Genomic DNA, 72,089 nt, shown 5'->3' on the forward strand with positions numbered 1-72,089 from the left:
GTCCATGTTGACTATGCAGGCCCATTCTTGGGAAAATGTTCCTTGTGGTTGTAGATGTGTACTCCAAATGGATTGAATGTGAAATAATGTCAGCAAGCACGTCCACTGCCACCATTGAAAGCCTGCAGGGCCGTGTTTGCCACGCACGGCCTGCCTGATGTCCTTGTGAGTGACAATGGGCCGTGCTTCACCAGTGCCGAGTTCAAAGAGTTCATGACCCACAATGGGATCAAACATGTCACATCTGCCCCGTTTAAACCAGTGTCCAATGGTCAGGCAGAGAAACAGTGCAAACAATCAAGCAGAACTTGAAGAGGGTAACTGAAGGCTCACTGCAGACTCGCCTATCCCGAGTCCTGCTTAGTTACCACACAAGACCCCACTCGCTCACTGGGGTTCCCCCCGCTGAACTGCTCATGACAAGGCTCTCGTTGGTCCACCCTGATCTACACGAACAGGCAGAGAGCAGGCAGCTTCAACAGAATACATATCATGATCATGCAAATGTGTCACGCAGAATCGAGATTAATGATCCTGGATTTGTGTTGAACTATGGACAAGGTCCCAAGTGGCTTCCTGGCACTGTCGTGGCCAAAGAGGGGAGTAGGGTGTTTCTGGTCAAACTTTCAAATGGAGTCACCTGCAGAAAACACTTGGACCAAACCAAACTCAGATTCACGGACTATCCAGAACAACCCAAAATAGACTCTACCTTTTTCGACCCCCCAACACACACATAAGTGGCAACCGATCCAGCTGTTGACCATGAAGCAGAACCCATCACCTGCATCAGCCCAGCAGGACTGCTGGTGTTGTTGAATCACCACACCCAGCAGCCCGGCAAGACCAGCTGCGCAGCAGCCCAGCGAGGGCCCAACAAACGACTCACCAAAACCAGCATTTGCACTGAGACGCTCAACCAGGGAAAGGAAGGCCCCAAATCGACTCACATTGTAAATTGTTACACTATTGACTTTGGGAGGGAGTGTTGTTACATATGTAAAGTTGTAAATACCTTGGTTAACCACCAGAGGGTTCATCCCCTGGAGTCCCAAGGGATCCCACAATCCCTTGGGAGCACCTGTATATAAGGAGGCCTCACAGGCTGGAGAGGCACTCTGAGATCTGTAATAAAGGACTATGGTCACACCTTACTTTGGGCTTGCTGTATCTAGTCTGACTCTTTATTCAAGACATAACAACTGGTGATGAGATACAGATTGACAAACTCCACCGCAACAATGCAGAGAACCATGGGCATCCTGGGGCTGAAGGAGATTACAGAGATAGGGAGGGGCTAGGCCATGGAGGGATTTGAAAACAAGGATGAGAATTTTGAAATCGAGTTGTTGCTTAACCAATTGTTGCTTGCCAATGTAGGTCAGCGAGCACAGGGGTGATTGGTGAGCAGGACTTGTTGCGAGTTAGGACACAGGCAGCCAAGTTTGTGGAGGGTAAAACGTGGGAGGCCAGCTAGGAGTTGGAATAGTCAAGACTAGAGGTAACAAAGGCACGGATTATGCTTTTATCAGCAGATGAGCTGAGGCAGGGATGGAGTCGGGTGATGTTCAGGAGGTGAAAATAGGTGGTCTTAGTGATGGTGCGGATATGTGGTCGCAAGCTCATCTTGGGGTCAAATAGGACACCAAGGTTGCAAACAGTCTGATTCAGTCTCAAACTGTTGCCAGGGAGAGGGAAGGTGTTAGTGGCTAGGGAATGGAATTTGTGGCAGGGAACGAAAACAATGGCTTCAGTCTTTAGTTGGAGGAAATTTCTGCTCATCCTGTACTGGATGTCAGGCAAGCATCTGACAATTTAGAGATGGGGAGGGGTCAAGAGAGGTGGTGGAGAGCAATGTTCTGGCTACATTTTTTTTTGCATGCAGCCCCTTTAAATTTGCTGTGCGATATCTTTTCCAGCGGCAACAGCTTGTGAGCAGCCTGTGCGGGATCTCCCGATCAACGCACCTACACACCTTGGGGGGAACATTGGTGGTGAGGAATTGCTGGGTGTCATCAGCTTCCATGTGGACTGGGCTTTTGCTCACCTTGGCGGGTCGGTTGCGGGCAATGCTGTGGGAGGTCATGGCCCTGCTGCTGGCTCCATCCCGCTGCCTAAAATGAATTTACTTTGATAGGGCTTGTTCAGCCCGCCCAGTGCATTTCCTGGCCCAATTAGAGAAAGCGGGTGTGATGACGTCATTCATGATGTGTCATCAGCCGGTTTCCTTAAAGGGACCATGGCCAACTTTCTTTTGATGTTTGTGCTGTCAGTGTTCTACAGCATTGAGATGCTGCAAACACTGACATGCACTGCACAGAGGTGCATGGCTGCACCCAGGTTCTCCCATGACTCCCTCCATAAGCTTATGGAGGAACTCACAGCATGCAGAGAGGTCCTCTTCCCTTCCCATGGGTGGAAGAGACCTCCCCAGGATACCAATGCAGCCTGGTTGCACATTGCACAGGAGGGTACAAGTAGGGATGTGGTCAGGAGGACCTGGGTGCAGTGGTGCAAACCTTTCAATTATCTCATTAGATCACAAACATTAGTACAAAGCCACACTCAACCTCATCCTGCTGTGCCTCTCATCACATCCCCATCACTCGGCCTTCTCCACCCTATTCCTGCACATCCTTACTCGCACCAACTTATCTTGCACCTCCACCCATCCCTCTATCTACAATATCACTTCCCCATCTCACTAACCACCAATTCACACTCACCCTCATCCTAGTGCAATCATACCAACTAATAACACAGAAGGATGGACACGAGCGTTTTATCCAATGTTAATGTGCTATCAAACATTGAAACCTTTGGTCTAGACTTTCCACTTCACATCGCCCATCTATGGCTCATCTATCACCCAAAATGGACCTCTATCGCCCATTTTGAGCAAAAAGTGGAAACTAGGCCCAAAGAATCGCCGGAAAAATAGGCCCCCAAGTTTCCACTTTGATCGCTGAGATGATCGCCCAAATGATCGCCCACACAAGGGCCATCCCAAGTTTCAGCACTTAGCATGCACTTCGCTGGGCCGATGCAAGGCCCAAAAGAATGTTCAAAAATAGTTGCTTTTTCAGGGCCTTAGAGAGGGAAATGGGCGTTACGGACGCCATTTTTAGCCTCTGAGGAAGGGTGGAGAATTGTTCTGAGTTATTTAGAGAGTAAAATTGAAGCCAATTGTACTCAGAAATTTAGGACAGGGAATATAAATAGGTATTATCACATTAGCTATGCTAAATAGATCTCATGATATATCGGAATTATTTAATAAACAGTTTTTACACACTGAAGTTATGTAAGGATATTCCGTGGTGTAACAGAATAAACAAACAAATCTGCATGAAAATTGTATATTGTAAAACTTATGTAAATAATAGCGAAGGTACAAAAGTTGTAGAAAGTTTTTTTTATCAACAAAAATAATTTTTTTTAAGAACTAATGAACAACACCCTCCCTCCAACCCCCGCACCAACCCACTCTTCCCTCAAAATCCCCAAAACATTAGAAGAAGAATAAATTGAACATTTTAAAGAACAAGTGGCCATTTAAGTAATGACAACAAGTGACCATTTCAGTCATGACAACAAGTGACCATTTAAGTCATGCTAACAAGTTACCATTTCAGTAACGCTAAAAATTGACCATTTCAGAAAGAATGGAAAGTGAACAGTTAAGTAATGATAAAAAGTGAACAAGTGAACATTTAACTATTGAATACAATTGGGCAATTTAGTAACAATAACAATAACAATAACAAGAGTATAATAAATTGATAACAGCAAGTGAACATTTTAAAACAAGTGAACTATAGAGAAGGACTCCCCCCTCCCTTCCCGCGGCTACGTTTCCCTCCAGATCCTGTCCCACCCCGTGTTCGCACCCCACCCGCCCGTTTTGGTCTACGCAGACTGACACCAAGACGTTGTGCAGAGTGGGATGTCAAGACTTCCTGCCGTGGTGGAGGTGACAGAGAGGAAGCGGAGGCCTCAGGCTCTACTTCTGAGTCCGGAGGAACTGTGCCCTCCATACTCGCTTGCGTGCTAGGGGTATCGCTGCGAGCAGACACGACACCCTGGGGTGCAGCGCTGTGTCCAGCCAGCAACGCATGCCGTAGGGCATTGGTTGCGGCTGTCTGCTGCCGAATAGCCTCCAAGGTCTCCCTTGCAGTCAGTGACTGCTCAGAAGACCAGTTGGAGAAGTTCTGGCAGAACTCGCTCCAGGATGCTGGAAACTGGCTCCAGTTCGCAGAGAACTGGTTCCAGTTCGCAGAGAATCCCTCGAATTCGTGGATAAGGTCGCGACCAATCGCGATCGTCTCCCTGCACAGGGAAATCAAGCTCTCTGTCTGGCCCTCCAAGGCAGGCGATTGCTCGCCACGCTGACCAGACCTCCGTGGGGTCGGCGTTTGCAATATGACGCGCCTTGGCATCGCCACCTGCACACCGCTTGGTCCCGGTGCTTCTTCCATCTCAACCGAGATGGCCGCAGGTTGTTCCCCCCCCCCCCCCCCCCACAAAAAATATCTCTTCTTTTTCCGTCTCCTCATCAATCTCCTCCTCCTCCTCCTCCTGCTGAAGCACAGCAGCAGGAGTCTGCAGTGGCTCCTCTTCTTCTTCTGCCTCCTGTGATGTTGGAGACAGTTCAGTGGTAGTGGACTCCACTGACTCGATGACCACTTGACCTTTAATTTGATAAACAACGATTAACTATTCAAATCATTGCATTACAATTTTTCTCAAAGTCAAAACATTGCAATGCTTTCATTTACCCCATATGCACAGGTGATCTCAAGGTTTAATATGACCGAACATGACCTCATTCAAGCATCTATAGTACATCACCATTATATATCAGATTATATTATAATTGCATAACATTGCATAACATCAAATTATTTTTTAATTGCATAACATTACATGCGTAACTACGATATTTTCAGTATATATTAATGATTCACACATTGAACAATGCACACTTCTCATTACTCACATGTCTCAAGGGTGGGTTCGGCCACACCACGGGATGTGACCGAACGGCTTTCTGGCCCCACCAAGGCCACCACGAGCTCCTTGTAGGCAGTTAGAGTGTGCAACATGGCAGAGCCCCCGCCCATCCTGCGTTGCTCCCAATTATTGATCGAGATCTTCTTCTGTAAATGATACGATAACATTGCATGACATAAGCAAATGGATCAGGCGAGTTAAGACATTGAAGACATTTAAGACTGACAGATTTAAATGTTTTATTACAAATTAGCATTACGTTGCATATTTCACATTACAACATTTAACTTTATGCTGGATTGCATAAATTTATTCATAATTTAGTTATGTTTAAATGTAACCAAATAACATTGCAGATTCTTGTTACTATTTAGATTATTACAAATTTCAACTTACTCTCGCAGCTGCCTATAAGCTGTTCCAACGTTTGCAGCATTGGTCCAGTGTCCGGGCTTCATTAGATGCCGACGTGGTCACGTCGGCAATCTCTGCCCAAATCCTCCAATATGCACGGGGTGGAGGTTTCCCATGTCCACCCCGTGTCAGATCCTCCCACCTGGTGCTGACAACATTCACAAGGGCCTCATTGGCCTCCTTGCTGAAAGGCTTGGCCCCACGCCTCTCAAGTGTTGCCTCCATGTCGATTATTATGAGTTGATTCAGACCACAAAATACCTTCTCCTCTCTCTCTCTCTCTTTCCCCGACCCTCACAGAGCTTCTGAGCATGTGTGATGACCCCTGACCTTCCAAAACGCGGGAAGGAGCATCAACCTGAAAAAAAAATCAACCTGCATATGCGCAGTGATGCGTTGCTAGGGAAGCTTTTTTTTCATTCACTTCCGTTTTCTTTGGGCAATCATGAGATCGCCAAGAAATGACATCACCCATTTGACATCGCTGGGGTAAGGCTGAGTGGAAAATCGCAAAAAAAAAATGGGCCTTGAGCCGGCGATCAGCACGGGCGATAGGTCCCGCATCACTGGAACAAGGCCCATTTTTTTCGGCCTTAGCCTGAAAGTGGAAAGTCTAGCACTTGATTTTCAACACTTTGGGGTGGAAAATCAGTTGCGCCTCTATTGCAGCATTAATCCAGGCGGAGCGGTAAATTTTGCACTGGGAAATGGTTTGCGTCTCCAGCTGCAAAATTCACCAGCTGGACCCTGAGTGTGGAGCGGAGTGCTAAGGGAGGCGTTCCTCTTTTAGGGCGCTAGGCCAGCTGAGCAACTGAAAATCCCAAGCTAAACAGCCGGTTTCGGTGTGTCCAAAGATTGGAAAAAGAACATCAAAAGCATTCCCAATCCATTACTGACGCTACGCAAAAATGTTTAAAAATCACACTGACCTCAGGTCGACAATATGGCCGGTACAGCTCGGACCACCAGCTTTCACAGGCAATCTCACTAGGGCACGCGATGGGATGCTACAGATCGGGCGAGTTTCAAATTTTGAGCCGGTGTCACAACCAGGAGCATTGCACACCGGCTCACCTCTTCCGGGTGGTACTGCGTCATATCCTCGCAAAACTGGCACTGAATGTCCCAGCGGGGTGCTGGAAGCTGGCTGCCCACCCGGAAATGCTTTCCGCCATCATTACTGCCCCTCCGGGGCGAAAACAGAGGCTGCAATGAACCGAAAATCCAGCCCTTTGCATTCTTTGAATGATTTGTGTGCACCTTTGGAAGTGGTTTAGTGAGTTGCAATGAATGGTGATACATATCGGTACCCTCTGCAATGGTGATGAGTGTGAAAGGAATGGATTGGACATTGGTGGAATGCTTTATGGTGTTGGTGTGGGGTGGTGCCATCCTGGTGCATCATGTGGCATCATGTACAGCATCAAGTGATGTAAATCTGACCATTCCTGGCCTCCAAGGCAGCGATGTGCTAGGGTGCTGATGCCCTCTGTTCTGTGCAGCATCAGGTGATTGCGGAGAAGGTTGGTGTTGTTAATGCTGCTGGTGTGCCTGCTGCTGCGGCTGGTGTTGGGGCTGATCATGGTTGGACTCTGAGGAGCAAGGTGAGACATTATAAACGGCACCCATGTTGATGAAATAGATGGTCGGTGAAGTAGAGATGACAGAAGTATTCTGTCAATGGTTAGAGAGTTCTTCCAATTAGGTAAGAGTTAAAAGTGGAAAGCCTGCAGAATCTGTGCTGGAAATGGACTGAGAAACTGCTTGTGGCTGAGGAAAGTGATGATGTGTGAGGTGGGAACTTTTACTGTACATTTGAAGCTGTCAAATAATCAGCTGGAGCAATGGCCATTGAACTTCTGCCTCAGGTTGACAAACGTGGTCCCTAAACAACGTGGTTCCTGTGGCCATGAAGTTAAAGTTAGAAAGTCAGTTTAAAAAGCCTGTTTAGGGTATGTTAAGTACATTATAATGAGTTTAATGGGTCACCCACCGCTACCTATCGGGTTTGCTCAACGCTGACAGACCCGACATTGGGAAAGGCACGTTACGGTGGGTTGACAATGGGTCCCGACCCGCTGTCAAAAAATAACACTTTCCCACCCGACCTGCCACAGATCCAGCCTGCTGACACCTCAGAAACTATCAGCCGAGGAAACTGAAACTGTTTTCAGATGATATTGCCAAGAGGAAGTATGTAGATTAGAAACAGTAGTATAAATGCAGAAATTGCTAACATTTTCACCTGTACATGTTTTACGTGACACCAAGAGGACTTTCACATCATAAATTATTTTAATTATTAAGATTATAAACACTGGGCACCTTTTTGCTGATACGACATGATATTCAGACACCATAAAATCTATTTGCTTAACGAACTTGAATTTTAACTAGAAAATGCTCGACTGATTGACAGCAAGAGTCTTTGTGAAACATAGCTGGTTGCTTGCGGTTGTTAATATTCCTGCCAGTGATAAAAGGAAATTTTGAATTCTAATTGGATAGCTCTTCAAAGAGCTGGCACAGACACGATGGGCCAAATGTTGTATGAATCTATGATATAGTGCCAACATTTAATCATAAGTTATTTTCCTCTATAATGTTGCCTACATTACAACAGTGCCTACACTCCAAAAGTACTTCCTTGGTTGTAAAGAGCATTGAGACATTCGGTGGTCGTGAAAGGCGCTATATAAATGCAAGTCTTTCTTTTTTTTTCTTTATAATTCTAAAAACACCAAAAACATTCCAAACTGAATGAACCCAAAAAGTGAATGCAGCTAACTTCAGTTTCTAATTGCATCTGATCTATTATTTTACTAAGGGTATGTTTTCTGCATGTTTTCCGGATGTATCATTTAACTTTTGCCTTCAAAAGTTATCAATTACTTATCAATTTTAAATACATGTGGTGTTGTCTATTGTAAAATTTAGAGCCTCAAATAATTACATTTATTTAGTGCCTTCTGGAGTCTCTCAGAAATGTCTCATAGCATTTTGAATTTGTTTTATGAGAATGGGTCAGGGGATTCTCTTCAATTGATTTTTTGTGCACTGTGTGGAGCAACCATTTTCTTGAATAAACACATAAATCACGGCGTCGCCAGGTCTCCAACAGAATTATTTTTCAGTCTAAGTGACAGTGGTGTAAATGCAACACTGGCTTAAATGCAGCAAATTTGCAATTATTCTTGATTTTAATGGCGAGTGGATCTATGATAATTACCTGGTCAACATTTTCAGTGAGGGTTTCTGTAAATAATGGCATAAATCACTCATGCCATAATCTGCTGGAATTTTAACACCATAATAATGAAGAGCGCAGTAACTGAGCCATTACTCGGGCTAGACTACCTGGAAAAGTCATTAACTCTGCCGCAGTTTGAATCTCAGCAATATATAATGACACAGTTCCTTTAATACCTTAACATGGTGGAAAGATTAACCGCGTGTTAATGCATACCCACTATTAACAAACACAGAAAAACTTCATATAAACTTCCTATCAATAGGGAAATAGCCTAACAACTGTTGTATTTTCAAAACCCTCTTACTCTCTTTCATCCGATTTCCGCCCATTTATCCCCATAAAATAATTTTCCACGGAAACACCACTATTTTTCGGCGGATATAATATTTTATCGCCGAAATACCGCTGGCGGTAAATTCATCAATGGTTATCGCCAGCGGTAAAAAATACCGGCGATATATTTTCACTGTTTTTATGATGTCAATTGATATCCACCGCCCAAAAATTACCGCCGGCAGTAATTTCATCGATACCGCCATTTTTACCGCCAGCCTAAAAAACCGCCGTGAAAACTGAAGCCTTATCTGCTCGGACCCACGACATGGTAACAACGTCATTTTGAAAAACGGAGCAGAAGTTCACTGCATAAAAGGATTTTGAGAGAAGGCTGCATTTTACACAGTGAGCTTTATGTGAGTTCATAATTCATTTTAAAGGCTATTTGAGCACATTGGAGGACATTTAAAAAAATGGGACCTATAATATTTGCCAATAATGCTGGCTACTTTCTCTATGCAGAATAGAGCTGCAAGAAGGTTTATTCAAAAGCATTATGAGCGTAGTGAGCTCGGAGACTTATGGGGAGGAGGCCTTACCCCAAAGAGCTTTCAGGGAACAGTGCTCATACCTGCACCTGTCTGAGGCACAGTACATTAGAAGGCTGTGCTTTTGAAAAGTGGTGGTCACAGAGATATGTCAGCTCATAAAGACAGACTGACAGCCCACAAGCACCAACCGTCGAGGTGAAGGTGGTTATGGCACTTGCCTTCTATGCCTCCGGCTCCTTTTAGGCATCAGCAGGGGACATATGCTGCATCTTGCAGCATGCTACACATTGCTGCATTTGCCAGATGACTACTGCACTGTAAGCTCGCAGGATGGACTTTATAAACTTCCCAATGACCAGGGAAGCACAGAATGAGAGGGCTGTGGGTTTTGCACGAATTTCTGGCTTCCTCAAGGCTCAGGCTGCCATTTACTGTATGCACATCGCCCTGCAAACACCTTTACAAGAGCTACAGGTTTACCGAAACCGAAAGGGATTCCACTCCCTGAACGTACAGATCATCTACGACCGTACGCAGCGCATCATGGCAGTCAATGCCCAATATCCAGGGAGCATCCGTGATGCTTTCGTCTTGCATGAGAGCACTGTCTCTGACCTGTTTGAGCATCAGCCACAAGGCCAGAGCTGGATGCTGGGGGACAAAGGTTATGGCCTCGTCACCTGGCTCATGACCCCCCTCTGGAACCCTCAGACAGAAGCAGAGCATTGCTACAATAACAGCCATAAAGTAATATCGTCTAAAAGACAAATGGAGTGCTCAAGCAGAGCTTCCGAAACCTGGACCACTCTGGAAGCAGCCTGTAATACCACCCTGAGCAGGTCGCTGAGTTCATTGTAGTGTGCTGCATGCTACACAACTTAACCATCATGAGGGGACAGGAATTGACACTGGGGACTGTAGGACCACCTGAGGAGGGAGGGGAGGAGAAAGAGGAGGAGGGTGAGAAGAACGGTGAGCCTGGCGATGAACCCATGCCACCACTCCCACCATCACCACAGGGGAGGACTCATGGAGCTTTCGCCACTGCAAAACTCTTACGTCAGCAGCTCATAAATCAACGCATTGCTTGAACAGTGAAAGTTACTTTTCACATTTCCCTGCCAACTCTATCCCACCAAGTTGACTATTACCCCTTTTATTCTAAAAATGAGACACTGCACAAGAATAGTTAAGTTATGCATAAGCATTTATAAAACATTGTTAAATTTATGTAACATTTGAACATTTGAACATTGAACATTTTGAAAAATTTAATTTAATAGCTAAATAAATATTTTTTTCACTTCTCACTTCAAACTTCTCTCAATAATGGACGACGGAGAGCAGGGCGCACTCTCACCCTGACACCTAACCAGAATTGCGGGGGGAAAAATCTTGCATGCGCAGTTTCTTTACGGTGCCAAAAACCCGAATCGTGCAAGACTGAAAATACCACGACCGCTACCACCTGTCAACATTTGATCAAACTAGCAGCCTTCAGCGGCAGTAAAAAAAAGCTCGATCCGCAAATACCGCCGAAAAACCAGTGGTAGCAGTTTATGATGAATTTCTAGCCCTATATTTTATTAATATATTACTGATCTTGTCATGACAGTTAAACATGAACTATTTTCTCACATAGCATGCAGAGGCAGGAAAGTGGAGTTGAGGTTGAAGATCAACTATGATCTTATTGAATAGCAGAGCAGGCTCGCGGGGCCATATAGCCTACTCCTGCTCCTAATTCTTATGTCAGTAGTGGATCAGTGGGTAGCACACTTGCTTCTGAGTCAGAAGGTTCTGGGATCAAGTCCTACTCCATGAACTTGAGCATATAAAAAAAAAATCTAAGCTAACACTCCAGTGGAGTACTGCATTGCCAGAGGTGGTATCTTTCAGATGAGATGTTAAACCAAGACCCCATCTGTCCTATCAAGTGGATGTAAAAGATCCCACGGCACTATTTCGAAAAGAGCTGGGGAGGTGCCCTGGCCAATATTTACACCTCAATTAACATAACAAAAATAGATTATCTGGTCATTATCAACAACAACAACAACTTATAAGGAGCGGCTTGAAGGAGGATAGAGAGGCGGAGAGGTTTAGGCAGGGAATTCCAGAGTTTAGGGTCTAGGCAACAGAAGGCACGGCCACCAATAGTGGAGCAATTATAATCAGCGATGCTCAAGGAGGCAGAATTAGAGTAGTGCTGACATCTCAAAGCTTGAGGAGATTACAGAGATAGGGAGGGGCGAGGCCATGGAGAGATTTGAAAACTAGGATGAGAATTTTGAAATCGAAGTGTTGCTTAACTCGAAGCCCATGTAGGTCAGCGAGCACAGGGGTGATGCAATATTAAGAAATTGGTTACCATTTCAAAATGTTTTTTTAACAATATGAATGATTATTCGTAGGCAAAAGGATTGATAGAATTAGGGGTGGAATTCCTGAGAATTGGAAGATTGATTGGACGACTGAGTCATTTGAACATTAAAAACTTTAATTTTGAAAGCTAAATAAATAATTTTTTTCGTCAATTTATTTTTAACCATTTAAATGAAATAACCATAATGATATAACAAACAAAAAACAAGAACAACAACAACAACCCCATCCCCTGCACCAAACATCTTTTTAATTGAAGCCACATCTCCCACCGCCTCTCCCCCCCTCCCCCCCACCACCCCTGATATTAACCCCCCCCCCTCCCCCGCCCTTGCTTCCTCCCGCTACCTCTACCTGCGTTGGGATGAGGAAGTTGTGCAGCAAGGCGTCCAAAGTGCTGCTGTTGTCAGGGAATAGACAATGGAGACGCCATGTGTGGATCCACTGGAGAAGCTTGGGTTATGGAAAGACCCAGTCTCTGAGTTGAAAGGCCCTTGTTCTACCTCCCCATCCACAGGTGTTGTCGGTCTGGGTGTATAGCAGCAACCATCTGTGACATGTCCGCAGCTTGTCTGGGAGATTGTGTGGTGATGTTGTTGGAAATACCACCCAGGGCCTGGAGGAGCTCTCGACCCAGTTCGACGCTCTCCCTTGACAGTCCCACCATGTCCAGGTTTGTGTCTTCCTATCTCTCACCAGACCAGCTTTGCCGACTCAACGTCCGTGGAGGCGGCATGCAGGGTTCTGCCCTGGGGGTGCGCTGCTGCACACCACTTGGTTCCGCTCTCTCTTACGTGGGTAATCCTTGAAACATGGCTTCCTCCGAGGGAGTTGTGGCTGCAGCTGAAATAGGTGCTGACTTGTCCAACCCCTCCATCCCCTCCACCCCCAACTCCTCCTCCACCTATATCTCCACCCCCACTGACACTGACAACAACCCCATCCCCCCCCTCCGCAACAGCTGTTTCCTCCAATGGGTCCTCCAAGCGCCCCTCATCTTCCTCTTCCTCTTCCATCGTCGTCTTTGACCCAAGTATGATGGTCTGAGGTGGAGGCTTCCATTTGAGGATGTGGTGCAAGCAACTCCTCATCTGGAAAAAGAAAACAACAGATTGAGTGGTTAGCAGCAGAGGAGGGGGCAGGTTGACATGAGTACGGTCACATAGCACAGGCTTATTTGAAGGACCACCAGTACTGCATTATATGTCATCGAGAGATACCGCATGAAATTACCCGAACCCGAGTCCACAGACACTACATGGCATTACATGACCCAAACCCAACCCGGGGATTTTGCAGAATTTACCCTCAGTTGCAGTAATGGGATCAATACCCACACGGGTAGTTGATCTCTTGTGGGCACCAACCTGCCATGCGTTCATTAAAAAATCTAAGCTAACACTCCAGTGGAATGCTGAGGGAGCGCTGCACTCCTGGTGGTGGCGTCTTTCGGATGAGACCACATAACCAATCCACATCCAGACAGGAGTCAAGCAGAGCTGCATCATCTCACCAACGCTCTTCTCGATCTTCCTCGCTGCAATGCTCCATCTCACTATCAACAAGCTCCCCGCTGGAGTGGAACTAAAATATAGAACCAATGGGAACCTGTTCAATTAAGTTATCTCCAGTCTAGATCCAAGGTCATCCTATCTCTTGTCATCGAACTACAGTACACAGACAACGCTTGCATCTGCGCAGTTTCAGGGGACGAAATCCAAGCCATCGTCAACACCTTCATGAAAGCATGGGCCTTACACTAAACATCCGTAAGACAAAGGTCCTCCACCAACCTGACCCTGCCACACCGCACTGCCTCCCATTCATCAAAATCCATGGCTCAGCCTTGGACATTGTGGACCATTTTCCATACTTTGGGAGTCCACTATCAGCAAGGGCATACATGGATGACAAGATCCAACACCTCCTCCATTGTGCCAGCATAGCCTTTGGTTGCCTGAGGAAGAGATTGTTTGAAGACCAGGACCTCAAATCTGCGACCAAGCTTATGGTCTACAGGGCAGTAGTGATACCTGCCCTCCTATATGGCTCAGAGACATGGACCATATAAAGTAGACACCTCAAAGTGCTGGAGAAGTGTCACCAACACTGTCTCCACAAGATCCTGCAAATCCCCTGGGAGGATAGATGAACCAATGTCAGTGATCTCAATCAGGCCAACATCCCCAGCATCGAAGCACTGTTCCACACTCGACCAGCTCCGTTCGGCGGGCCACATTGTCCGCATGCCCAACACGAGACTCCCAAAGCAAGTGCTCTACTTGGAACTCCTACATGGCAAGTGAGCCCCAGGTAGGCAGAGGAAACCTTTCAAGGACACCCTCAAATCCACCTTGATAAAGTTTAACATCCCCACCGGCACCTGGAAATCCCTGGCCCAAGACCGCCCAAAGTAGAGGAAATGCATCTGGGTGGGTGCTGAGCACCTCGAGTCTCGTCGCCGAGAGCATGCAGAAACCAGCACAGACAATGGAAGGAGCATGCGGCAAACCAGTCCCACCCACCCTTTCCTTCAACCACTGTCTGCCCCACCTGCTACAGAGGCTGTAATTCCTGTCTTGGACTGTACAGCCACCTGAGAACTCACTTTTAGAGTGGAAGCAAGTCTTTCTCGATTTCGAGGGACTGCCTATGATGATGATGATGGGTGAATGGGATGCTAGAAGCCAGCAGAGCTGAAAAATAAGTAGAACCAGTTCAGCAGAGACATAGCCACAGTTAAAAGGAAAAATAAACTTTAGCAGCAGAAATGGAGAAACAGTAGGTAGTCTTACGGTATAATCCAGTGTTGTCCAGTGCAGAAACATAGTCTAGCGATGTCCACTGAAGTCCAGGAGATCGGAAACCAATTTGTCAAAATAATTCAGCGCAAAGACTTGAAGTGACTGAGAGCAGAGCAAAGCCACAGCCGACGAGTCAAACAATGTAGTCGGTGAAGCTACGAAGTCCTGTTCACGAGTGAGGGATGTCAAGATTCTTCAGAGATCGAGCTGTTGCAAAGCTCTGTGAGACAAAGAACCAAAGGCACACCGGGGGATGGGCAGTGGGCTCTGCAGGCTTTGAACTTGCAGCTTTAAACTTGCAAGCTGAACTTGTAGTTTGGGCTGAAATGCTTCACTATAACTTAACAAGTGGAAGAAAGGAGATTTGGGGAAGAAGGGCAAAGGTTGGCCATGGATAACCAGGGATACAGTTGAGCAGGTCAGAAAGGAGCTTCCACCCCAGGAGCCATCTTGAAATGGCTGTTTGTGGGACCTTGCTTGTGCGCAAGTTGGCTTCTGCGTTTCCTACATTACAACTATTTTTGTATAACATTAAATCAAGTGCACCCTTTTGTAAGGGCACCAAAACCTACAAACTAACAATGCAACCTTGTCAAATCAAATTAAAATTTAGTTGCCGGGGGTGGTGATGCACTCCAGTCCCTCCGATGCCCACCTCTCGCGGAAGGCCGCGAGCATACCAATGGACACCGCATGCTCCATCTCCAGGGACACCCTGGCGTGATCGTATTCCCACATTACATCAGTAACTATACTCCAAAAGTACTTCATTGGCTGTAAAGCGCTTTGAGACATCCAGTGGTCATGAAAGGCACTATATAAATGCAAGTCTTTCTTTCTGTTCTTGTTTAACTATTTGAACTTGCTAACTTTTTTTGCATAGGTAAACCCTCGATCCTTATGATCTGAAACTTACCAGTGTGAATTTAGTCGATGGGATATGGTGTGCTGAAGGGCAAACAATCCTCTATTTTATTGTAAACTTGGTACTGAATAGTACATAAGCTTCCAGTCCATCTCATTTCACTTCAGGAAAAGGATATTATCCACCCCAGACACTTAGCATTCTGCTACATTTCGTGTTACTTCAAAAGAAGAAGAATATCAGTCAGTCAGACACTTTTCATAACAGGCTAAATTAATAATAGTGAATAGAATTTTCTGCAGAAGTAACCGATATGTGCAAGATATTGAAAATACCAGGAGCCAGAGAAAAATTCAAAACAAACTAATCACACAAACCACGTTGAATTCTTCTTGTAGAACTTGAGACAACGTGCTTCTCCAAAAAGAAAATGCATTCTTATTCCTTGGCAAAAATAGAGTACAGTCTTTATGAGCATTAAGTGCGAACTTACAGAGCCTAATTCATCTCCATCATCATCATCATCATAGACAGTCCCTCGAAATTGAGGAAGACTTGCTTCCACTCTAAAAGTGAGTTCTTAGGTGACTGAACAGTCCAATATGGGAATTACAGTCTCTGTCACAGGTGGGACAGACAGTCGTTGAAGGAAAGGCTGGGTGGGACTAGTTTGCCGCATGCTCCTTCCACTGCCTGCGCTTGGTTTCTACATGCTCTCGGCGACGAGAATCGAGGTGCTCAGCGCCCTCTCGGATGCACTTCTTCCACTTAGCACGATCTTTGGCCAGGGACTCCCAGGTGTCAGTGGGGATGTTGCATTTTATCAAGGAGGCTTTGAGGGTCCTTGAAATGTTTCCACTGCCCACCTTGGGCTCGCTTGCCGTGTAGGAGTTCCGAGTAGAGCGCTTGCTTTGGGAGTCTTGTGTCAGGCGTGCGAACAATTTGTCCCGCCAAACGGAGCTGGTCAAGTGGCTCAGTGTTTCGAAGCTGGGGATGCTGGCCTGATCGAGGACGCTAACGTTGGTGCGTCTGTCCTCCCAGGGGATTTGCAGTATCTTGCGGAGACATCGTTGGTGGTATTTCTTCAGTGATTTGAGGTGTCTACTGTATATAATCCATGTCTCTGAACCATACAGGAGGGCGGGTATCACTACAGCCCTGTAGACCATGAACTTGGTGGCAAATTTGGGGACCTGATCTTCGAGCACTCTTTTCCTCAGGCAGCCGAAGGCTGCACTGGTGCACTGGAGGTGGTGTTGAATCTTGTCGTCGATGTCTGCCCTTGCTGATAATAGACATCCTCCATAGCAATAGCAACTAAACTGCTAGAGAGTAAAATGTGCTATTTTTATGCCCATAATTCATGTGAGAGAGCAGGCAATTGAGTTCAAATACTGATCTGTTAGATAAAGGTAATCAGTTGAACAATACTAACAAACTTTGCAACCATTAGATGCAAAGGATAAGATGGCCAGATAAGGGATATTGATGAGGATTCCAAAAAACATCATCTGAGTTTGGACAATTTAACATAATTAACATAAAGTGCAACATCCCCACCGACACCTGGGAGCCCCTGGCCAAAGACCGCCCTAAGTGGAGTAAGTGCATCCGGGAGGGCGCTGAGCTCCTCGAGTCTCATCGTTGAGAGCATACAGAAATCAAGCACAGGTAGCGGAAAGAGCGTGCGGTAAATCTGTCCCACCCTCCCTTACCCTCAACGACGATCTGTCCCATCTGTGACAGAGACTGTGGCTCTTGTATTGGACTGTTCAGCCACCTAAGGACTCATTTTAAGAGTGGAAGCAAGTCTTCCTTGATTCCGAGGGACTGCCTATGATGATGATAATTTCAACTCACAATAGATGTTAACTATACTCTATTAACACTTGGTTCAAAGAACCTTTAACAATTAATTATTTTGAACAAAAGCAAACATCACTCTTCCTTTAGCATCTCCTAACTGAGTAACATGAAGCAGAGGCTATGGTACATTGACTTTTAACAACTTCTCAATCAAGATATTGACATGTCAAAGAGGCAGAGTAGTAGTAAACGAGACATCTAGTCTCCAAGCAATCATGTTGATTTTTAATGAACCTTCATTTTGAGTGTGTTATTTAAAACTACTATTAAAAAAATTAATTGAAAGCATTAGAAACCATAGACTGAAAATATATTTTTGCATACCCTTTGACACTTCATCCTTCGCGCATCTTACTTCCCACTGCAGGAATGCAGAGGGCTGTTATGTCAAAGTGTTTGGAACTTCAAAGTCCTCAATTTCAAAACTACTGTATTGTTATAGAAGGGAAGCAGTTCCATTAAAAACTCTCCTAATATTTCAATTCTGATTTAATAGCCCCCTCCTCACTTTCCAATGTGTAAACCCCAATGAGGACTGTCAATGAGTAGATTCATAGGAAATCCCAAGTATTGGCATCAGGCTGGTGAAATTAAGTTCTAGACCAAAACATAAGTCAACCTAAGGGGAGTGGGATAAGTAAAAATGATGAAACGAATGAAGAAAATTGGGTTGGAGAGATGCTGATACATCATATAATGTCTTACCTGTTCACTGTTCATTGGGGTTTAATTGCACAAAAAAAGAATGTTATAATCATATATTCGATTGTATTTATTATCTGAATTGTACTGCTCAGCACAATAAACAGTCAAAGATACCCTGATCTTCACCCAGAGATAGCAGCAGAATTTGCAAGTCTAATCAAGCTACTGTAAAACTTATATTGTTGTGTAGTATTTGTACAGAAATATTGCACTTCTTACTTCAGTATTTTGCCAAATTATTACTGCTGGATCATGGACGAGTACAATGGTTCAAGGTTATGATTCCCCACCCAGCGAGTTCCCAATCACAGCAGGTTCTGACAAAAGGTCATTGACCTGAAACATTAACCTAACATTATTCCTTTTTCCACAGATGCTGCTGAGTGCTTCCAGCATTTTTCCTTTTTATCCCCAATTTCACCCTGGCTCTTCCAAGGTGAAGTGTTTCCTCACACGTAAGAAAGTAGCATGAACCCATATATGCCTGCTTCTATAACATTAAATTGAGACGGACATTGGCAGAGGCCAGGAAGCATGCCATAGAAGAAAACGAAACATTTCGTACATAATAGTGTTTACTGTTTCCTAGAATTCCATTGCATAGGGATATTACATTGTAGTAAATAAAAACAGAGAATGCTGGACATCTCAGCGGGTCAGGCAGCATCTGTGGAGAGAAAAACAGAGTTAACGTTTCAGGTCGATGATCCTTCATCAGAACTGCCGAATGTTTTAAAAGAGCAGATTCTTAAGCACTGAAAGAGAGAGGGAAGAAAGAACAAAAGGTACGGTCTGTGATAGAGTGGAAGACAAGAGAGGTTAGAGAGACAAAAGGGATGATGGGCTGAATTGAAATGGTAGTGATAGTGATAGAGATTAGAAAAAGGTTCATCTGGATAGGGTGTGAATGGCGTAGTAATTACCAGCTGCCATTATAGACAAAGAGAAAAAAAAGAGAAGAAAAAAAGACATAAGATGGGCGCGGGGAGGGGGTGGGTTAGTGGAGAAAAGGGAGTCAAAGATGGCCAAAGGTTAAGCTCTGAAATTGTTGAACTCGATGTTGAGTCCAGAAGGCTGTAAAGTGCCTAAACGAAAGATGAGATGCTGTTCCTCGAGCTAGCGTTAAGCTTCATTTGAAAAGTGGAGGAGTCCGAGGACGGAGAGGTCAGAGTGGGAGTGGAGTGGGGAATTAAAGTGACAGGCGACTGAAAGCTCAGGGTCACACTTTCGGACTGAATGGGGGTGTTCAGCAAAGTGGTCACCCAATCTACGCTTGGTATCCCCAATGTAGAGGAGACATCGTGAGCAGCGAATACAGTATCCTCATTGAAAGAAGTAAAAGTAAATTGCTGTTTCACCTGGAAGGAGTAATTGGGGCTCTGGATAGTGGGAAGGGAGGAAGTAAAAGGGCAGGTGTTGCATCTCCTGCGCTTGCATGGGAAGGTGCTGTCAGAAGGGGAGGGGGGTGCTGGGGTGACAGAGGGAGTGGTCCCTTCGGAATGCTGAGAGGGGAGGGGAAGATGTGATTGGTGGTGGGATCACGCTGGTGGTGGCAGAAATGGTAGAGAATGATCCATTGAACATGGAGGCTGGTGGGGTGAATGGTGAGGACATTGGGAACTCTGTCATGGTTCTGAGAGGGAGGGGAAGGGTGAGAGCAGATGTGAGGGAAATAGAACAGATATGGTCGAGGTCCATGTTAACCACGGTGGAGGGGAATCCTCGGTTGAGGAAAAAGGAAGACATGTCAGAGGCACTAGTGTGAAAGGTGGTGTCATCAGAGCAAATGCTACAGAGACGGAGAAACTGGGAGAATGGAATTGAGTCCTTACAGGATGCAGGGTGGGAAGAAGTGTAGTCCAGGTAGCTGTGGGAGTCAGTGGGCTTAGAGTGGATACTGGTTGAAAGCCTATCCCTAGAAATGGAGACAGAGAAGTCGAGGAAGGAAGGGAAGAGTCGGAAATGGACCATGTGAAGGTGAGGGAAGGGTGGATGTTGGAAGCAAAGTGAATGAAATTTTCAAGTTCAGGGCGAGAGCAGGAAACGGCACCGGTACAATCATTCGTGAATCAGAAAAAGAGGGAGGGAACCCGAGTAGGACTGGAACAAAGAATGTTCCACATATCCCACGAAAGGGCAGGCATAGCTAGGACCCATGCGGGTTCCCATAGCAATACCTTTAATTTGGATGAAGTGAGTGGAGTCAAAGGAGAAGTTGTTCAATGTGAGAACAAGTTCAGACGGGCGGAGGAGGGTGGTGGTGGATTGGTTGGGAATCTGCTCGAGGAAGAAGCGGAGTGCCCTCAGGCCATCCTGGTGGGGGATGGAAGTGTAGAGGGATTGGACGTCCATGGTGAAAAGGAGACGGTTGAGGCCAGGAAACTGGAAACTGTTAGTGACGGAGGGCGTCGGAGGAGTTGTGGATGTAGCTGGGAAGAGAGTGGACAAAGGGAGAAAAAAGAGTTGATATAGGAAGAAATAAGTTCTGTGGGGCAAGAACAGGCTAAAACGATGGGTCTACCGGGGCAGTCCTGTTTGTGGATCTTGAGAAGGACTGTGCGGGGTTGGGGAACTATGAGGTTGGTGGCTGTGGAGGGAAGATCTCCAGAGATGAGGTCAGTGACAATCTGGGAAATGATGGCTTGATGTTCAGTGGTGGGCTCGTGTTCTAGGAGGAGGTAGGAGGAGGTGTTGGAGAGTTGGCGTTCAGCCTCTGCAAGGTAGAGGTCATTGTAGTTATGCCTCTTTTAATTGAACTCTTAAGGAGACACTGGGTTGCCCCAGTGCCACTAAATAAGAAAGATTTGCATTTATATAGTGCCTTTCACGACCACCGGACTTCTCAAAGCGCTTTACAGCCAATGAAGTACTTTTGAAGTGCAGTCACTACAGTAATGTAGGAAATGCAGCAGCCAAATTGCGCACAGCAAGCTCCCACAAACAGGAATGTGATAATGACCAGATAATCTGTTTTTGTTGTGTTGATTGAGGGATACATATTGGCCAGGACACCGAAAACAAAAGATCTAACAAATGTGCCCCCTTTTTAGAACAGCACAATAAACACCCAAATCATGAAAAAGAAAACTTAATAAATTAAATCATATTATTTAGTGTCAACTCTGCACTTCAGTCCGTGCGGTGCCTGTTGTAGTTATGCATTGCATTCTATGCCACACACTCCTCTGCCTCCTCGTACCATTGGAGGTTTGTAACACATCTCAATCATCTCATTGCATCCCTATCTCCAGCCATTCACGCTGAAATCGCTCATCGTAAACCAAAGGGGGGAAATTGTGTGCGGGTTATTCATTAACTTAACCAAGTGAGATAACTCTTTCTTCATATATGACAGTGTGCAATAACATTGCTTTATCAGCATTAACATCACTTTCACGCGTTGTATTGAAAAGTTGGAAAACAAAAATGATTCAGCGAACGTAATTATACATCCCCCTTGAGTCGCCGATGGTCCTTTCCAGCGCTTTGATAGATTCTATAAATAGCAGGAAGCCACAAGCACGCTGTTTGCCTGAGATTGGGGAGGAGCAGTTAATTATTTTGCAGCAGTAAACGGCGTTGTTGGGTCAATCGGCTCATTAGGGTTGACTATGGAGCAGACTGAAATGCAGAAACCACAGAACCTGGAGGATTTAATTCAGATTTTGCACCAAATTTTCGCTAATGACAAGATTGATGTGGACGAAGTCCAGACTCTGTTGGAATCCTACCAGAGCGACCCTCGCGAATGGCTGAAATACGCCAAGTTTGACCAGTACAGGTGAGGGGCTGGGTCGGGGAAGAAGCCAACTGCATTGTAGCACAGGTAGAGGATTGCACTGGGTGAGGACTGGCCTGGAGATAGCTCATGTTGTACACAAGCAGAGGCTTCAGCCGCTAAACCGTGAGGAAAGGTTCAGCTCCCGCTGTACCAGTCTAATAGAGAGGAGCACCCCGGCAAAGGCCTGCAACTGATTAGTAAACATTGGTCAGGCTGTTGTGGGACTCTTCCTTCCGCAGAAATTAGCAGGGATCCGCGGTGGTTTCGTCCAAACCGGTGAGATAATATTGCAGCTTTAAGTTTTCTGTAACTTCAGAAAATTGACACGTAAACAACATTTGGGGGGGCTATTTTTTTAACTCATTTTTGCAATTGCCCGTTTGTATTTCATAATAGATTACTGAATTTTATTTTTCAATGTTATTTGACCACGAGATGTTATAACGGGGATTTGGTGTCCATGGGCAAGATTTTTAAAAATTCTCTAATCCAATCTCTGAGCAAAAATGCTAAACTCGAGTTGCTTTTGAAAAAGTTCTGTACTATGGTATTTCTGGAACGTGTCATTAAATTGCTAACACGTTGCTGCCTGACTTGGCTGATCGGCATTTGCAGCTCGGACTGGAACTCCGGGAGGTTATTGCACAGCAGGATTTCACAATAATACAAATGTTCCCTCTGGCAACAGAGCAAGGCATTCGGCAAATGTTGACGAAGGAGCAATGCAAATCAACAGTACTTGGGCCCACTTTATAAAAAAAAAATAAGGATGTATTACATGGTGATTGAAGTGGAATTTAAGAAGGGGCTTTGACTTTCATGTTTTGTGTAACCTTTGACACTACCCTGTGATTTTTTTTAATAGCCACCTCAATTTAGTGACTCTTGTTACAAGATTTTTTTTGTTAATTGGTACTGCCAACTTCATTAAGGTTGTGGAGAGTTTGGTACACTTGCTCCATTGATAGTTAGTGAGGGAGCCCAAGACGAAGAGCAGTGCAAGAAAAGTTAGTTCACAATAAATTAATAAAACATGACCTTAATTGCAAGTTTTAGCTAACTTCACCTAAATGTTCTCTTCATTTCTTCGATATTTGGTTTACTCATTGATTTTTGTTTCTCCTTTCCTCACTTTCCTCATTTCTTTAGACTTTAAACACTATTAAATGACTACATTTGAATTAAACTGAAAGGTGCTGGAAAATACATAGCAGGTTCACCGATAGAGGAAAAATTAAGTGACTGCTTCAGGTGTAGATGCTGTCAGAATTGAAGTTTTATTAAAAACTTGAGGGAGACCAGATGTTTAAACTATCTTCATGTATCAGTGAAACAAAAGTAGATGTTGGAAATCTGAAATAAAATAGAAAATATTGGAAATATTCAGCATGTTGGGCAGCATCTGTGGAGAGAAACAGTTAATGTTTCAGGTCAATGACCTGTCCCTGTGTAAAAGTGAATTGGTAAATAGAGACTTGCAATCCAGATCTTCAAAAAAGCAAAAGAAGTTTTTTCCCCAGTTTGTTAGGTCATGGAATGCTTGACAAGACACAAGTGGTAGAAGCAGAATCATAAAGAATAGTTTTTAAAAGGAATAAATATTATAAAAGATAATTTAAAAGAATATGGATAATGACATTGTTAGCTGAGAGCCAATGCAGTTCAGGCTGAATGGTATATTTCAGTGCTGTTTAATTTTAAATCTAAAACATCTAATTTTTAATCCTTTTTTTTTCTTTGTTTCCTGACCAACCAGTGTATTTCCAGAATTTCTTTATTTCAGACATTGGCACTTGCAGTTTTAATCCTTTTACTCTCTAGCCTTGATTTTGATTGCATTCAGAAAGTTGCATCAAGTTTACAGCTAATGAATTACTCAAAGTCAAACTTTGAACTTTTATTGGGTGACTTTTCCTTGACAAATAAATACACATAGAAGTTGAACATTGTTCCAAAAAAAAAAAGCTTGTGTTCTCAGCTAATTAAATTTTAACTAAGCTTTGGATTGTCTTGTTTGGACACACTGAATGTTCAAGGTACTTGAAGAGTGTATGTGGAGCTAAAGAGCAGAAAGGGGTCACAGTTGTGGTGGTTTTGCTTTGCACTGATACTAAAGTTGTGCAAATCTGTGTTTGGGTTGGGCCTTGACTCCAGATTTACACGAGCTTCTGGCAACATTGCAGAGAAAAACTGATGCTACAGTTGCCCTCTAAAATGTGAAATCTGTCTAATTTTAAATAGCTGCAAACAAAACTAATTTTTTGGCTCTCCAATGGAAATTCACAAAATTGCTGTTGGTCTGCAGACTTACAGCCATGCAAACTCTATTTGCTTTCCTGGCACTCAAAAGTATTTTGGTGGAAGAAAATTGATAGTTTCTGTCCTTGAGAATATCAGTATCTTTGCTATGGTATTCAAAATATACAGAATTGTACACTTTATTTTATATTTTTTGTGGGTTTTTAAAGACATCTTGAATGGGTAAAAAAATTGGCCAAAGGGTAGAAAACCGCTTGTTAGAGAACCACTTGGTATTGAGAAAGGTGCACCAGGGTTTGGTGTTGGGGCAGTTTAAATTGAGTTGTGCAAAATATATAAAGGAGCGGGAGTTCCAGGCCCAGGTAAAGCGCCCGAGAGTCAGGAGGAGCCAGCTGGTGCAGGAACAAAAAGTTTTTTTTAAAAATCGAAATCGAAGTATGATGTCACAGCCAAGCGGGTAAGTGATTGCCTGGTGAATTGGTGAGTTTTTTTTCTTTCTTTTCAGTAAGAGACCTTTGGCATTGTTGGAAGTAGGAACTGCAAGTAAATGTGATCTTCCTTATCTAAGGAGAGCCAGTTAATTGAGTCGGCTGTTTGCTGAGTAGCGGCTGGGTATGTTGTGCTAAGGTTTAGTTTAGTTCTACTTGATAGTTCTGAGTGTAACTAGAGGGATGGCAGGGCAGCTCAGCCCCGTGGATTGCACATCTTGTGGCATGTGGGAAGTCCTGGGTGCGTCACGCAGCTGGTGAGTACAGAAATAGGAGGATAGAGCAGATGAATATGTGGCTGGAGAGATGGTGCAGGTGGGAGGGCTTTAGTTTCCTGAGGCATTGGGACCGCTTCTGGGGGAGGTGGGACCTGTACAAGCCGGTCGGGTTGCACCTCAACAGGACCAAGCCGGGACCAATATCCTCGCGAGGGGGTTTGATAATGCTGTTAGGGAGGGTTTAAGCTAGCCTGGCAGAGGGATGGGAACCTGAAAATAGATTCAGTAGGGAGCGGCGTAAAGTTAGAATTAGAAAGCAAAAATAAAGTGAGTTTGAAGGAGAGGAAACAAATAGGAAAAAAGGGTAAAAAAACAAACTTAAAGGCACTTGAGGAAGGACATTCTTGCTATTGAGGGAGTGCAGCGAAGATTCACCAGACTGATTCCCGGGATGGTGGGACTGATCTATCAAGAAAGACTGGATCAACTGGGCTTGTATTCACTGGAGTTCAGAAGAATGAGAGGGGACCTCATAGAAACGTTTAAAATTCTGACGGGTTTAGACAGGTTAGATGCAGGAAGAATGTTCCCAATGTTGGGGAAGTCCAGAACCAGGGGTCACAGTCGAAGGATAAGGGGTAAGCCATTTAGGACCGAGATGAGAAGAAACTTCTTCACCCAGAGAGTGGTGAACCTGTGGAATTCTCTACCACAGAAAGTAGTTGAGGCCAATTCACTAAATATATTCAAAAGGGAGTTAGATGAAGTCCTTACTACTCGGGGGATCAAGGGGTATGGCGAGAAAGCAGGAAGGGGGTACTGAAGTGCATGTTCAGCCATGAACTCATTGAATGGCAGTGCAGGCTAGAAGGGCTAAATGGCCTACTCCTGCACCTATTTTCTATGTTTCTATAACAAAATAGATGAGTCGACGGCACAAATTGAGACAAATGGGTATGATCTGATCGCCATTACAGAGACATGGTTACAAGGTGACCAGGACTGGGAATTAAATATTCAGGAATACTTGACAATCCGGAAGGACCGACACAGACAGAAAGGAATAGGAGGTGGGGTAGCTCTATTGATAAAGGATGGAATCACTGCAATAGTGAGGAATGATATTTGCTCAAATGATAAGGGTGTTGAAACAGTTTGGGTGGAGATAAGGAACAATAAGGGGAAAAAGTCACTGGTGGGCATAGTCTATAGGCCCCCTAACAGTAGCAACTCTGTTGGTCGGAGCATAAACCAGGAAATAGTGGGGGCTTGTAAAAAGGGAACAGCAATAATCATGGGTGATTTTAACCTCCATATTGATTGGACAAATCAAATTGGTCAGGGTAGCCTTGAGGAAGAGTTCATAGAGTGCATAAGGGACGGGTTCCTTGAGCAGCATGTAACGGAGCTAACCAGGGAGCAGACTATCCTAGATCTGGTCCTGTGTAATGAAACAGGATTAATAAACAATCTCCTAGTATGACAACCCCCTCAGAATGAGTGATCATAGCATGATTGAATTTCAAATTCAGATGGAGGATGAGAAAGTTGGATCTCTAACCAGCTTACTAAGCTTAAATAAAGGAGACTATGAAGGTATGAGGGCAGAGTTGGGTAAAGTGGACTGGGAAAATAGATTAAAGTGTGGGACGGTTGATGAACACTGGTGTACATTTAAGGAGATATTTCACAACTCAAGAAAAAATATTCCAGTGAGGAGGAAAGGGTGTAAGAGAAAAGATAGCCATCCGTGGCTAACTAAATAAATAAAGGATGGTAACCAATTAAAAACAAGGGTATACAAAGTGGCCAAAACTAGTGGGAGGACAGAAGACTGGGAAGCTTTTAAAAGCCAGCAAAGAACAACTACAAAAATGATTTAAGGGAAGATGGACTATGAAAGTAAACTAGCACAAAATATAAGAACAGATAGCAAGAGATTCTATAGATATATTAAAAGGAAAAGGGTGGCTAAAGTAAATGTTGGTCCCTTAGAGGACGAGCCCGGGGAATTAGTAATGGGGAACATGGAGATGGCAGAAACTCTGAACAAATATTTTGTATCAGTCTTTACAGTAGAGGACACTAACAATATTCCAACAGTAGATAGCCAAGGGGCTATGGGTCGGGGGGGCAGGGGAGGAACTTAATACAATCACAATCACTAAGGAGGTGGTACTCAGTAAGATAATGGGACTAAAGGCAGATAAATCCCCTGGACCTGATGGCTTGCATCCTAGGGTTTTAAGAGAAGCAGCTGCAGGGATTGTGGTTGTATTGGTTGTAATTTACCAAAATTCCCTGGATTCTGGGGCGGTCCTAGCAGATTGGAAAACTGCAAATGTAACGCCCCTATTTAAAAAAGGAGGAAGACAAAAAGCAGGAAACTAGACCAGTTAGCCTAACATCTGTGGTTGGGAAAATGCTGGAGTCCATTATTAAAAAAGCATAGCGGGACATTGGAAAAGCAAAATTCGGTCAGGCAGAGTCAGCATGGATTTATGAAGGGGAAGTCATGTTTGACAAATTTGCTGGAGTTCTTTGAAGATGTAATGAACAGGGTGGATGAAGGGGAACCAGTGGATGTGGTGTATTTGGACTTCCAGAAAGCATTTGACAAGGTGCCACATAAAAGGTTACTGCACAAGATAAAAGTTCACAGGGTTGGGGATAATATTTTAGCATGGATAGAGGATTGGCTAACAAACAGAAAATAGTCGGGATAAATGGTTCCTTCTCTGGTCAGCAACCAGTAACTAGTGGGGTGCTGCAGGGATCAGTGCTGGGACCCCAACTATTTACAATCTATATAAACGACTTGAAAGAAGGAACTGAGTGTGACGTAGCCAAGTTTGCTGATACAAAGATGGGAGGAAAAGCAATGTGAGGAGGACACACAAAATCTGCAAAAGGACATGGACAGGCTAAGTGAGTGGGCAAAAGTTTGGCAGATGGAGTATAATGTTGGAAAGTGAGAGGTCATGCACTTTGGCAGAAAAAAAATCAAAGAGCAAGTTTTATTTAAATGGAGAAAGATTGCAAAGTGTTGCAGTACAGTGGGATCTGGGGGTACTTGTGCATGAAACAAAAGGTTAGTATGCAGGTACAACAAATGATCAGGAAGGCCAATGGTATCTTGGCCTTTATTGCAAAGGGTTTGGAGTACAAAAGTAGAGAAGTCTTACTACAGCTATGTAAGGTATTGGTGAGGCCCCACCTGGAATACTGCGTGCAGTTTTGGTTTCCATATTTACGAAAGGATATACTTTGGAGGCAGTTCAGAGAAGGTTCACTAGGTTGATTCCAGGGATGAAGGGTTTGACTTGAGGAATGGTTGAGTAGGTTGGGCCTCTACTCATTGGAATTCAGAAGGATAATCGGTCATCTTATCGAAACATATAAGATTGAGGGGGCTTGACAAGGTGGATGCAGAGAGGATGTTTCCACTGATGGGGGAGACGAGAACTAGAGGGCATGATCTTCGAATAAGGGGCCGCCCATTTAAAACCGATAAGGAGAAATTTCTTCTGAGGGTTGTTAATCTGTGGAATTCGCTGCCTCAGAGAGCTGTGGATGGGCCTGCTCCTGCACCTATTTTCTATGTTTCTATGTATGAAATGAATAGTGATAGTGTCGTGACTTCTGGATATCATCCACTCCAGCGATGTCCCTAGTAAGGGGTTAGAAGAACGTGACCAGTCTTCCTTGAGTTAAGGGAGTGTACCAATTCAAGCTGCCTATGATCTAATAAATTTAAGACAAAAATGGACAGTTTCTTAAACAATAAGGGGTTATGGGGAGTGGGCGGGGAAGTGGAGCTGAGTCCATGATCAGATCATCCATTATCTTATTGAATGGCGGAGCAGGCTCAAGGACCCGTATGGCCTACTCCTGCTCCTATTTCTTATGTTCATTGTTGTTTTTTTATATATATATATATATAATATATATATGTGATTTTTGTCTTCTCCCTACCTCTCTGACATCCACCTGGAGTGGCTCATTGCTAAATAATAAATCCAATATAGTTTCCTGGGCATGAGGCAGAAGGATTGGAACCAAATTGATGCAATTACTTGAACCTGCCTGTATTCCAAATTTAAAGCAGTATGTCTCAGGTGTGCCTCTTGATGGGGACTTTACAGCTTGAAATTGTGGCAGAAATAGAGTGAGACTTGAGCAGTGGAATAGCCACTGGCTTCAGGGTGTCCTGGCTGCTGCTTAAAAACAGCAACCAGACAGCCTCCCTGTACAAAGATCTATGGAATGCCTGAAAACGTTGCACTTAATTTTTGGGTTGTCTTTGCCTTGTTAACTGCCCTTCAATCTTCTGACCTGAGGAAGGACTGGTGCAATTAATTAAACAATTTATTGATTCCTCTTCCTCCTTGTCTGTTAGTCTTGAGTTTATTATGTTAACCCAAAGTGGCTAAATTATTAGATCATAGGCAGCTTGAATTGGTACACTCCCTTAACTCAAGGAAGACTGGTCGTGTTCCTCTAACCCCTTACTAGGGACATTGCTGGAGTGGATGATATCCAGAAGTCACAACACTATCACTATTCATTTCGTACATAGAAACATAGAAAATAGGTGCAGGAGCAGGCCCTTCGAGCCTGCACCGCCATTCAATATGATCATGGCTGATCATGCAACTTCTATACCCCACTCCTGCCTTCTCTCCATACCCCCTGATCCCCTTAGCTGTAAAGGCCACATCTAACTCCCTATTGAATCTATCCAATGAACTGGACTCAACAACTTTGTGGTAGAGAATTCCACAGGTTCACCACTCTCTGGGTGAAAAAGTTTCTCCTCATCTCGATCCTAAATGGCTTACCCCTTATCCTTCGACTGTGACCCCTGGGTTCTGGACTTCCCCAACATCGGGCACATTCTTCCTGCATCTAACCTGTCCAGTCCCGTCATAATTTTATGTTTCTTTGAGATCCCTTCTCATTCTTCTTAATTCCAGTGAGTATAAGCCTAGTCGATCCAGTCTGTCTTCATATGTCAGTCCTGCCATCCCAGGAATTAGTCTGGTGAACCTTCGCTGCACTCCCTCAGTAGCAAGCACGTCCTTCCTCAGATTAGGAGACCAAAACTGCACACAATACTCAAGGTGTGGTCTCACCAAGGCCCTGTACAACTGCAGTAAGACCTCTGTGCTCCTATACTCAAATCCCCTCGCTATGAAGGCCAGCATGCCATTTTCTTTCTTCACTGCCTGCTGTTCCTAAATGCCTACCTTCAATGACTGATGTACCATGACACCCAGGTCTTGTTGCACCTCCCCTTTTCCTAATCTGTCACCATTCAGATAATGGTCTGTCTCTCTGTTTTTACCACCAAAGTGGATAACCTCACATTTATCCACATTATACTGCATCTACCCAATAAACCTGTTAACAATCTGTACATCATGCCACATCTGAGGAGGTGGGGAGGATGCACTTGGACTGGGGTAAGGCACTTCGGCTGGCCCTTGCTGTCTTCTGGGAAGCTCTGTCCTCTGTCGCTTCAGGTTATAATTTGCAACGTCAGTGAGACCTTGGGATGGGCAGTTCCAGTTACACATTCCTGTGAAACTTCAGGGTGTGGCTTATCCTCCAAGGGGACCAATCATAGACAAAGGGTGGAGCATGGTGGCCATTTTTGCAGTACAAATAAATGCGTCCTTTCAAAAAACCTTTTTGCTGGTCATCTAATGCAGCAGCTCCAGCATTCTAGATTCTTGATGTTTATCTGTTTGTTTTCCTGCTCAGTTCCCTTGCTCCCTCTTCAATTATTCAGCCCTATTAAGGGTCCCAAATATTTTTGAGTTCTAATGAATCTATACCTGAAATGTTAACCAATCTTTTCTCTCCATAGGTAATGGTGGATCTACTTTGCATTTCCAACAGTTTTTTATTCTGGATTTACAGGTTTTTTCCATTCATGGGTTGGAAGTGGGGGGGTGGGTGGGGGGGGGGGGGGGGGAATATGTGCAAGTGACAAACTGCCTGAGACGAGACACATTTCTTGCCTCTTGTGATCCCATTCTACCTTATTAAAAGCATGTAAGGTGATCAGTTTTGAACCTATCGACTTTTTTTCGTGCTTCAAATGCTGTTGTGCTTACCTACTTAAATTGGGTTTTTTCTTTAGAAACAGCCATCAAACTCCCTTAAGACCACCTCCAACCTTGATCCAAGACCAGACCCAAAGCAATTGGGACCACTAGGTAGAAAATAGGACTCTGGTTTCCACACTTAATCCCCAAGTGCCCTTTTTTTTTTAAAAAAGAAACTCCAATGGCCTATTCTCTTACAGGTTTGGTTCTGTTAACTTGTTAAAATGTAATCTGGCTGAAGTATAAGACAAAAGAGGAAAAAAATGCATGTTTGAGATTCCTGAGTCAGTTCCTGCACACACCAGAGTATGTATGAGGAGGGAATGCTGTGGTCAGTAGTGGCTCTGGCAAAGGAAATTCAATTTCACAAGCAATTAGAATATGGAGATTAGAATAATATGGAAATGATAAATGGGGCACTGCTGCTTAGTACAGGTTGTACCTCTCCAGTCTGGGGCGCACTAATCTAGGAACATCCATGGTTCAACAGTCCCGGCATGGGAGGAGGGAGAGACACGACCTTTTATTTTACAAAAAAAAGCAGCAAACCAGCACACAGACATGGACGAGTTTTGCAGCTGGAGCATGGTAGAAATGTTCAGGAGGCCTGGTATGCCTAGACTAGGTGTGACCTCCCATGGTTTGGAAAATTCTCTGTTCCGGCACCGGTCAGGTCACGAGGGTGCTGGACCAGAGAGGTCCAACCTGTATAGTGGTACTGCTGCACCCCCTCCACCCCGCCTCAATTATATTTACAAATTTACATTTTCACATGATCTGTAAATAACAAGCAACATTTTGCAGATTCTGGAAATCAATAAAAAATGCTGTAAATAAACAGCAAGTTGGTTAGCATCTGTGTTTGGGTGTGTACCAATTGAAAATGAGATGGACAGGCATATTAATATGATCAAAAAATGAGATGTATGAGGAAGCATCATCTCTATCAAGTAATAGAAGCATGGAAGAAACAAAGGATGTGTATGTATTTTGAGGAAATGAGATCGGAGGTAAAAGTGAGAAAATGGCAAAGTTGGGAAAACCTGGGGTCAGTTACAAAGTTAAATCTGGTTTGAAAATGAGGATATAGCTGAAGTCTAAATTTTGCAGAAAAAGTAATGAAACCTGATTCACTTTAAATTGCATGCCACACTTTGGATGCATTGGGGAGAAAAAAAGCATTGATTTGCTTTCCCCTCCAGCCCATTATTAGCTGCAATCATTGTCTCATGAACATGTAACATGTCTCACTCCGAACTTAGAACTTTCTCAACAAAAGTGAGGACTTCAATCAGAGTCCAAATCATTTAAGTCAATAGTGAACAGTGATCCCAGCATTGATCCCTGTGGAACACGACTTCTCACTTTCTGTCAGTCTGAGTAACTACCTTTAACCTTCCTATAATCTGTTTTCTGTTATATAGCCAGTTTGCGATCCACTTTGCTACTTGTCCCCTAACTCCACATGCTCTGACCTTAGTCATGAGTCGACTGTGATACCTTATCGAAGGCCTTTTGAAAGTCCATGTATATTGGGCCTGAAATCCCGATTCTGGGCTTCCCACGGGCGCTTGCCTGAAAATAAGAAAAAAGATCCACACCTACCTTTTTGCTCCTGCACCCTCCAGCGATCCCGGTCGGAGGCCTCCTCTTCCTGCGCATCGGAGCGTGTTCAGGACTTGGAGATGCGGAGCGAGAAGCTGGTCACGTGGCACTGGACAGCCAATCAAGGTAAAGTATTTTCATTCATAATAATGGGAACTCCATAAGTACGAGTTCTCTCATTATGAATGAGAAACATCCCCCCCCCCCCACAAACACCCAAACAATTATAAAACATTTAATTAAAAAAAACACCTCATATATTTAAAATTAATTTAAATTAAAGTTAATAAATGTTAGGAAAAAATATTTAGGATTTTTTAAAAGTTTTTTTAATTGGGGTTTAAAATAAACTTACTTAGTGGACAGGGTTTTTAACACATGTATTTTTAAATTTTATTATGTTATATATGTTTTAAAACTCTTGTGCTGGTTTTCCAGGTGCAAGAGTTTTAAGGACATTCACTGAGCAAGAAATGGGCAAATAGTGCATTCTCACCCATGTGAATGTCCTTCTACTGAAGATGCATTAGATCTGTAAAGCCAGAACTTAACAGATCGAAAAAGCTGTTTTTCGGTGTGTGCGCATCCTGTGCCAAAAAACGGCTTTTGCAGAGCTTTGCCGAGTCCGTACGCATTCCATATAGACCCGGTGAAGCTGGAATTTCAGGCCCAATATGTCCACTGCATTATCCTTGTCTACTTTCTGTTTGTACTTCAAATAATTCCATAAGGTTGGCCAAGTAAGACCTCTTTTGAAATCTGTGCTGACTATTCTTTATTATATTTTTGGGTGTTAGATATTTTCCTATTACATCTTTCAATAAAGATTCCAATATCTGTCTTGCCACCGACGTTAAGTTGACTGGTCTATAGTTCCCTGGATTGGTGCTATCTCCCTTTCTGTATATAGGAATAACATTTGCTGTCTGTCAATCCACAGCCACTATTCTTTTCTCTATTGATTTTTTAAAAAAATTGGATATCTAGTGCCTCAGACAGTTCTCACTCGAGACTCATGACTCCTAGGATGCTTGAGATCTAGGACCAAGCTGAAAAAGGATTTGTGGCAAGAGGAAGTACTTGCAAGGAGTGTTTCAACCAATGTTCCCCCTCCTAATTTCTTTTGGGTGTTTGGTCCCTTTAATGGACTGCATGGCACAGTCAACATGAAATGTCCCATTGGCGGGACCTCCAGACACTGTGCAGCTGCACAGCTTAGTGAGAACATTGGTTCCAACCTGCCGTTGGCTAATCTGGAGGGAGATCAGTCTCCCTTTTTGCCAGAAACACTCATGTGGATTTGTGTTGAACAATTGATGAGTCAGCCTGTTATGTGGCATTGCATTTGAAATTTTGGAAGATCAGAGGTGATAACTGGAAGGTATTGCCTCGAAGCTGGATATAATTTGTTTGTGCATACAGGGTTTGGTACTTGCCACGATTAGGAGACGTGCTGATGAAGCTCTGCACTTCCAATAGGCGGGACCAACAATCAGTGGGGTATGGTGTATGTCTATGGTGTAGTCTGTAGGGTAGTGGCAATACACTAGCATATTTTATGCTGAGCTGTGCTGCTCACTCTGTAGCTCCTGAGTAACTTCTGGTAAATGCAGCCCACCCATGTCCGTTATCTACCCATCAGTTATCTAATGATGAAGTAGTGACCAAGTCGACCCTCTGGCAGACTTTATGATCAGATACCTGAACCAGGGATGTTCGTTATACAGGGCAGTGCTCATGATTGATCAGGCATCCCAGTTCACTAATTGCGTTTGGAGGGGCAAACCTGTCCATGGGTCAGGAATTCTTTCCACTCTGCTCCAGGGAGCCCTATAGGCCAAAGCACTAATGTGTAGAGTGATCCCAGCTGGACAGGCAATGGAAAGCTTACAAGTTACCTGTTGTGGTAAGCTATTGGCTAAACTCCAGCAGGCCTTTGTGCATACATAAGGTTGGGGTGGTGTCCCTTACTATGGCTCTACCAATTTTCATCCTGGACTTAAAAGAAGGTGGGATGTGACCTTGCAGGAAGAGTGCGAACTCCGTCACTGAACGGCTGCAGGACATTGAGGGGGGAGGGTGACCAGCCAGAGGTCGTGGTCCATATTGGTAACAATGACATGGGTAGAAAAGGGATGAGGTCCTGCAGGCAGATTTTAGGGAGCTTGGAGAGAGATTTAAAAAGCAGGACCTCAAAGGTGGTAATCTCTGGGTTACTCCTGGTGCCATGTGCTAGTGAGTACAGAAATAGGAGGATAGAGCAGATGAATGTGTGGCTGGAGAGATGGTACAGGAGGGAGGGCTTTAAATTCTTGAGGCATTGGAATCGTTTCTGGGGGAGGTTGGAACCTGTACAAGCTGGGTGGGTTGCACCTTAACAGGACCGGGACCAGTATCGGGGGGGGGGGGGTGATTTGCGAGTGCTGTTGAGGATTTAAACTACCTTGGCAGGGGGATGGGAACCTGAGAATAGATTCAGAAAGGAGAGCAGCAAAGCTGGAATTGAAAAGCCAAAAATTAGAAAGTGAATTTGGAAAGCAAAGAAAACCAAGACTTGAAAATAGACGAGAAGTTAGCAGAGCCTCAAGGTATATATGCAAGGAGTCTAGGGAATAAGGCAGATGAGCTGAGAGCACAGATAGATACTTGGGAGTATGGTGATATAGCTATTACTGAGCATTCCTGGTTACAGGGTTTCAGATGGGATGGAGAGGGTGATGAAAAAGTAGGTAGTGTCGCAGTATTGATTGAAGAAACAATTACAACTGTGAGGAAGGATGATATGTTAGAAGGATCATCAAATGAGACTATATGGGTTGAATTGAAGAACAAAAAAAGGGGCGTTTACAGTGCTGGAGTACAATAGACTCCCAAACAGTCAGAGGGAGATACAAGAGCAAATATGTAGGCAAATTTCTGAGGTGCAATAACTATAGGGCAGTAATGGGGGATTTCAACTACCCTAATAACTGGGATAGAATTAGTGTGGAAGGTATAGAGGGTACATGATTCCTAAAATGCATTCAGGAGAACTTTATTAACCAGTATGTAGCAAGCAGGGCAGTTCTGGACTTTTTAGGGAATGAAGCTGGGCAGGTGGAAGGGTTATCAATGGGAGAGAATTTTGCTGGTGATAATTCAGTTAGATTTAGGGTAGTTATGGAAAAGGACGAAGATAGATCAGGGATAAAAGTTCTCAATTGGGCAAAAGCCAGTTTTACTCAGCTGAAATGTGATTTAGTCAGTGGACTGGAAACAGCTACTTGAAGGCAAATCAGTGTCACAGCAGTGGGAGGCATGCAAGAAGGAGATCCTGAGGGTTAAGAGTATGTTCCCTTGAAGATAAAGTATGGGACGAACAAATTTAGAGCCCCCTGGATGTCAAGGGGTATATAGGGTAGGATAAAGAAAAAAAGGGAGGCTTATGACAGATGCCGAGGGCTCAATACTGCAGAAACCCTAAAGGAATGTAGAAAGTGCAGGGGTGAAATTAAAAAGGAAATTAGGAAAGCAAAGAGCATGAAAACATTTTGGCAAGGAAAAGCCAAAGATGTTTTATAACTACATTAAGAGCAAGAGGATAACTAAAGAAAAAGTAGGGCCTATTAGAGACCATAAAGGTAATGTGTGTGTGGAGGCGGAAGAGTGGGTATGGTTCTTAATGAATACTTTGTCTGGTTTCACACGAGAGGGATGATGCAGACATTGCAATTGGAGGAGGAGTGTGAAATATTAGATTAAATAAACATAGTGCGAGGGAATATTAAGGGGTTGTTTTGCGGCTTTGAAAGTGGATAAATCCTCGGGCCCAGATGAAATGTATCCCAGGCTGTTGAGAAGCGAAAGAGGAAATAGCAGAGGCTCTGACCATTGTCTTCCAATCCTCCCTGGCTACAGGTGTGGTGCTGAAGGATTGTTAATGTTGGAACTTTGTTTAAAAGGGGAGAAAGTGATAGACTGAGTAATTACAGGCCAGTCAGCCTAACCTCGGTGGTGGGAAAATAATTGGAAAAAATTCTGAGGGGAAGGATAAATTTTCATTTAGAAAGACACGGATTAATCAAGGATAGTCAGCACTGATTTGTTAAGGGAAGGTTGTGTCTGACTAACTTAATTGAATTTTTTGAGGAGGTAACAAGGAAGATCGATGAGGATAGTGTTTGATGTCGTATATATGTATTTTAGCAAGGCTTTTGACAAGGCCCCACATGGCAGACTGGTCATGAAAATAAAAGAAACCATGGATCCAGGGCAAAGTGGCAAGTTGGATCCAAAATTGGCGCAGATGGGGAGCAAAGGGTAATGGTTGATGGGTGTTTTTGTGACTGGAAGATTGTTTCCAGTGGGGTTCTGCAGGGCTTGGTACTAGGTCCCTTGCTTTTTGTGGAATATAATCAATGATTTGGACTTGAATGTAGGCGGTGTGATTTGCAGATGATACTAAAATCTGCTGTGTGGTTGATAATGAAGAAGAAAGCTGTAGACTGCAGGAAGATATCAATGAACTGGTCAGGTGGACAGAACAGTGGCAAATGGAATTCAATCTGGAGGAATGGAGTGTGAGGTAATGCATTTGGAGAGGGCCAACAAGGCAAGGGAATACACATTAATGGTAGGATACTGAGAAGTGTAGAGGAACAAAGGGACCTTTGAGTGCATGTCCAGAGATCCCTGAAGATAGCAGACCAGGTAGATAAGGTGGTTAAGAAGGCATATGGAATACTGCAGCAGTTCTGGTCACCACATTAAAGAAAAGATGTCATTGCACTAGAGAAGATAAAGGAGATTTATAAGGATGTTGCCTGGACTGGAGAACTTTAGTTATGGCGAAATATTGCATAGGTTGGGTTTGTTTTCTTTGGAACAGAGGAGGCTGAGGGGAGACCTTATTGAGGTGTATAAAATTATGAAGGGCCCAGATAGTGGGTCGGAAGGACCTATTTCTCTTAGCAGAAGAATCAACAACCAGGGGGCATAGATTTAAAGTAATTGGTCACAGGTTTAAAGGGGATTTGAGGGGAAATGTTTTCACCCAGAGGGTAGTGGGGGGTCTGAAACTCACTGCCTGAAAGGTTGGTAGAGGCAGAAACCCTCCCACATTTTAAAAAGTACTTGGATAGGCACTTGAAGTGACGAAACCAACAAGGCAACCAAGAGCTGGAAAGTGGGATTAGGCTGGATAGCTCTTTGTCAATGGGCTGAAATGGCCGCCTCCTGTGCTGTAAATTTCTATGATTCTATATTGTGCAAACAAACTAAAGATGGTTGAATTTCAGACTGTTAAACAGGATTATGGATTTATGTGTGTCAGACACCATTCTGGCCCCCCAAAAAATATTGATCAATTCAGCCAGTGCCAGGTTCAGAATGCATCTGGTCTTCCCCATAAACTAGAGTGGAGAGGTGGGAGGGAAATCCTAACCAGGTTTCCTTGCATGTGAATCACAAAGTAGGAACATCAAGCAATTGGGAAAGCAAATGGTCTGTTAGCCTTGATTTCAAAGGGATTGGAGTTTGAGTAAAGAAGTTTTACTACAATTATAGGGCCTTGGTGAGACTACAACTGGAGTACTGTGTATAGTTTTGATCATCTTACACAAGGAAGGATGTACTTGCCTTAAAGGGAGTGAATCAAAGATTCACTTGACTGATTCCTGGGATGAGGGGATTATCCTATGAGTAGAGTTTGAGTGGACTCGGCCTGTATTCCCTAGAGTTTAGAAAAATGAGAGGTGCTCGCATTGAAACGTATTAAATTCTTACCGGGCTTGACAGGGTGGATGCTGGGCGGATGTTTCCCTGGTTGGAGAGTCGAGGATGAGGGATCACAGTCTCAGAATAAGGGGTCTTGGGCATGGCATTAGGGGCCAATGAGGAGGGCCATTTTGGACTGAGATGAGGAGAAATTTCTTCACTGATGGTTGTGAATCTTTAGTATTCTCTATCCCAGAGAACTGTGGATGTTCAGTCATTGAGTAGAGATTGATAGATTTTTGGATACTAACGGAATCAAGGAATATGGGGATAGTAGGGGAAGGTGGAGATGATCTTATTGAATGGTGGAGCAAGCTTGAATGACTGGCCTACTCCTATTTCTTGTATTGTGTTTGTGTACACCAATTGTGAAATTCAGGTAACCTTCTCATGTGTTTCCTTGGTTTCCAACAGCAGATCTTAAGATACTTCTATTTTTTGGCTTCTAAATTCACTTGTATTGAATGTTTGTATTTTTTTTTAAATGTGGATGGTTCATTTTTAATCTTTGCAATTCAATGTTAAATTAATGTTGCTACAATATTGCAAAATGAGGCGGTACATGTACTATTTAACTTGATTTTTCATCCTTTTGAATTTAAAAACACACCCTATGGGATAACATTTCATTTACATAGAGTTGTATCGACTACAGCACGAACAGGCTATTCGGACCAACCGGGCTCCACACGAGCTTCCTCCATCCCTCTTCTAACCTGATCAGCATATTCTCCTATTCCTTTCTCGTGTTTATCCAGCTTTCCCCTTAAATGTATCTATGCTATTTGCCTCAACTACTCATTGTGGTAGCAAGTTCCACATGCTTGCCACTCTAGGTAAATAAATTTCTCTTCAATTCCCTATTGGGTTTATTAGTGATTATCTTTTATTTATGACCCCTAGTCTTGGACACCCCCACAACGGGAAACATTTTCTCTAAGTTTAACCTATCAAAGTTTTTCATATTCTTAAAGACCTCTACCAGGTCACCCCCTTCAGCCTTCTCCATTCTGGAGAAAAGAGCCCCAGCCCGTTCAGTCTTCCTGATAGGTATATCGTTTCAGTTCTGGTATCATCCTTGTAAATCTTTTTTGCAACTTCTTCAGTGTCTATATCCTTTTAATAATATGGAGACTAGAACTATGCACAGTACTGGTCTAACCAAGGTTCTATTAACAGAACTTCCAAGCTTTTCATTTCTGTACCTCTAGAAAGGAACCGCAGTTTGTTTAAATTTTTTATGGTCTTATTAACGTGTTACTTTTCGTGATTTGTATATCTGTACCCCTAGATCACTTTGCTCCTCTACCCCATTTGGACTCTTATCCAAGTTGTATGTGGTCCTCGTCGACTTCCTACTAAAATGCACTACCTTACACTTGTGTATATTGAAATTAATTTCAATATAGATTAATATTAAATTCAATATAGATGTCTTTCTAAGTGAGTCAGCTGTGGCTCAGTTGGTAGCACTCTTTCCTGAGTCAGAAGATTGTGGGTTCAAGTCCCATTCCAGGGACTTGAGCACAAAAATCTAGGCTGACACGCCACTCCAGTGCAGTACAGAGGAAATGCTGTCTTTCGGATGAGATCTTAAACTGAGGCCCTGTCTGCGCTCTCAGGTGGATGTAAAAGATCCCACAGCACTATTTCGAAGAGCAGGGGTAGTCCCTGGTGTTCTGGCCAATATTTATTCCCTCAATCAATGTAATAAAAACAGATTATCTGGTCATGATCACATTGCTGTTTGTGGCAGCTTGCTGTGTGCAAGTTGGCTACTGCATTTACTACATTACAAGTGTCTATATGACAAAAAAAGTACTCCATTGGCTGTAAAGCGCTTTGGGATGTCTGGCAGTGAAAGTTGCTATTTCAATGCAGATCTTTTTTTGTGGTACCATAGGCAGGATTGGCCATTTGCCCAGTGAGCAATCTGAACCCTGGCACAAGTCCTTGAAGCATCATTATGGGAAATTATGTTGACTTGTGTGTTTGACCTGTATTTCAAGTAAATAACAAATTCTGTTCATCTATTTGAGACTTTAGCCTTGATTTTCAGATTCAACATTTTAATGCCAACATTAACCTGGCAAATCTAGGCCATCAAGTCTTGTATATCCAAAAAGAAAAAGGACTTGCATTTATATAGCGTCTTTCACAACCACCAGATGTCTCAAAATGCTTCACAGCCAATTAAGTACTTTTGAAGTGTAGTCACTGTTGTAATGTGGGAAACACGGCAGCATATTTGCACACAGCAACCTCCCACAAACAGCAATGTGACAATGGCCGGATAATCTGTTTTTGTTATGTTGGTAAAAGGATAAATATTGTTTTTCCAACCCAAAATTCGTACAGTTGAGCTTAACATCTGGTAGTCAGTCTTTCTAGAAGTTACCTTTTGTGCTGCTTTGGTTTATAAACATATTGATATGTTTTTCTGGCATTGGACCTTTGGTTCTTGCACTAGAATTTAACTACAAATGGATCCTCCTTTGTTTACAGGTACACAAGGAATCTTGTTGATGAAGGAAATGGAAAGTTTAATTTGATGATACTGTGCTGGGGTGAAGGCCATGGCAGGTAAGATATTTAACTAAATGACTCAAAAGCCTTTTCTTGCATTGACTTAATGGCCCCAAGTTTCCACACGCTACAAAACGGGCGCCCCTCCGAGCTGGGCGCCCGTTTCTCGCGCCAGGAAAAAAACCGCGCGATTCTGGAGCGTCCTGCAGCTCCATGTCTGCCTGGCGCGGCGCCCAGGGGGGCGGAGCCTACACTCGCGCCGATTTTGTAAGTGGGAGGGGGCGGGTACCATTTAAATTAGTTTTTTTCCTGCCGGCAACGCTGCGCGTGCGTGTTGGAGCGTTCGCGCACGCGCAGTGTGAAGGAAACAATGGCACTCGGCCATTTTTGTAGTTCTTTGTAGCTGTTTAATTTTTGAACATTTTTTAATAAAAGCAGGAAGCCTCAAAGTTGAGGCAGCTGTTTCCCGACGGCCTTCCCCCCCCCCCCCCCCTCCCAGCCGTCGGGAATGGCTGCTGATCTTGAGGCTTCCTGCAGCCTTCTCACTGTCTCCTCCCCCCCCCCCCCCACCCCCCCCCCCCCCCCCCACCCGCCCGCCATCTGGAACGGCTTCCTCTCCCCCGCAGCCCCCCCCCCCCCGGCTGCGTTCGGTCGGTCGGGCCCACACTCCCTCCTCCCCCCCCCCCCACACCTCGCTCTGGACGCCTGATTTTTTTAATGTGTAGACAAGGTTTTTTTCAATTCTACAAAAATCTTCTCTTGCTCCATTCTAAGTTAGTTTGGAGTACGTTTTCACTGTGGAAACTTTGAAATCAGGCGTCAGTGGCCGGACACGCCCCATTTTGAAGAAAAAATTCTGTTCCAAAGTGAGACTGTTCTAACTGACTAGAACTGCAGAAAAAAAAATGTGGAGAATTGCGATTTCTAAGATAGTCCGTTCTCCACCAGTTGCTTCTAAAAATCAGGCACAAATCATATGGAAACTTGGGGCCAATATTTCACCATCACTGAAGGCTTTTCTACATCGTATGTTTGCTTTTCTCATGGAAAGGTGTTATCACTGATTTTAACAGTAGTTTAAAGATAAACTAATTCCAATAATATTTATTGACTTCCAATTAATTTATAATGGACAACATATTTGAATATTACAAGGTCAATTTGTAAAACAGGAAGTTGCATATACTGCTCAGCTGCTTTTGGAATGTTTTTCCTCCTAATATTTGAAATTGACTTCATTTTTCAAAAGTAATAATTTTCCTCTGGCTGTACCCAGTGGTGAGCTTTAGTGGGCTGGCAATATGCTCTCCGGTTTCTGACTATCATTTGGCTTTTCTGGAAAAGGGACGAGAATATAAATAGTCTTGTGTGGCTCTTTCTTTCCTCCTTCGCTTGCAGAGATCTAACAAGGCAAGAAAATACACATTAAATGGTACGACACTGAAAGGTGTAGAGAAACAGGAACCTTGGAGTGCAGGTCCACAGATCCCTGAAGGTAGCAGGCCAGGTAGATAAGGTGGTTAAGAAGGCATATGGAATACTTGCCTTTATTAGTCGAGGCATGTAATACAAGAGCAAGGTGGTTATGCTCGAACTGTATAAAACACTGGTTAGGCTGCAGCTGGGAGTACTGTGTGCAGTTCTGGTCACCACATTACAGGAAAGATGTGATTTGCACTGGAAAGGATGCAGAGAAGATTTACAAGAATGTTGCCTGCACTTGGAGAATTTTAGCTATAAACAAAGTCTGTATTCGTTGGAACAGAGGAGGCTGAGGGGAGACCTGATTGAGGTGTATAAAATTGAGGGCTTGGATCGAATGGATAGGAAGGAGCTGTTTCCCTTGGCGGAGGGGTCAGCAACCAGGGGGCATAGATTTAAAGTAATTGGGGGGGAGGTCTAGAAGGGATATGAGGGGAAATTTCTTAACCCAGAGGCTAGTGGGGGGTCTGGAACTCACTGCCTGAAAGAGTGGTAGAAGCAGAAAGCCTCACCACATTTAAAAAAAAAAATACTTTGATGTGCACTTAAAGTGCCGTAAACCTACAGGGCTACTGACCAAGAGCTGGAAAGTGGGATTAGGCTGGATAACTCTTGGTCGGCCGGCGTGGACACGATGGGCCGAAATGGCCTCCTTACATGCTGTAAATTCCTATGATTCAATGAAAAGTGCCTGGCCTCAACTGTACCTCCTATAGCATGTTTTTGAAGTGGTAGGCACGGACGTGAACTTATTGCCCTACTTCATAACACACAGGTGTTCTCATACGCTGCATTAATATGCTGTCTGTTCACTCAGATTTTGATGAATAGTAATGGTTGAAGGTGTGATCATTTGAAAGCCAGTTTTGAGAATGAGATGACTTGTGTTAAGCCCAATGTGCATTCATGTCCACAATGTTGTCAAAGAATCAAGCTCACAATTAAAATTGAACCAGTATTTGAAGGCTCTTGACTGTCTCTTGTCTCTCCATATTATAGCAGTGTCCATGATCATGCTGGTTCCCACTGCTTCTTAAAAATGCTTCAGGGACAGTTAAAGGAAACACTCTTCAATTGGCCTGAGGCTGAAAAAAAAGAACTGACCAAGAAAAACGAAGCAATCCTGCAAGAATACCAGTGTACTTACATCAGTGGTAAGGCTTCCATATTCAAATACATCTCAAAAGGATATGTAGCTGCACTGGGTAAAGATCAAATTTGCATTTGATGTTGTAGGTTCACCAAATTTCCTGTGACAATCTTGTTTTACTTTTATCTATATTTTCGATCCGTTTTGTTTTCTCTTGCGTGCCAAGTACCATTCTGTAATTGATGGGTCGGAATATGATCCTATGCCGCTACTAACACAATTCAATAACTAGCTGTAAGGTTCACTTCTGTTTTCCTCTTTCCATAATTCATATGGTCTGGCTAATATCAAATGTACTTATTACAATGTGTGTGACTGACACCATTATAATTGGTACATTTTCCAGCCATTTGCTACAGAATGCAAAATTCTAGAAGCTCTGCTTCTCCTCCTTTAAGACTCCTGAGTACCTTTTGGTCCTGTCCCAATGGCTCCTTTGGCACAGTGCAAATTTTTGTCTGATTATGCTCCTGTGAAGCATCTTGGGACATTTTACTATGTTAAAGATGCTATATAAATGCGGTTCAGGAAATAGACTGATAATGTGACTGTAAAGCATATTTGTCAAATATAATTCTCTAAACATTAACACTAGTGCATTCTACCTTTCTGAATAAGTGTGTGCTTTCCTGCGGCACTTCTGAATATCATACTAACCATTTCAGACAAGACCATTGGTCCATCTAGCTGTGCCCTCTTGCACAGTATTCCCTTGGCACATTTCTAATAACCCTTGTTGACAAGAACTTGTTCAGATCTTTCTTGAAGCACATTAAGGTTTCGTGTTCACCACTTGTGCTGGTAATTCTACCACCATTTTAGTGGAAGGGAAAAGTTCCTCCTACATTTCATATTTTTGACAATGCAATGTATTAAACTTGTTATAACTGCATTAGCTGCAGAAGAATGCAGTATCAAAGTTTAAAATCTATTTTGATAAATACATTGTAACGCTAAACTTTTGCCACATGCTTTGCTCTATTCCTGAACTTTGATTTTTATGTAAGATGATGATCATCATAGGCAGTCCCTCGGAATCGAGGAAGACTTGCTTCCACTCTAAAAATGAGTCCTTAGTTGGCTGAACAGTCCAATAGGAGAGCCACAGTCCCTGCCGCAGGTGGGACAGAGAGTCATTGTGGGAAAGGGTGGATGGAACTGGTTTGCTGAACGCTCGTTCCACTGTCTGCGCTTGATTTCTGCATGCTCTCAGCGATTAGACTCGAGGTGCTCAGCGCCCTCCTGGATGCACTTCCCCCACTTAGGGTGGTCTTTGGCCAGTGTCAGTGGGGAGGTTGCACTTTATCAGGGAGGCTTTGAGGGTGTCCTTGTAATGTTTCCTCTGCCCACCTTTGGCTCGTTTGCCGTGAAGGAGTTCAGAGTAGAGTGCTTGCTTTGGGAGTCTCGTGTCTGGCATGCGAACAGTGTGGCCTACCCAATGGAGCTGATCAAGTGTGGTCAGTGCTTCAATGCTGGGAATGTTGGCCTGGACGAGGACGCTAATGTTGGTGCGTCTGTCCTCCCAGGGGATTTGTAGGATCTTGCGGAGACATCGTTGGTGGTATTTCTCCAGTGACTTGACATATCTACTGTACATGATCCATGTCTCTGAGCCATACAGGAGGGCAGGTATTACTACAGCTCTGAAGACAGACCATGAGCTTGGTGGCAGTGTTGAGGGCCTGGTCTTCAAACACTCTTTTCCTCAGGTGCCGATGGCTGCACTGGAGGCGGTGAATCTCGCCGTCAACGTCTGCTCTTGTTAAGAGGCTCCCGAGGTATGGGAAATGGTCCACGTTGTCTAGGGCCGTACCGTGGGACTTGATGACTGGGGGGCAGTGCTGTGCGGCAGGGACAGGTGGGTGGAGGACCTTTGTCTTACTGCTGTTTAGCGTAAGGCCCATGCTTCCGTATGCCTCAGTAAATACGTTGATTATGATTTGGCGTTCAGCCTCTGTGTGCAGTTGCAGGTGTCGTCCGCATACAGTAGCTCAACGACAGAGGTTGGGGTGGTCTTGTAACTGGCCAGGAGACGGCGAAGGTTGAACAACTTCCCACTGGTTCTGTAGTTTAGTTCCACTCCAGCGGGGAGCTTATCAACTGTGAGGTGGAGCATGGCAGCGAGGAAGATTGCGAAGAGGGTTGGGGTGATGACCGAGCCCTGTTTGGCCCGGTCAGGACGTGGATTGGGTCTATAATGGATCCGTTGGTAAGGATCATGGCCTGCATGTCGTCGTGGAGGATGGTGACTAACTTTTGGGAGGCATCCAAAACGGAGGAGGACACTCCATAGACCCTCGCGGTTGACAGTGTCAAAGGCCTTTATAAGGTCGAAGAACGCCATGTATAAGGGCTGGTGCTGTTCCCTGCATTTTTCCTGCAGCTGTCGCGCTGCAAAAGTAATGTCCGTTGTGCCCCGTAGGGAACGAAATCCGCACTGTGACTCTGGGAGGAGCTCCTCGGGCTCAGAGAGAAGACGGTTGAGGAGGACTCTAGCGATGGCTTTCCCAGTGGCTGATAACGGCGATTTCTCTGTCCCGGAATCAATGCGCCACAGTCATCAGTGCGTACGCCCCAACACTTGATGCAACAGATGAGACCAAAGAGGGTTTTTACTCCAACCTCAAAATCCCTGTTCTGCGCCCCTGCGGACGAAAAATTGATCCTCCTCGGTGAATTCAACGCCAGGGTCGGCAAGGACACAGCCCTCTGGGGAGGTGTGATCGGCAGAGGGTACCAACTCCAATGGTACCCTACTTCTGAGAAAATGTCTAGAACATGAACTTGTCATCACCAACACCTTTTTCTGTCAGAGGGACAAGTACAAGGCATTGTGGTGACACCCTCGCTCCAAACACTGGCACCTGTAAGATGAATATGCATGAGGAAATCCATTCCACCCATCTTAACTTTCCTTTCCAAAAAGAACACATAGCTTCCCCTATTACAGCAGGTTTTCTATTTCATTTCAGGGTTGTTTTTTTCAGGGTTTCTCTGCTTCTCAGTGATCAAAATTGGTTGCCGTACTTGGTGTGTCCTCTGATCTGTAATCTCTTGCTTTGCCTACTTGCTTTGCTACTTTGCAGTGACTGGACATGCTACTTGTTGAGTCTACTAATCTTGCTGGATCTTTCAACTCCACCCTTGTCTATTTACCATTCTTGTATGCAAATACTTTAACATTTCCATATTAAATTTCATTGTGTTCTCCCCCCTCCCCCACCACGCACAAAAAAAAAATAAATGTACACTTGACCAGTTTATATTTCTAAATTCAGAGGGGTGATTTAAAAAATCCATCCTGCCTGGTGGAAACTTGGGTTGGGAGGGCTTGGCAGTTAAAATGCTGAGTTACTTACTAGCTCAGGAGCCACCAGGATCCAGCTGTCTATGATTTTAACCTACACTCAGCAGATGGTGCAGACATTAGTCCAAAACTGGTGCGATCCTTTGTCTGGTCTGGAGATCATCTGGGCTTGACTGCAGTTTTAGTGAAGGCCTGAGGAGGACAGCTTTACTGCCAGCCAACCTGGGAGAGAAGAGGATCTGCCCAGAAGATGCCAAGAAAAGCAAGTTGTTTTTTTTCTTGTAGAGCCAGGCAGAGCAGGAGTGCTTCAAGCCCTGCAAGCAAAGCTTGAGTCTCGTTAATTAGGTCTAAGAGTTAAAATTGCATGGGCCTCATTTCTGCAGTTGAGTGTTCCAACTCACCTAGTCAACCACCCACCCGGAGTTAAAATTGGGGCACAAGTCATCAATATGAATCAGTAGAGGGCCCAACCTCAATCACCATGCCAATCCATTCAGCACTTGTCCCTAACTTGACATTGCTCCTTCAAGTGAATGCCTCCTATCCTTCAACCAACTTCATATCTTACTGGCCTGTACCTTGAATACCCAATGCTTTAAAAGTAAATTTAAGCAATCACCATTTTGCAGCACACTCGTCCACCCGGAGTAAATACTGTACGAAATAAAGATAAGTCCACAATAACAGCGACAGCCCAAGGGGATGTTTCAAAGCTCCATGATGTATATACTTGGATTTCCAGTGAGTTGCTTTTTTAAAAAAAAAGTTTCACATGAAAATACTAAAACAAGAACTCAATTAATCCCATTATCCCACTAATACTGCCCCTCCAATCTCTGCTACTCAGTTTGTAGTGCAGATAACTTTTTACCATTTATCAACTCCAGCCAGACCGATTCTGTCTTAATCCAAGCCCCAGGACATCCTCGTGTTCCAGCAGTGATAGAATCCTTCATGAACACTGCCACCCCACCTTCATTGTTTTCAGCTAAACCTTGTTTCTATTCCAACAGCTGTATAATCCTCTATGTAGTATCAAACTTGGACTTTCCCCATCCATGCACCATATTAGTTGAAATCTTCCCCCATACTCTCTCAACAGTGTTGCTGTTTTGGCCTTCTCCAATTTTCCCTTGATCCAAAAGTCATTAAAAGGTCTCTGAATCTTTCCTCTCATGAGCCCTGCAGGTGTGTGTTAACCATCCTAATTTTCCTCTTGTTAACCTGTCCAGTATGTGGCACAAGAATCAGTCTGGATGTTACCATGCTTGAGGTCTAGTTTTTCAATCTAGTGCCTTACTACAAGAAGAAAAAATTGCATTTATATAGTGCCATTAACATAGTAACTTTTGCCAAGGCATTTCACAGGAGTGTAATCGGGATCTTACATTCCCTTCCTAAACACCTCCGCCTCTCCTCCTGCAAGACCTGCTTTAAAACCCATCTTTTATGAGGAGAAATTTCTTAGTGTTGTAAATCTATGGAATTCTCTGCCTCAGAGCTGTGGAGGCTGGGTTATTGAATATATTTAAGGCGGAGATAGACAGATTTTTGAGCGATTTAAAGCAGTAAAAGATTATGTGAAACGAGCAGGGAAGTGGAGCTGAGTCCATGATCAGATCAGCCATAATCTTATTGAATTGCGGAGCAGGCTCGAGGGGCCAAATGGCCTACTCCTCCCATTTCTTATGTCCTTATGTAAGCTTTAATCACCCATTCTTATATCTCATCTACTTCTGTCTGATTACATCGTGATGCGGCTTGGGATGTTTTTTTGTTAATGACGCTATCTTTTTAAAAACAGATTGTTAGTCTGGACTCCAACTATTATTAAACTCTACTAATGCACTTCACCAAATATCAATAGTGGGCAGGAGGGGGGGCAGCAGACTCTTGCCCAAATACACCTCGAGGCTTAACTGCTGCTGAGGCTTTGTTGACCTCTTGCGGTTTGAGATTGTCCCTCATACCCCAAGTTAAATACTATCCATCACTGGGTCCAGGAGATGTATTCATCATTTCTGTTTTAAATTGCAACATTTCATTTCATTTCTATTGTTTTAAACAAAGTTTTATCTGGCTTGTTTTTTGCAGATTTTCCCGTCGGCATAGCATTCTGTTTGGCATGTTCTGCCAAAAATCTGCTGTTAGCGACTGATCACTTGAGCCTCAAGTTTGTAATTTAATTTCCACATTGAGTGGGTTATGTAATATGTGAACATTAATATATAATTTGAATATGAATATTTCCTTAAGGCACTGAATTATCCATGTCACATTTCTTTTTGTTTCTGTGCACAAGTGTTTTCATAGAAACATAGAAAATAGGCCATTCGGCCCTTTTGAGCCTGCACCACCATTCAATAAGATCATGGCTGATCATTCCTAAGTACCCCTTTCCTGCTTTCTCTCCATATCCCTTGATCCCTTTAGCTGTAAGGGCCATATCTAACTCCCTCTTGAATATATCCAATGAACTGGCATCAACAACTCTCTGCGGCAGGGAATTCCACAGGTTAACAACTCTGAGTGAAGAAGTTTCTCCTCATCTCGGTCCTAAATGGCTTACCCCTTATCCTTAGACTGTGTACCTGGTTCTCGACTTCCCCATCATCGGGAACATTCTTCCCGCATCTAACCTGTCCAGTCCCGTCAGAATCTTGTAAGTTTCTGAGATCCCCTCTCATCCTTCTAAACTCCAGTGTATAAAGGCCCAGTTGATCCAGTCTCTCCTTATGTCAGTCCCGCCATCCCGGGAATCAGTCTGGTGAACCTGCGCTGCACTCCCTCAATAGCAAGAACGTCCTTCTTCCGATTAGGAGACCAAAACTGAACACAATATTCCAGGTGAGGCCTCACCAAGGCCCTGTACAACTGCAGTAAGACCTCCCTGCTCCTACACTCCAAACCCCAAGCTACGAAGGCCAACATACCATTTGCCGCCTTCACCGCCTGCTGTACCTGCATGCCAACTTTCAATGACTGATGAACCATGACACCCAGGTCTTGTTGCACCTCCCCTTTCCTAATCTGCCATTCAGATAATATTCTGCCTTCATGTTTTTGCCCCCAAAGTGGATAACCTCACATTTATCTTCATTATACTGCATCTGCCATGCCTTTGCCCACTCACCTAACCTGTCCAAGTCACCCTGCAGCCTTTCAGCGTCCTCATAGCTCACACCGCCACCCAGTTTAGTGTCATCTGCAAACTTGGAGATATTACACTCAATTCCTTCATCAAATCATTAATGTATATTGTAAAGAGCTGGGGTCAATCTTCCTAATGGCCTGTTAAGTTGGCCTTTCTGTTGCAGCATTGTTATTGAGCACTAAAACTGTCTTCCAGCCTGGGAAGGGGAAAAATGGTCAGGGTTTCCATTTCTGATGGTTAGCACAACTTTGCCTCTGAAATTGCTTTTCCCTTTGCCTCTCTCCCCTTTATTTCCTCTTCCTTCTCCTGTTAGTTCTGTCTTACTTTCTCATGTACACCATTTCCTCAATTATTTTTTACATAAGAATTGCTTGTATAACTCCATATTGCTGCTGCTGCCACCACCTCATGATCCCTGTTGTGAAGTGGATGTTGACACTATTGAACATTATTCAACATAAGTTACAACAATCTGAACCTCCTCCTAGGATTGTAAGTGGAATACTTGTCTACTAGCCATCAGGAATGCAATGTGGTATTCTAAACTCATGTTTGCTATCTTAGTAAGTTGCAGGAGGGAAGGGAGGTGAATAATCATTTAGAAGTGAACTTTGAAATCACTGCTTTAATTGGGATTTGTATTTAGTCCTTGAATCTGGCATGATTGATTTTCATATGTGCGATGAGGTCTGAATTAATACCCGGATAGCTCAAAGGTGGGCCCCAAAAGACAGCTGGAGAAAGTTCCTGAAACTCTCCTTTTGGAAGTTCTAACGGTGAGGTTTAAAATTGACGTGTAATGGAATCACCAGAACTGACTGTGAGATGGGCCACTCGTGCAGCCTGATCACTTTCTAGCTGAAGCAGTAATGCCAACCCCTCTGTCTCAAAACATGAGATAAAATCTTAATCATGATTTAGTATAGAAATTGGGTTGCTGTTTCTTTTCCTGACATGACCTCTCACTGACCTTTGCTCCCAAGACAGGAAGTGCATTCTGAATTCCTGGCTGGTCTCTCACATTTTACCCTACGTAAACTGAAGGTGATCCAAAACTCGGCTGCCCATGTCCTAACTTGCACCAAGTCCCGCTCACCCATCACCTCTGTGCTTGCTGACCTCCATTGGCTTCTGGTTAAGCAACGCCTCGATTTCAAAATTCTCATCCTTATTTTCAAATTTCTCCATGGCCTCGCCCCTCCCTATCTCTGTAATCTCCTCCAGCCCCCCCCCACCCCACACCCATCCGAGATATCTGCACTCCTCTAATTCTGCCCTCTTGAGCACCCCTGATTATAATCACTCAATCATTGGTGGCCGTGCCTTCTGTTGCCTCGGCCCTAAGCTCTGGAATTCCCTGCCTAAACCTCTCTACACCTCTTTCCTCCTTCAGGACACTCCTTAAAACCCACCTCTTTGACCAAGCTTTTTCTATTTATACAATTCGGTGTCAACTTTTTTTATCTCAATACTCCTGTGAAGTGCCTTGGGACATTTCAGTACGTTAAAGGTGCTATATAAATACAAGTTGTTGTTGTTGCTCCTGGACAGAGTGCATTCAGCCATCACTAACCAATTACTGACATAAATTGGCGCCTTGCCGCTCTCATAGAATCGTAGAAAATTACAACATAGAAGATCATCATTCGGCCCATCGTGTCTGTGCGGGTGATCACAGTTTATAAAAAGAAAAAGATTTCTGTACATGTGGGGTGTGGATCTAATTTACCCAAAACGGTTACTTAGCCCTCTAGTTATATGATCACTAATAATTATGATGCATTTTTCTTTTGTTTCACTTCAGATCTAGCCTTTTTTTGTTTTTTTGCTGCTGTGACTGTCCTCGGGCCATGATGGTGTTGTCCTATAACTGCGACGGTGCTAATGTATGTTTAAAAAACGGCTCTGGACTAGTAATCCCAGGGGTTTGGAGCACTGATCCAGTGATGCAAGTTCAAATCTCTCCATGGCAACTGGGGAATTTTAATTCACTTAATGAAATAAACATGGAATTGAAAGCTAGTCTCAGTAATGGTAACCATTAAACTATCAAATAACCCTTCTAGTTCACTAATATTCTTTCGGGAAGGAAATCTGGCATCCTTACCTGGTCTGGTCTATGTGACTCCAGACCCACAGCAATATGGTTGACTCTTAATTGCCCTCTGAAATAGTCAAGCAAGCCACTCAGTTGTACCAAACAGCTACGAAAAATTTGAAACCAGATGGACCACCTGGCATCGACCTAAGCTCCAGCTTTGGACATGACGTTGGCACACCCAGCCCAGTCGACCCCGAAAAGTCTTCCTCACTAACATCTGGAGCCTTGTAACCACCTAGAAGGACAAGGGCAGAAGGCACATGGGAACACAAGTTGTCCTCCAAGTTGCACACCATCCTAACTTGGAAATATATCACCGTTCCTTCATCGTTGCTGAGTCAAAATCCTGGAACTCGCTCCCATACAGCACTGGGGGCATACCTTCACAACACTCACAGCTGGAGGTCAAGAATGTGGCTCGCCATAATCTTCTCTAGGACAATTAGGGGTAGGCAATAAATGCGGGCCTTGCCAGTGACTCCCACATCCCAGGAACAATTGTTTTTTTTTTAAGTGGAGCTGCACATCGATTCGATTAATACATTTGCATCTCTCTTCTTTCCCCCCCACCCCCCCGCCTCATTAAAAAAAAAACATGGTTAGTGCTGAGATGGCTGCCAATGAAATGCAGTGGACTCTCTCACTTTTTTTATCTCGCTCTATCATGTTCTCATTCCCACTTTCCAGATCACTTTAATGCAGTTCTGTAGTGTTTATCCCCCTCCCCCCCCCCCCCCCCCCCTCCCAAGATGCATCTTTTTTACAAATTAAAAAAAAAATCTCTTTTTGTAGTATGATACCTTCCTGGTTATAGTATTAATTTGGATATGCAAATAAAGAACCCAGACGGTCACTTTGGGAAATTTACCTCCAGTAAACAATACGACCATCCAATACTCCACTCTACAATCGCCTTATTTTTTCTCTCGCGCATGCACAAATCGCCGTATTTTTTTAATCCTGATTTTATGGATGTTTCATTCAGATTGCGAGTGATGCTTTATTTCACTCTGAAATAGCATCTCACTTCGAGAGTTGGCAATACTGCTGAAGTTACAAACCTGGAGTGTATATATGCAAGCACTGCTTTGTACACTTACTAAGCAGAAGATGCTGATTCGTGATGGTTTGCTGTTTATTCCTTATGGAATTCCTTAATCACTGGATAAGCTTGATTTTTTGGAATACAACCAGTAGGACTGAGGTCTTGAGCTGCTTAATTTATTTTTTGGATCAACATGGTCCTACAAGTTCTCTGTAAATTTTAGTTGTCCCCACTCTTGTATCCTTTCATTGTATATATTTGCTATATTTAACAAGAATTATTAAATATTTTGTTGAAGGAAGAACAATGCGTTCTCTTTGTAGTAACAATTGCATTTATATAGCACCTTAACATAGTAAACTGTCCCAAGGAGCATATTTACGCTGTGAAAATTAGACAAAGAAAGTCAAATATAGGAAATAATGTGCACGCATTTTTTTCAGCTGTTGGATGTAACTGCCATAGTTCCTAATGTCTGAAAATGGTATTAAAGGAAACAAAATGCTTGTTCCCATTTTTAAATTAAATATCCAACCATTTAAATCTTGCAGCATCCTATTGTGAGGACATCTCTAGCATCAGTTGGATTCACCATTTGAGTATAAAGTTCCAGTAATCCTTTACTGCATGAAACTTATCAAACTATGCAGTAAAGGAACTGGTGCATTTTTTGGGTAACATTGACCAAGCCCAGTAGATGCAAATTTACAAAACTTCGATTTGACATATCCCTGCTACTGTCGTAAATAGATGTTGGAGAATCTAATCCATTATTTGTGAATTTTGGATTCACAAGTAAGAAAATACATTCTTTTCCAAGTAAAACTAATGAATGAAAAGTGAGTCCAGACAGTGCAAATTCTAGTTTGTTGCACAAGTTGAGATTTTTAGCAACATTGTGATCATCAGTTTTGTTAAAGGGGGAAAAGGTTTAGAGAAATGGGTTTCTTCAACAGATGAAAATGTCCTTCAAGTTGTTCAGAATGGACAGCAATAAAAGTTGTATATTTGATTCTAGGTGTTCAGTAAATTGCATGATTTTTATTTTAAACTGCATGATTTCCATTTTTCTTGAAGCTAAAAAAATTAGTGTGCAGGTACAAAAACTTTCTAAACAATGTATCTAAATCGCATGCTGTTGTCTTTTTTAGATTCAATTGGGTTGCACAGAGTTGAAAATGTGAGTCACACAGAGGTGGCGGTCAGCCTTCACTTGTATAGTCCTCCCTTTGACTCTTGCAGCTGCTTTGATCAAAGAACTGGACACAAAAAAAAAGTGAGGGTTACTTTCTCAAGCAAATATGGAGAAAAAGTTCCTCTTGTAAGTAAAATATTCTGTATCTTCCAGTCTATTTGGTAGTGTAAATGGATGAAGTCGTGCCCAGTACTAAGAATCTTGGGGTGGAATTTCCTGAGTAATTGCAATCCGACTGGTCTAATTGGCCCATAAAGCATATATCTGACTTAAAAGATTGAGGAAACTCTGGTGCAATTGTGTTACGCATGTAATTATGCTCCTCACTCTTGCGCTCGTCTATCGATCCCAACAGCTGAATGCATCTCATTATAATTGCTCTGCCCCCAGGCTAAGGAGTTGTACATGCAAATTTTTGCAATTACACTGGTTCAAAATGAGTAAGATTAAGGTAAGAACTTCAGGCGCAACAGGAAACAGTCATTTATCTGTTTCATCGTGATTTATCTGTGCCTTTTTTTTTCCATCGCTGAGACTTGCACTGTATCCTCTTTGTTTCTTTAAAACGTAGGTGTGTGAAATTTCAGGTGTAATTACACCCTCACAGTAAATTCCTCCCCTTCTGATTAATGGGATGCTACCTTATGGCATCAGTATTGTCACATTGCCCAGAATTTGTGGCCGGTGGCAAAAAAAAGGCGTTTGACACTGCACAAAATTAAAATCACTTTTTTAGGGCCATAACCTTTGTTTAGCAGACAATACACTGAGAATACCCCAGTTACCGCTAATCCCTTTGGGTCTAACTGTTGGTGGGGGATTTAACAGCAGTATTACTGCAGAAGAGCCAAAGTTTTCATCGGATTCCCTGATTTGAGAGATGACACTGATTGTCAGCTCTGAAGCTGTGGCCACAGCAGACTGAATGACTGACCGCAACTTTGAGATTTCCGCATATGCCAAATCCTGAAGTTGTGGTTAGTTTCAAAGTCGGAATTGGTGAATGCTGCCAGTTCGCAGTCATCCAGATCACGAATTCTGGGCCAATATGTTTTCATGATTGCATATTTTTAATAGAGTTCCCACTTTGGGTGGAAATTGCACCCGCTTTGAAAAGTTTCTTGAGTTTCCACTAACTCATTTGCATATCGCTGGACGCAAGCTCTGTCATGAAGCAGCGCAATAGAGCAGTGTTTTGGAATGGCATTTGTTTTTTTAAATGTTGCTTTTATTAAAAAAAAAATTCCTTCATTTATTTATGATTGGTAACTTGCTGCAATTTGATAGAGCTGGCAGTAGGTTTATCACAAAAATAACCATTTTTAAACCGTCAATTCACCACCTGCGAGTAACTGATTTTAAATGACTGAAAATGACTTTTTAAAAACTATACAGAACCATGTACTAATATTGGTGTACCATAGTCAGTTTCTTTGTTAATTAAAAAAAATTACATTCAAAAAATTTCAAAATGTTCTTTTTTTAGTGTCCTTGCACCCAAAAGAACTGGCTTAATATTTAGAGCCTCCTGAAAGGCTTAGAAACTCCCAAAGGTGATTAATTCACCCTGGGGGCAGGGCTAGTTGGCCACATTACTGGCCATGCCCCCGAGCGATGTTTTTTAACTAGTGCAAAAGATTGTGGAAACTAGATTTGTGCTGAATGCAATTTGCACTCAAAATTACATGATCTTTTGTACAGTCATGCCAATTTCAGTCAAATGACATCAAAAAATGTGATCCCAAACACACATTCTAGGCTGTTATGCCTAATGTCCAGTTATGCCTTAAAAACTATTTTCATACTTAAAGACTATATGATGAATTCAGCACTTTCCTTGGATCCTGATTTTTTTTAATGCAGATTTCCGTTTGTTTACACCTATTGGTATAAATAGACATCGGCAAAATAGTTGCATGAATTGGTGTACTTTTGGATGTAACTCCTCTTTTGATGAGACAAGGGTTTACAATGTTCCAGGGTGGGATTGGGTTTGGAGGTTTTCAAGGACCTATTCTGATTCTTCAGAAACAGTGTGAGACCAAAATCCACTGGTTAAAGATAATTGGACCTTCACTGTACTGAAGCATGATGGAACAACTGCAATATAGTGGAAGAAAATTAATATATTGGAATTGGTGGGCAGGAAAAGTAATATCAGAGTTGAACTCATTAGCAATTTAGTCATCTGATCGATGTGCTCTTTCAGCTTCTGTGAATATTTTGTCTCAACCCAACATTTAATTAACTTTTCCCAAACGTAAAACCTTTGATTGTCTTTCAGTCGGTACAGGCTTGCACATTCGTTAACTGGTAGCTACTTAAAAGGAAGAGGAAGTATTTTCCTCAGAGGTCAGTCAGTGCCACGTTTACACACAGCACGGTGCGTGAGCCTCTGAGTTTGCAGCAGCAGACAGAATAACAGTACAGGTTGAAAACAAGTGATTTTGAAAACTTTAATGGGTGCATTACTATGGCGTGCCTTTAAGACTCGGCTTTTCCGGGATCTGATTCGGAGTTCCGCGCATGTACAATGGGCCCGCAAAATGTACCAACCAAACTTTCGTTATCGCCCCCCCCCCCCCCCAAAGCTCTGGTGTGCAATGGCTGATTTATTGTCCCTGTCAGCTCTTCGACTAATTCTGACACATTTCTGGGCAGGAAGTGCAAACCTTTTCAAGGCGCTAAAAGTACGACTCTGTCCGGATTAATGCCGCAACATTGGCGTGACCGAATTTCTCCCTTCATACCTTGATATTTAGAGCAACTTATTCTAGCAGTTGTAGAATAAGTGCTTGGCCTTTTTGTAATGTGGTGATCTATTTTTACATGCAAGTAAACTCGAATATTTGAGACTATGAAAACAGCAAATTGTTCACATCATTAATTGTTCATGTAAGTTCAACTGGCCCTTATAGTCAGCAAATCTTATTGTTTGCTACTGAATCTGTAGCAGTACAATAAAGACATTTTCTTCTGCAGTTGTGAATGAGTAATTGGAAAGCTTGCGGGGGCGGGGGTAAGACGTATTCTTTCTTTCCACTAAATCCATATAACACTTATTTTAACAAACTAGGTTTGCAAAACAACATTTAATCCCAATAGTGTTCCGTTTATCATTTAGGCAGTACAAATTTGACCCCCACACTTTGCTCTGAACTTCATTATGTTGAGGCCCTTTCTGAGCTCCAGTGTGTGTGTCGTCAGTGCCTTGCATTGTCCTGTTTAACTTTAAACTCAACCGAATAATCCACAAGATTAACACCAGCTACTGTCCCTACAACATTAGTTCTAAAATGGGTTGCTGAGGCATTTCTGTAGGGAGTTGAATTTACCAGATTATAAAGTGTTGGATTTCTTTTCATTGTGGTTATCTTGGCTGTGGAAAATAAATGTTTCAAACTACCTTTTTTAAAAAAAAAATCAGACCAAACTCCTAAAATCTGCATTACTCATTAATAAGACCAATGTGACCATCAAATGTCCTTAATTATTTGTTAACCTTATAACAATTTGCAGTGTAATGGGTTGTCACTGTTTAATTTTGTTTTCATTACTTGCAGGCAAAGGCTGTTTCTCAAGAAAACAACTGATCTATTCATTAGAAGTACCAGGCCAGCTCAGTGGAATTTTTGAATATGCCCATGCAATGTTGCAATGCACATGAAGCTGTAGATGTCCTCATTTTGCTTCAGCTTTTTTTTTGATTGGTGGGGGCGGGGTAGAAAAGAGAAACTTGTAATTCTGATCTGAACCATTATCTTTCTTTCCTGTGCACTTTTAAATACTTAATCGTCAGACTGAAGATCTCTTTAGCAAGAGTCTGATTAAGCAAATAGGACGTCTTTTTACATAGAGGCAGTCTTCACAATGTTTCACTGTTTGGTTTGGGGGTGGGGGGGTTAAAGGGTTTGACTGTTTCAATAATTGTATCAGTCTGTACATTTGTAACAATGTGCCAATGCTCTAAAGATTGTCCCCTTTAATGCTAACTAGATTTCCTAGTGTTTACCACATTATCATATTATTCAATTCTGAAATAAAGTGCCAGTATTCATTTTCTTGGCATTTGAAGCTTGTATATTGTAATGTGATAAAAAAAATATACAATATATTTCCTGCAACAAGACACAGCTGTAAATGTCCTGATTTTATTGCAGACCTGTTGGCTTGAAACCTTTACTGATGTTTCATTTAACAATGTCTAAAGCAATTTTAAAATGTGTATATATTTTGGAAATCATTATAGTTTTTATTATGTTAGATGTTTTGGTAGTTACTTAATAAACTATGAACTTTGTGAAATTATATAAACTTTGTGAAATTCTATAAACTGTGAAATTCCTGTATACAAAGTGCATTTAGGTAATGACCGTACAGTCTGCCATTTTGGTGTAATAAGTAACTACCTGTATTAGCACATAAAGGTGTATATACACTAAATAAACTCCACTAAATAAAAGCCGCCTTAGACAATCCCCTTTGGTTACCAGAGAAGTCCATTCAAGCAGACAGTGTAAATTAGTTCAAGGACTTGAGTGTGGTGGGTAGGTTCTGTTTGGTGTTTTAACATTGAAGAAAATGGATGCTTTCACAATAATGCACAATCTTGCAGGCAATTTGCTTTCACTGAAGGGAGAAAATGTAATTTCGCAACATGTTTGTCAATATTTACATCAATATTAACTTAATTGTATCAAGTGCTTGCTGACCAATGGAAACCAAACTTAAAATTCCATTTTAAACAAAATCAAAACTCAGTTGTTTGGTCTAATGACCTTGTGTTCTAAGAATGCTGCTGTTCAGGATAATGATTTGATTTTTGAACACCATTCTATGCCTGGCACACACTTAGCTAATATTACTGTGTTCAATTAGGATAGCAGCAGGCGATTACTATTGAGTGAGATAAATGAAGGCAAGAAACATGTTTAGAATGGAAACAGAACCCATGTGTGGTGTTTGGAAACTGAACCAAGACCTACCCATTTTACACTGTTTTCACGTCACAACAAAATTAATGGAGTCCGGTCACATCTGAATGCAGTAGTTACCTCCACCACCACGCACTCGCTCTCGCTCAAAAATGCTCCTCCTCGCTGTCTCTTTGCCCTCCTCCCCCATATTGTGTCTCTCCCTTTGCTCATGTACCCGTACCTTTTTCTCCCCCCTTTTAAGCTGAATTTTTTAAAAATTAAAAATAAATTGGAAGCATTTACAGTTGCCTTTTCCTATAATTGTCTAAAGGGAGGGTGATAATGGTCAAATTTCCTTGGGTGCATGCTAATTTGATCGAGTAAGTGTTCTCTACAATGTTAAGTCGATCTTCTGGTGGAAACATTTAACCAGCTTCTAATCTGGAAACGTCCATCTTTTTAGTGAGCTGGAGCACCACTGTATTAAACCATGGAATGGTTGATAAGTTAGATTTTCCATCCAGGTGAGTTTCCAACCAAACCCATGATATTGAAGACTTGCCAAGTAAAGAACAATAAATGGTACGGAGGGGCAAAGTCTAAGCAAGTGATAACCAAGACCCTTCTGTGGTTCAAGTAGTAGTGTCAAGGTTTGAGTCGGTCTCCTTTTCTGCTGCAATAATTGTTTTGCCTGGTGAAATGTTTTAAGAGAAAATTAGAAGCTAAGCCACTTTCATTTTTTTAAAGTTTATTTTGTTTCTGCTTGATATTTTTCTCTTGTAATGAGTTTGGCAAATATGCAGCTTTGCACAACTTTTTGTGATTAAGCTCTGCGCCTTTAGAAAGTCCCCATCCCGTGGAGTGATTGCCTAATATTTTGTCACCAAGTCCAATTTAGTAAAAGGCAATGCAATCACACCATAAAGGATTTTAATCTGGCTTGACCTTAACCTTTGCAGTGACGGAATTCAGAAAATGGCACTTGAACCGGCTAATGAGCATGTTAAAAGGAAATCCAGACTATATCACAGTTAATGTAATTGCACTTTTACACACTAAGTTAGGGTGGTTCTCCTCAGAGAAGAAAAGGTTAAGAGGAGATTTGAGTGTTCAAAATCATGAGTGGTTTTGATGGTAAATAAGGAGAAATTCCAGTGGCAGAAGGGTTGTAGCACAGATTTCCAGTAATTGCCAAAAAAAATCAGGTGAGATGAGCCATTTTTTTTTACACAGGAAGTTGCTATGATCTGGAATGTAGTGCCTGAAACATAGAAATATAGAAACATAGAAAGGGGTGGTGGAAGCAGATTCAATAACTTTCAAGAGTGAATTGGATAAATAATTCAAGGGGGAAAAAAATCACAGGGAAGTGGGACAAATTGGATAGCTTTCAAGCGTACGCATGATAGGTGGAATGGCTGCCTTCTGTGCTGATCATTCTATGATTTGAAGAATTTGTACATTTATAAGAACATAAGAAATAGGAACCGGAGTAGGCCATACGGCTCCTCGAGCCTGCGCGCCATTTAATACGATCATGGCTGATCCGATCATGGACTCAAGTCCATTTCCCTGCCGCTTCGCAAAACCCCTTAACCCCTTTATCAGTTAAGAAGTTGTCTATCTCGCTCAAATTTATTTAATGTCCCAGCTTCCACAGCTCTCTGAGGCAGTGAATTCCACAGATTTACAAACCTGAAGAAATTTCCCACTCAACTGTTTTAAATGGGCGGCCCCTTTTCTAAGATTATGCCCCCTAGTTCTAGTCTCCCGTATCAGTGGAAACATTCTCTCTGCATCCACCTTGTCAAGCCCCCTCATAATCTTATATGTTTTGATAAGACCACCTCTCATTCTTCTGAATTCCAATGAGTAGAGGCCCAACCTCCTCAACCATTCCTCATAAGTCAACCCCCTTATTTCCGGAATCAACCTAATGAACTTTCTCTGGACTGCCTCCAAAGCAAGTATGTCCTTTCGTAAATATAGAAACCAAAACTGCACGCAGTATTCCAGGTGTGGCCTCACCAATACCCTGTATAACTAGCAAGATTTCCCTGCTTTTATACTCCATCCCCTTTGCAATAAAGGCCAAGATACCATTGGCCTTCCTAATCACTTACTGTACCTGCAAACTATCCTTTTGTGTTTCATTCACAAGTACCCCCAGGTCCCGCTGTACTGCGATACTTTACAATCTTTCTCCATTTAAATAATAACTTGCTATTTGATTTTTTTTTTCTGCCAAAGTGCATGACCTCACACTTTCCAACATTATACTCCATCTGCCAAATTTTTGCCCACTCACTTAGTCTGTCGATGTCCGCTTGCAGATTTTGTGTCCTCCTCACTCATTGCTTTTCCTCCCACCTTTGTATCGTCAGCAAACTTGGTTACTTTACACTCAGTCCCGTCTTCCAAGTCATTAATATAGATTGTAACTAGTTGGGGTCCCAGCACTGATCCCTGTGGCACCCCACTGGTTACTGATTGCCAACCTGAGAATGAACCATTTGTCCCGACTCTCTATTAACCAATCCTATATCCATGCTAATATATTACCCCCAACTCCGTGAACTTTTATCTTGTGCAGTAACCTTTTATACGGCACCTTGTCAAATGCCCTCTGGAAGTCTAAATACACCACATCCACTGGTTCCCCTTTATCCACCCTGTTTGTTACATCCTCAAAGAATTCCAGCAAATTTGTCAAACAGGACTTCCCCTTCATAAATCCATGCTGACTCTGCCTGACCGAATTATGCTTTTCCAAATGTCCTACTGCTGCTTTAATAATGAACTCCAACATTTTCCCAACCACAGATGTTGGGCTAACTGGTCTATAGTTTCCTGCTTTTTGTCTTCCTCCTTTTTAAAATATGGGCGTTACATTTGCAGCTTTCCAATCTGCTGGGACCTCTCCAGAATCCAGGGAATTTTGGTAAATTACAACCAATGCATCCACTCTCCCTGCTGCTACTTAAGACCATCAGGCCCAGGAGATTTATCTGCCTTTAGTCCTATTATCTTAGAGTACCACCTCCCCTTCCCCCTTCCCCCTCTTTCCCCCCCCCCCGCCCCCCCATAGCCCCTTGACTATCCATTGTGGGATATTGTTAGTGTCCTCTACTGTAAAGACTGATACAAAATATTTGTTCAGAGTTTCTGCCATCTCCATGTTCCTCATTACTAATTCCCTGGTCTCATCCTCTAAGGGACCAGCATTTACTTTAGCCACTCTTTTCCTTTTTATATACTCTTGCTATCTGTTTTTATACTTCGTGCTAGTTTACTTTCATAGTCTATCTTCCCTTTCTTAATCATTTTTTTAGTCATTCTTTGCTGGCTTTTAAAAGCTTTCTAGTCTTCTGTCTTCCCACTAGTTTTGGACACTTTGTATGCCCTTGTTTTTAATTGGATACCATCCTTTATTTCTTTAGTTAGCCACGGATGGCTACCTTTTCTTTTACACCCTTTCCTCCTCACTGGAATATATTTGCCTTGAGAGTTGTGAAATATCTCCTTAAATGTACACCACTGTTCATCAACCTTCCTACGCTTTAATCTAACTTGAAAAGTTAATATCAATTAAATGACTATCCAATTGCTTCAACATTTGCTTCATTGTGGGATGATTGCTGTGGTCCCTTGCAAAGCAATCAGTCTTTACAAGGACTAAGGTGTTGCAAATATTTCTGAGATAAATCTGATTGAAATGTGATCATGCTGCTCCATAATAAACTGATTAAAAAGTGTAATCTGCTATTGTTTCCCTTTCCCACCCTGCGCTAATGAAATCCTAAGCTCGAGTTTCTATTCAAGGAATAATTTGCTTTGAAAATTCAAGTCCATTACGGATGCTGTCACTCATGGGTTAAAATCTGAAAAGTAATTTTGACGCTTTGGACATGATTCTGACTGGTTGCTACAATGCTCGAAATGGATTTTAATTTGCTTTTTTTCAACACCTTTATGAATTAGTACTGCTTGAAGATAGCAGCAGTTTAAGAATCTGGTCCAGTTGGTGTGTGCTGCTTTGCTCATTGCATAAAATTAGATGGCGTGACGAATATGGTAAGAAATGAAGTAACTTTTTTCAGGGATGTTTATTTAAATAAAAATGATTTTGAATTTTACTCTTGATTGAGCTGTGAATGACCAGACTAGACCAAATCATCCAGAGGAATTTTTGTAACTTTGTTTTTCTGCGTCACATAGCCAAAGAATACTCTTCTTCCAGGTTTATCCTAACCTGTGGGGAAATCAAATCTCTGCATAGCATTTACCTATGACAAGGTGGCTAGGATGAGTAACTCGCCACATGGAGAACTGTAGCTAGAAACCAGCACCTTATCTCTCCATGCAACAGTAACAGTTGGTCTAACATCCTGCTCAACTTCCAAAAATGCCTATGTTATGGTTTGGTTTTGATTTTTGTTTTGTCCAAAATTACTTTTGCTTTCAAAAGTTTAATGTGAGATTTATTAACTGGACATTTGTTAGCTTTACAGCAGTAAGGTGCACTTTCATTTTATTTCAAAATAAACTTGTGGATAGGTGTATAATTAATTATAAAGAGAATGCAATGTGATGTCTGATCATTGAATCTGAAAATAGGCAGTCCCTTGTACATTCAAAATTGATTCAGCTGCAATTACAAGTACAGGTATTTATAGAGATGATTATAATTTGACTAGGCTGGTCAACGAGGGCTACATGCTTATGAGTTAGAATCTAGCAAACTGATTGTCTGGCCAATAAGTCAAAATGCCTATAATGGCCCCAAATGTCCTGTGGCAAGGCAACAAATGCTGTTCGTTCACCTTGTCCAGTAGCTGGAATTGTGTGATGGAAACAGTACGGTGCCCTCTACAGGTCATCTGGGACCTGAGTGAACAGGACAAACAACTGTGTCTCAAACAATCAGATTGAAATACTGAAATTAACAGCACAAGGAAAGGAAGTGTAAATTAGAGTGGATGAATTCAATGCCAAATCAGGTACAGAAAGAAATAGAGAGGAAAAAATGATTGAATTAAGAGCGATAAGAGACAAGAGTTTTAAGTTAATTTTTTTTTAAATTCTAAATCTCCAAGACTTAAAACCTGAAGAAATGAGACTCCACACGTGTTATAGTTAATATTCAGTGTCAGATGTTGACTGTCAGTAACCAACACCACAGCATTAAAAGGATATTTAGAAATTAAATGACTTGACTTAACTTTCGGTGGCAAGTTTCTTTCCTATCTACAGTGCAAGTACAGGAACATAAGAATTAGGAACAGGAGTAGGCCATCGAGCCTGCTCCGCCATTCAACAAGATCATGGCTGATCTGGCCGTGGACTCAGCTCCACTTACCCGCCTGCTCCCCATAACCCTTAATTCCCTTATTGGTTAAAAATCGATCTATCTGTGATTTGAATACATTCAATGAGCTAGCCTCAACTGCTTCCTTGGGCAGAGAATTCCACAGATTCACAACCCTCTGGGAGAAGAAATTTCTTCTCAACTTGATTTTAAATTGTCTCCCCCGTATTTTGAGGCTGTGCCCCCTAGTTCTAGTCTCCCCGACCACTGGAAACAACCTCTCTGCCTCTATCTTGTCTATCCCTTTCATTATTTTAAATGTTTCTATAAGATCACCCCTCATCCTTCTGAATTCCAACGAGTAAAGACCCAGCCTACTCAATCTATCATCATGAGGTAAACCCCTCATCTCCGGAATCAGCCTAGTGAATTGTCTCTGTACCCCCTCCAAAGCTAGTATATCCTTCCTCAAGTAAGGTGACCAAAACTGCACGCAGTACTCCAGGTGCGGCCTCACCAATACCCTGTGCAGTTACAGCAGGACCTCCCTGCTTTTGTACTCCATCCCTCTCGCAATGAAGGCCAACATTCCATTCGCCTTCCTGATTACCTGCTGCACCGGCAAACTAACACTTTGGGATTCAGGCACAAGGGCCCCCAGGTCCCTCTGCACCGCAGCATGTTGTGATTTCTCCCCATTCAAATAATATTCCCTTTTACTGTTTTTTTTCCCAATGTGGATGACCTCACATTTTCCGACATTGTATTCCATCTGCCAAACCTTAGCCCATTCGCTTAACCTATCTAAATCTCCTTGCAGCCTCTCTGTGTCCTCTACACAACCCGCTTTCCCACTAATCTTTGTGTCATCTGCAAATTTTGTTACACTACACTCTGTCCCCTCTTCCAGGTCATCTATGTATATTGTAAACAGTTGTGGTCCCAGCACCGATCCCTGTGGCACACCACTAACCACCGATTTCCAACCTGAAAAGGACCCATTTATCCCGACTCTCTGCTTTCTGTTAGCCAGCCAATTCTCTATCCATGCTAATACATTTCCTCTGACTCCGCGTACCTTTATCTTCTGCAGTAACCTTTTGTGTGGCACCTTATCGAATGCCTTTTGGAAATCTAAATACACCACATCCATCGGTACACCTCTATCCACCATGCTCATTATATCCTCAAAGAATTCCAGTAAATTAGTTAAACATGATTTCCCCTTCATGAATCCATGTTGCGTCTGCTTGATTGCACTATTCCTATCTAGATGTCCCGCTATTTCTTCCTTAATGATAGCTTCAAGCATTTTCCCCACTACAGTTGTTAAACTAACCCGCCTATGGTTACCTGCCTTTTGTCTGCCCCCTTTTTTAACAGCGGCGTTACATTAGCTGCTTTCCAATTCGCTGGTACCTCCCCAGAGTCCAGAGAATTTTGGTAGATTATAACGAATGCATCTGCTATAACTTCCGCCATCTCTTTTAATACCCTGGGATGCATTTCATCAGGACCAGGGGACTTGTCTGCCTTGAGTCCCATTAGCCTGTCCAGTACTATCCCCCTAGTGATAGTGATTATCTCAAGGTCCTCCCTTCCCACATTCCCGTGACCAGCAATTTTTGGCATGGTTTTTGTGTCTTCCACTGTGAAGACCGAAGCAAAATAATTGTTTAAGGTCTCAGCCATTTCCACATTTCCCATTATTAAATCCCCCTTCTCATCTTCTAAGGGACCAACATTTACTTTGTCACTCTTTTCCGTTTTATATATCGGTAAAAGCTTTTACTATCTGTTTTTATGTTTTGCGCAAGTTTACTTTCGTAACCTATCTTTCCTTTCTTTATTGCTTTCTTAGTCATTCTATGCTGTCGTTTAAAATTTTCCAAATCTTCTCGTTTCCCACTAACCTTGGCCACCTTATACGCATTGGTTTTTAATTTGATACTCTCCATTATTTTCTTGGTTATCCACGGCTGGTTATCCATTCTCTTACCGCCCTTCTTTTTCACTGGAATATATTTTTGTTGAGCACTATGAAAGAGCGCCTTAAAAGTCCTGCACTGTTCCTCAATTGTGCCACCGTTTAGTCTGTGTTTTCAGTCTACTTTAGCCAACTCTGCCCTCATCCCACTGTAGTCCGCTTTGTTTAAGCATAGTACGCTCGTTTGAGACACTACTTCCTTACCCTCCATCTGTATTACAAATTTAACCATACTGTGATCACTCGTTCCGAGAGGATCTTTTACGAGGGGATCGTTTATTATTCCTGTCTCATTACACAGGACCAGATCTAAGATAGCTTGCTCCCTTGTAGGTTCTGTAACATACTGTTCTAAGAAACAATCCTGTATGCATTCTATGAATTTCTCCTCCAGGCTACCCCGTGCGATTTGATTTGACCAATCGATATGTTGGTTAAAATCCCCTATGATTACTGCCGTTCCTTTTTCACATGCCTCCATTATTCCCTTGATTATTGTCCGCCCCACCGTGAAGTTATTATTTGGGGGCTTATAAACTACGCCCACCAGTGACTTTTTCCCCTTACTATCTCTAATCTCCACCCACAATGATTCAACATTTTGTTCATTAGAGCCAATATCGTCTCTCACAACTGCCCTGATATCATCCTTTATTAACAGAGCTATCCCACTTCCTTTCCCTGTTTGTCTATCTTTCCGAATTGTCAGATACCCCTGTATGTTTAATTCCCAGTCTTGGCCACCCTGCAACCACGTTTCTGTAATGGCCACCAAATCATACCCATTTGTAATGATTTGTGCTGTCAACTCATTTACTTTATTTCGAATGCTGCGTGCGTTTAGGTAGAGTGTTTTAATACTCGTTTTTAAACCATGATTTTTAGTTTTGACCCCTCCTGCAGCCCCTTTATATTCATACATATTGTCCCTTCCTATCACCTTGTGGTTTACACTTACCCAGTGCTACTCTGCTCTGTTGCCTCCTGCCTTTTGCATTCTTTCTTGGGGTCCTGTTCATCTGAGCTCTCACCCACTAACTAGCTCAGAGCCCTCTCCTGGGTTCCGAATACTCCTCGCATTGAGGCACCAAGCTTTCAGGCTTGCCTTTTTATTACACTTTGATCCTTTAGAATTTTTGTTTTTTGCCTTGGGTTTCTCTGCCCTCCACTTTTACTCATCTCCTTTCTGTCTTTTGCTTCTGTCTCCATTTTGTTTCCCTCTGTCTCCCTGCATTGGTTCCATCCCCCTACCATATTAGTTTAACTCCTCCCCAACAGCACTAGCAAACACTCCCCCTGGGACATTGGTTTCGGTCCTGCCCAGGTGCAGACCGTCCGGTTTGTATTGGTCCCACCTCCCCGAGAACCGGTTCCAATGCCCCAGGAATTTGAATCCCTCCCTGCTGCACCACTGCTCAAGCCACGTATTCATCTGCGCTATCCTGCGTTTCCTACTCTGACTAGCACGTGGCACTGGTAGCAATCCCGAGATTACTACTTTTGAGGTCCTACTTTTTAATTTAGCTCCTAGCTCCTTAAATTCGTTTCGTAGGACCTCATCCCTTTTTTTACCTATGTCGTTGGTACCGATGTGTACCAATGTTCAACGATTTATGAAAACATACCCCCAAGTGTCTCTATTCTTGCACCTCCTTTAGGATTGTACCATTTAGTTTATACTTCCTCTCCCCATTCTTTCTACCAAAATGTATCACTTCACACTATTCTGCGTTAAATTTCATCTGCCACATGTCTGCCCATTTCACCGTTTCCTGCTCTCACCTTGAACTTGAAAATTTCATTCACTTTGCATCCAATTTCCACCCTTCCCTCACCTTCACATGGTCCATCTCCGACTCTTCTCTTCCTTTCCTCAACTTCTCCGTCTCCATCTCTGAGGATAGGCTTTCAACCAGTATCCACTCTAAGCCTACTAACTCTCACAGCTACCTGGACTACACTTCCTCCTATCCTGCATCCTGTAAGGACTTCATTCCATTCTCCCAGTTTCTCCATCTCCATCGCATCTGCTCTGACAACACCACCTTTCACACTGGAGCCTCTGACATGTCTTCCTTTTTCCTCAACCAAGGATTCCCCTCTGCTGTGGTTACCATGGCCCTCGATCATGTCTGTTCTATTTCCCGCACCTCTGCTCTCACCCCTTCCCCTCTCTCTCAGAACCATGACAGGGCTCCCCTTGTCCTCACCTTTCACCCACTAGCCTCCACATTCAACAGATCCTCCACCATTTCTGCTCCCTCCAGCGTGATCCCACCACCAATCACATCTTCCCGTCCCCTCCCCTCTCAGCATTCTGAAAAGACCACTCCCTCTGCGACAGCCTGGTCCATTCCGCAGTCACCCCCAGCACCCCCTCCCCTTCTCAGTGCACCTTCCCGTGCAAGCACAGGAGATGCAACACCTGCCCTTTTACCTCCTCCCTTCCCATTATCCAGGACCTCAAATACTCCTTCCAGGTGAAACAGTGATTTACTTGTACTGAGTATATTGTATTCATTGTATTCATTACTCGTGATGTGGTCTCCTCTACATTGGGGAGACCAAGCGTAGATTGGGTGACTGCTTTGCAGAGCATCTCCGTTCAGTCGGCAAGTGTGACCGATCGCCTGTCACTTTAATTTTCCACTGACCTCTCTGTCCTCGGTCTCTTACACTGTTCCAATGAAGCTCAATGCAAGCTCGGGGAACAGCACCTCATCTTTCGTTTAGGTACCTTACAGCTTTCTGGACTCAACATCGGGTTCAACAATTTCAAAATGTAACCACTGCCAATCTTTGGCTCCCTTTTCCCTCTGCCCCCCCACCCCCGCCCCCCCCAGAGCCTGTTTCTTTCTTTCTTTTTTTCTCCTTGTCTCTAATGGCAGGTGGTCATTATCCCATCATTCACACCTATCTTGACTAATGTTTTTCTAATTCCTGGCATTACCATTTGAATTTGGGCCATCATCCCTTTTGTCTCTCTAATCTCTCCTGTCTTCCATCCTATCACAGACCTTCCCTTTTGTTCTTTCTTCCCCTCCCCCTTTCAGTGCTTGTTAAGAATCTGTTCTTTTCGAGCACATTCCAGTTCTGACAAAGCATCATCGACCCGAAACGTTAACTCTGCTTCCTCTCCACAGATGCTGCCTGGCCCGCTGAGATTTCCAGTATTTTCTGTTTTTATCACCAGCTTGTCTATGTCTTCCAAAAGTCTATCACTATCCTCCTCACTGTTCACTACACTTCAAAGTTTTGTGTCATCTGCAAATTTTGAAATTGTGTCCTGTACACCCAAGTCACTAATATATATGAAGGAAAGCAGTGGTCCTAGAACCTACCCCTGGTGAACACCACTATATACCTTCCTCCAGTCTGAAAAACAACCATTCACCACTACTCTCTGTTTCCTGTCACTTAGCCAATTTCATATCCATGTTCCCACTATCCCTTTTATTCCATGGGCTTCAACTTTGCTGGCAAGCCTATTATGTGGCACTTTGTAAAATGCCTTTTGGAAGTCCATGTACACCACGTTGACCTCATTAACCTTATTAACCCTCTCTGTTACCACATCAAAAAACTCGGTCAAGTTGGTTAAACACGATTTACCTTTAACAAATCCATGCTGGCTTTCCTTAATTAATCCACACCTATCGAAGTGACTGTTAATTTTGTCCCTGATTACTGTTTCTAAAAGCTTCCGCACTACTGAGCCTAAACTGACTGGCCTGTAGTTACACCCTTTTTTGAACAATGGTGTAACATTTGCAATTCTCCAGTCTCTGGCACCACTCACGTATCTTTTGGAGTATTGGAATATTATGGCCAGTACCTCTGCGATTTCCGCCCTCAATTCCCTCAGCATCCTAGGATGCATCCTATATGCGCCTGGTCACTTGTCTACTTTAAGAACAGTACCTCAGCCATACCCTCCAGGCATAGATCTCCTTTTTGGTCCCTAATCGGCCCCACTCTCCTCTTACTATCCTTTTACTATTTATATGCTTATGCTTATAGAAGACTTTTGGATTACCAGTGGCTGCAGCATGGCTGGTGGAAGGCTGCTGCCTTTCAGAGAGACTGCAGATGGCCTTGCAGGATGATCTCGAGGAGCTCTGGGCCTAGTAGACCCAGCTTTGGAATGCACCAACTTGGCATGGGCGGCAACAGTCTGGGCTGGCTGGCTGATAGACAACAGAAAGGGCACTGGTGGAGTGGCAGTGGTGAGAGTGCGTATGCTGTCATCCTGAGAGAGGACAGCAGGGTCTACCTCCACAGATCCATTGCCACACCCCCAGGGCAGCACCTCAGCAATCCTAGTAATCTGTTAGAGTACAGACTGCTGTGACACCCTGCAAGCTCCTTTCAACACTGGTAAAGCCAGTCATGATGGGAGCAGTCTGCACTTGCATGGCAGCAAGTTGAGCTTGTATAACTTTAGTCTGAGTTTCCATTCCAGCAGGTAGAGTGACTTCTGCTTGTGCTGCAATGGAAACTGAGGCCTTGGCCATCAGACGCTGCATGATGGTTGGGCCCACAAGGGCATTAATAGATGTGCCCAACTCTTCTAAGCTGGAAAGGATGGGTTCCAGGCTCTTCCCAAAGCCCTGTGCAAGGCTAGAGCTGGATTCCTCCATGCTCCTTGTCATTGCATTTCGGCTTTCGGGCAGGCCTGCCAATGTACCAAGCATTTCATTGTGGATACTCATCAGCATTCTTCTGTAGGCCACCCTATCAAAGTCTTCATCTGAGTCCTGTGGAGCAGAACTCGTGTGTGACCACACTCTGCGGGGAGCTGGCACCCTATCCTCCTGCCCTGGCTGCAAGCCACTCATGCCCGGTGTCTTAGCAGGTGAAGACCCCGCGTCTAACCTATAGTGTGCGGAGTGTCAATACTGGTGGTTGGAAGTGTGAAATCGAGTGACGGTGCTTCTTCTTCTTCTCGCTTCACCCTCCTCTCCCTCTTTTTGTTGAAGCACTGTCTGGGCAAGCTGGATTTCTTGGGTGTCTGAAATGATAAAGGCACAAGGGTAGGGTTGTGGGGAGGGGAGGGGGTAAAGCAAGTGGTGCATGTTTACACCATGTGCAGATTGGAAATCAGAAGTGATTGTGTGATGAAGGGGAAGTGGGATGGGAGAAAGAATATAACACATGAGGATACCAGCACCTAGTATCAGCCCCGCCACTGACCACAGACTCAGCCATGCCCCTTCCAAGAATTTCCAGCACCATCTCCTCCATGGGGGTGAGATCATACAGGTGAGCCTGTCACCTACAAGTGATAATCTGGTGGCACCAGTTGTGCGCCACCTTTTCCTGCAATAGAAAGGGAAGTGTGTCAGTGCAATGTGTTTGGGTGATGTGCCAGTCATTGTTGAATAGCTGGCAGTGTGTTCAAGCTGTGAGATGTGGGTGTGAGGCTTGCAGCAATGCTAAGTATGTGAGGGTGGGATGGGGGCATGTGAATGTAAGGTATGAGTCATGATTAATAGAGATTGTTGGTAGGTGAGTGTGTGCGGTTAGGTGAAGCTATGAATGTGAGTTGTGAGCAACATTCCTGGTAAC

General features: G+C 43.2%; 1 protein-coding gene across 1 annotated transcript; it reads left to right on the forward strand.

Moving 5' to 3' along the window:
* The first annotated feature begins 21,651 nt into the window (after positions 1-21,651).
* Positions 21,652-58,855, forward strand: LOC139233504 (cysteine dioxygenase type 1-like). The gene is made up of 5 exons (XM_070863941.1): positions 21,652-21,913; positions 40,856-40,933; positions 43,358-43,512; positions 54,267-54,436; positions 57,874-58,855. Exons 1-5 carry the CDS (start codon positions 21,744-21,746, stop codon positions 57,901-57,903), a joined length of 603 nt encoding a protein of 200 aa, XP_070720042.1. The 5' UTR covers positions 21,652-21,743; the 3' UTR covers positions 57,904-58,855.
* The last annotated feature ends 13,234 nt before the right edge of the window (positions 58,856-72,089 follow it).

Source organism: Pristiophorus japonicus, chromosome 1, assembly GCF_044704955.1.
Source record: "Pristiophorus japonicus isolate sPriJap1 chromosome 1, sPriJap1.hap1, whole genome shotgun sequence".
Lineage (NCBI taxonomy): Eukaryota > Metazoa > Chordata > Chondrichthyes > Pristiophoridae > Pristiophorus > Pristiophorus japonicus.

Excerpts from the sequence above, each read along its gene's own strand:
- LOC139233504 (XM_070863941.1), top strand. The coding sequence starts at position 21,744 with ATGGAGCAGACTGAAATGCAGAAACCACAGAACCTGGAGGATTTAATT. Across the intron at positions 40,934-43,357 it reads TGGGGTGAAGGCCATGGCAG|CAGTGTCCATGATCATGCTG; the intron begins GTAAGATATTTA and ends TCCATATTATAG. Across the intron at positions 43,513-54,266 it reads CCAGTGTACTTACATCAGTG|ATTCAATTGGGTTGCACAGA; the intron begins GTAAGGCTTCCA and ends TGTCTTTTTTAG.